Here is a 72,089-nt window from a genome sequence, read left to right as displayed (position 1 = left end):
GAAAATAACTTTTGAACCAAAATACTGTTTGATTAGCAATGGTTCAACTAATGAGTTGTTACTAATAGGAAAGAGATACAACAACATTTACATAATCGATTTTAGAAAAACTTCTGTCAAATATGTTGTATGTCTTATGTCTAAAGAAGATGATGCATGGTTGTGGCACAAGACACTAGCTCATATTAATATGGGTCAATTGAACAAGCTAGTGTCTAAGGATCTTGTTATTGGTCTTCCTAATATTCGCTATGCTTCTGAAAAATTGTGTGATGCATGCCAAAAAGGAAAACAAACAAGACAATCATTCAAAAATAAAAGAGAAATCTCTACCACCAGACCCCTGGAACTATGACATATGGACTTATTTGGTTCTTCAAGGGTTAGGAGTCTTGGAGGAAACTTATATGGTTTAGTAATTGTTGATGACTATTCTCATTTTAGTTGGACCTTCTTTATTTCTGCTAAGAGTGAAACTTTCAGGGTGTTCAAGAAGTTTGTTGTTGTCATTCAAAATGAAAAGGAGCTTAAGATTTAATCGATTAGAATTGATCATGGCAAGGAGTTCCAGAATGAAGCATTTGATGAATATTGTGCGGAGATGGGAATCTCTCACAACTTCTCAGCACCAAGAACACCTCGGCAGAATGGAGTTGTTGATAGAAAGAATAGGGCATTGGAAGAACTAGCAAGAACCATGCTGAATGAGAGGGACTTACCGAAGTATTTCTAGGCAGATGTAGTGAGCACAACTTGTTATGTACTGAGCAGAACAGTGATAAGATCAATGTTGAACTTGACTCCCTATGAATTGTTCAAGGGAAGAAAGCCTAACATTTCACATCTGCAGATCTTTGGATGCAAGTGTTTTGTTCTAAACAATGGTAAGGAAAGCCTTGGTAAGTTTGATTCCAAAGCCGATGAGGCCATCTTTATTGGTTATTCTCTTACAAGTAAAGCTTATCGTGTTTATAACAAAAGAACAATGTGTGTTGAAGAATCTGTATATGTAGCTTTTGACGAGTATATTGACATTGCCACTAATCATGTACACTCTAGAAAGTCTATAGATGTAGATGATTCCACTGGAGAAGAAGAAAATGAATAAATCCCAGAAGAGGAAAATCCTGAGAATGTAATCAATCCCCCTAGAGCTGAATCCATTAAAGAATGGAAAACACCAAGGAATGTCTCGACAAGCAACATCATTGGTGATATCACAAGAGGTGTTTCCACTAGGCATCAACTTAATCAATTTTGCATGAATGTAGCGTATGTCTCTAATATTGAACCCAAGAATATTGAAGTTGCACTTGCGAATGAAAATTGGATGATGGCCATGCAAGAGGAGTTAAATCAGTTTAAGAGGAATAACGTATGGGAACTGGTTCCAAGAATAGAAAACCTTCAGGTTATAGGCACTAAATGGGTCTTCATAAACAAGATGGATGATTTAGGAGAAATCATCAAAAGCAAGGCAAGGTTGGTTGCTAAAGGTTATAGTCAAGAAGAAGGAATTGATTATGAGTAAACGTATGCACCAGTGGCCAGACTGGAAGCAATAAGGATACTACTTACTATTGCCTCAATCATGAAGTTTCAAGTTGTAACAAATGGATATCAAGAGCGCGTTCCTAAACAGGTATATCAAGGAAGAAGTCTATGTGGAACAACCATCAGGATTTCAAGAATATGAACATCCGGACTTTGTCTTCAAATTGAAAAAAGGCCTTATATGAACTAAAACAGGCACCAAGGTCATGGTACGAGTGCCTAAGTGAGTTCCTGGTAAATAAGGGATTCACTAGGGGTAAAGTAGATTCAACTCTTTTCATTAAGAATTCCAAAAAGGATAGATTATATGTGCAAATTTATGTTGATGATATCATTTTTGGATCAACTAATTATACTTTATGCAAAGAGTTTTCTCAAACTATGTAAGATGAGTTTGAGATGTCCATGATGGGAGAACTCACATACTTCCTAGGACTTCAAGTTAAGCAGACTAAGAATGGCATCTTTATTCATTAATCCAAGTACTACACTGATTTGTTAAATAAATACAAAATATTGGATAGCAAAGAGGCTGCAACACCTATGGCAACAAACTATTATCTTGACCTTGATGAAGCAGGCAAAGCAGTTGATCAGAAAATGTATAGAGGTATGATTGGATCTCTACTGTACTTAACTGCTAGTAGACTAGACATCATGCATATATAGTGTTTGTCTCTATGCTAGGTTTCAGTCTCTACCAAAAGAATCACACCTAATAGCGGTAAAAAGAATTGTATGATTATAGTTACCTTGGTAACCAATATCTTGTTAACCATGACTGCTTTTGAAATCTGTTGAGAACCTTAGGGCAGACAGAACCTTGATGTCTTCATAATGTAAACCCTAATGTCTTCTAACATGGATATAATTAGCTTAGACCTAGTATGAAGTAGCACACTGTTCATGCCCTCACACATGTTGTTGACAAGAGTGTCACAATGTGATGTAGGGGTGAATCTAGATCTTGACCAAAACCTGAGAGATGAATATATCAGTAAATATATTCATTCAAACTAAATATATCAGTAAATATAAAGTATGAGGAACAATGAATACATACCTAAGTGGAATTGTAATCAAGTATTTAAATACGTCTACATTGACCTCTTTAATTTTCCTCATTTCGGACTCCCATAGTTGTGGATATGTGGCTGTTGCTGTACTCCACATGAGACGTTTAAGGTCTTTTCTAGGATATTGCTTTATGAAGTTTGAATACAAATGTCTAACACAATATCTTTGGTCTACCCCAGGTAGAAGATCTTGAAGAGCTTGCAAAAGACCCTGACATTTAAAATGACTATAGTGAGTTGAGTTATATGTGAAATATATTCTACTTAACATTTGACTGACTGACCTTTTGTTGGTCTGAAATGAATGTGCATGATGAACAAACATCTTCCCCACCAAGGTCCTAAATGAGAAGGTCCAAGAACCAAGTTCACGAGTCTTTGTTTTCTACCTCAACAACAACATATGCAATGGGCATAATTTGTTCATTTCCATCTCTTCCAACTGCTGTTAGTAACTCCCCTCCATACTTGCCTTTCAAAAAACATCCATCCAACCCAATAATGGGTCTACTATTAATGAAGCTATCTTTGCAGACCTTTAAGCATACATAAATTCTTTTGAAAATACACTCCATATTATGATTTTCAACTTTTATTTGGACTGTTGAACCTGGATTTCTTTGCAGAAGCTCATGACCATAATCATGGAGTCTTCTGAATTGTTCTTTGAATGACCCCTCAACATTATATTTTGCCATGGATCTTGCCTTAAAAGCCATATCCTAGAAAATGAGGAAAATTAAAGAGGTCAATGTAGACGTATTTAAATACTTGATTACAATTCCACTTAGGTATGTATTCATTGTTCCTCATACTTTATATTTACTGATATATTTAGTTTGAATGAATATATTTACTGATATATTCATACAATTCACTTGGTCTTCACTTTATGTCTACTTTGTTAGTAACTGTGTTGTCATTTTGTAATTATGGCAAGTGGTCATCAAACCAATTATTTGAAGTCATACACATTTCACAATTTGGGGAGCAATTTCTTGTCAATCTTAACAATAAAGACTGTGGTTGTAGAAAATGGTTAATCAGTGGCATTCCTTGCACTCACGCCATCACTACAATGAAGTTCTTGAATTTAAATGCAGAAGACTACATTGGGCATTGATTTAGGAAGTCTACTTATGAAGAGACCTACAACACCATCATTTATCCTATCAACGGTCAACATATGTGGGAGATTACACCATGTCCAGATGTATTACCCCCAAAAAAAAGGGCAATGCCAGGAAGGCCCAAGAAAAAACGAAGACTACAAGCCTTGGAGTTGAAGAAGAATGACAGTGAATTAAGAAAGGGTGGGAGCAAAAAAACATGTGGTCTCTGCAAAGAAATGGGACACAACAAAAGATCTTGTCCACAACGACCTACAACAACAGAAGTGCCTCCTGACCAACCTTGTCAACCAATAGAAGTGACAATACCTTCAACACATGTCCCTGCTGACCGACCAACTCAGGAGTCTACTGTGCTTCCTTCTCATCAATGAAGTCTTATTTACTTCCATTTTGAAGACATTGTTTTAAATATCATGTAATCTGTATTGATGAAGGAACAATGTTTTATCAGTTATCTTTTGGTGCAATTTCACTAGGTTGTTATCAGGTTTGTTATGCACTGAGTAAGACAATGTAGTCTGCATAGGTGTAATATGTATCAGGTTTGTTATGCACTGAGTAAGACCATTACGTATTGATGTGGTGATCATTCTTGTATGATGGTTATTGACCATTACGTATGATGTTTTGTGCACTTTCTTTAACTTTATTGCCTCAAATTAGCAAGTATTTGGATTAGCAAAGGAAATATAACAAATAAGACAAATAAGACGACAGTATTAAACACTAACAAGTCACCTTTATAAATAAAACAGACAATAACATTCCAAATATCAAATTATATTACATAACCTTCCACTAACAAATCAACCTAGTTTCATCAACATTGATATCACAATTACATTACAAACACATATAATAACCACCATCCCCGTTAACACCTTCAACCACTTTTTCAGACTAACTGTTTTGTAAACAAGCTATTTTCAGCTTTTCAACATCTTTGTCTTCCATCTTCATCAAACTTCCACCCACTTCTTTATTTCTTCCACTTTCTTCTACAGTGACCACATTTCCTTTATGAATTACATCTTCACTGCACCACTGAAAGAAGTTGCATCCAGAAGAACAATCTTCACTCCCACCATGTCCAAGAAGAAAACACACTTCGTGAACGCAATCTTGACTCCTACCCTCTGGAAGAAGAAGAAAACCACATAAAAGTCAGATTATTGCATCCACTAAACTTACCTTGAACTTGGGGCATCCCCAAAATCTTTAGCCCTTGTTTTTAGGGGTTCTTGCAATGTGGAAGACTGCATTCTGACCACAGAAGCAAGTGGGTTTTACACCCAACCTGCTGACACTGTCACAACTCTGTTGAAACCCCAAACCCAAGCATTTGCAAGAAGAGGATGAAGCAGACATTTGATGAGCTCAAGTATGAACACTTCTTCCACAACTCTACTTCCAGCACTCTTCCTCCCCAGCACGAACAAGTATAAACTTTCGATGTCAAGGTTGATTTAAATATTAGGGCTTAGGGCTACCAACATAAAAAATTTAGTTGTCCACGTGGATGTTTCATTATACAAAAGAACACCCATTCAACTTAATCATATTGCCACACATATAAAAGTATTTACAGCTCACCATGTGCAGACAGCGTCAGTCGAAAATTAACGGATAGGGCTTTATTGCCTCAAATTAACAAGTATTTGGATTCAATTGGGACAAAAAAAACGAGGACCCAATTGAGATTCGCGAACAAATATGAGGACCAAAAGTCATATTTAACCTTAATTCAACTAATTTTCATATCATATAAAACATAACCACTAGACCTTTACCTCACTACACTAAACTAGGGTTAATTAAACAATATTGTACCCTAATTATTTTATCCAAAAGACAAGATTCTCATTTAAATCAAAATTTCAAAGACATCTACAAATAGAGTCTTACATTTTCTCCCTCTAAAAACAATTTTCCTCCTAAACAATGAGGATTATCTACTCACACAAATATATAGATATATTTAAAACAAACAAAAAATAAGAAAGATATACACTAACATCGCTTTCCGAAGTGTTGCAGCCAGGATTTTAGCAGTGGCCCTCCATGCACAAGATTAACTCTTCCATCACCCACCTAGCATGCACATTTTTTTAATCGACACGGTTATTACATCCGGTATCGACAACCGAAACTATTGTCACAGTCCAAAAGTTTGGCTATAAATAGAGTATTCCCTCTACACGACACTTGAGTTTCTAAATTAAAACGTGTGAGTTTGATCCCCCTTGATTTTTCCCGAGTGTGTTATAGTTGTTGTGAGCAGTCTCTCTCCAAGTGTGTTCCATTCATCTCTGCATTCACGTTTGTAAGTGTTTCCTTCTCTCCCTCAGTCATTTTGTTTAATATTTCCTCAATGTTCTTTACTTCATGATCTTCCATTTTTAAGAGTCTTATTTGTTCTTGTTATACTTGTTTGCTTGTTTTTGTTATTACTTTATATTCTTTCATCACTTTATATTCTTTCATCACTTTGAACTCTTATCTTCTCTTCTTGCTCTTGACATTCATTAAAACGAAATTTTAACTTAAGCAAATCATAGACATAGACTTGTTGGATTTAAATCTAGTAAGATCCCCTACAAGGACCGTAAAACACATTCATTCCTATACATCAAGAATGGACTCCAAAGTTGAACTATAAACAGCAAAAGACTTAAAATAAACTAGTTATATAAACACTCCTAACAACAAAATAATTCTTTCACTTTTGTCTTTTATTATTTTTAGAAGAAGAAAAAATGAATAAAAATTTGACAAACTTGGAGGTTCAATAAAACTAACTTATAAACGCTTAAAGAACAACTTTTCCTTTATGACTAACTATGGAATACGAAGTCCAACCAAAGAGCAAGTGCTTCGTAGCCACCAAACTAAGATGTTATGGTGAAATTAGAGATTTCAGTATATATTGTTGTTTTCAAAATTACGGTTATCGCGAAAGACAACTACGTTTGAAGCAAGGTGCTGGTGTCACCTTTATCCCTCCTCTTCCCTCACCACCCTTCAGAAATAGTAAGCTCTTTATAAATATTTCATTATTATTATTACAATTATTTATTTTTAACATTCTAAATTATTATTTCTCATATTTAAAGATCTCGCATGGGTAGCCTTATCGATACTAAATTTGGTGACCTTAGATCTATTTCCAGTCCCTCACATCTACAAAGAACGAGAGATTGCTCCTCACATTCCTCTCCGTGTGAAAGCTCTATCCACCGAGCTTTCCTTACGATTACTTTCCCTTGGAGAATAGTCTCGTTGAGAGACTACGAATGTGATTATCTTTGTTTATTATTATTATTATATGTTGTTTTTTCTTATTATTAAAAAGGATTGTACTCTTAATTGTCAATTGTGGCCGACATTTCAACATTTTATTTTGTTTTATTTATACAATGCAATTACTATCTATGTTGTTTTAACATTTTATTTTGTTTTATTGATGGAGGGCCATTTTTGTACCACGGTTTAGACATCTCAATATACACTTATGAGACTAAGACAATACAAAATTGCATCATTTGAAAAAGATTTGTGTAGTTCCAATGACTTTATTGACTTAGCGTTATAATTACATACCAAATACAAAATCTATCAATTTCAAAATGTATATCTACTTTCAATACTTTCAACAATTTCAAAAAACTATCTTAAAAAAAACTAAAAAATTAAAGAATTTTACTAAACAAAAACACAAAGAGGGCAAATAAGTATGTCAATATATCTTAATGTAATCAAAAGGGTCAACAAATATGATTCATCAAAAATCTCATCGATAAAAACTTTGTTTTAACACTTAAAACATTTGTCGACAAAAACTTTGTTTTAACACTTAAAACATTTGGTAATTATCTGGAGTTCGTAATCAGTTACCAGAGGATGTTTTAACACTTAATCACATTTTAAATCTTTGCTAATGACTTTTTAATTTATTATGCAATATTTTAAAAATTTATTTCGCTTTACACAATTCCGTGAACATTTTACTTAACGATTATAAAAATTATATTAATAATATTTATATAAAACATTTCACTAATACACGAAAAACTAAAACTTAAAAATAATATATAACTCAATAATAATATTACAGTATATATTCCTTCTTTGATATAAGTACATTATTTAATATTACATATTTGAAATATACTACTATAATTATAAATAGGAGTGATAAAATGTGTCCATTTTGACTTGAACTATAAAAAATGCCCATAAGAAAATTAGCAACCTAGGCCAGCGAATCAGTTTGCCAAATTTCAATTTTATAATTTCACATTTTTTAATTTTTTTATTTAATATGTATTTTAAAAACATGCCTAATTATATTAATATTTTCTTTAAGTATTTAGTTAATTAATATCTTAATGAAACAAATAAATAATAATAATTACCTTTACCTATTAAAGTATTTTATAATTAATAATAAAAAATTTAATTTATAAGTGTTAATTTAAGTTTAAAAAATAATGTTCAAAAATTATACAAAAAAAGTAATCTTACAATTGTTTTTTCATTTTAATTTTTTAAATAAGAAAAGGAATGATTTGATTAATATAGATTAAAAATAACAATTCATCTCACTATCAGTAAACAAGTTAGAAGATTAAACATGTCTCATCATCATAAGAGTTGGCAGGCTACGGATTGACCTACCATTTTTCATCCCATCATCCATCATCTTTGCATTGTTTTCTTCTTCCTAATCATCATCATCAACAACCTTGTTTTCTCCCTCATATTTTCATCTCTATACTCACAAGAAACGAAGGCATGACATCCATCATCTTCATCTCTACTTTAAAAAACGAGCACACGTCACAAAAATTTCAATCTACAAAAATCACAACAATTAGAAATCTCAATTGCTAAAAATTAGGACAACCAAAAATCACAATCAAAGTCATCACAAATTACTTTGTCAATGTTGAGACTCAACTCCTAATCTCGCTCTCCCTCACATCACATGGTAAGGCCTTCTCTCAAGCTTGCATGATGGTGGCAACTCTCATGGTAATAATAGTTTGCATGATAGTGTTAATGTATGGTAATAATGGTAACTCACAAATAAAATTACAACTTTCTTTTTCAATCTAACATGTTTTTAAATATGCAACCAAAATCAAAAAAATACAAACATGTTTTAAAATTTTTATTTTTCTCATATTAAACAATAAATAAATCATATATTTCAAAAACTAAATCATAATTCTAAATGATCTCATAAGTTAATCCAACATATTTAAAAACTCTTTTTTATGTTTTGATTGATAAAGCAACCCAGCCACATTTTTAAACTCTGCATCCGAAAATCAAAATCACTTTCAAATTATATAATCCAAAAAATTTCTTCTAAAGAAAAATAGCTCTTAAACCATACAATTCAAAGATCATTTTTTACTTTCAGATGATAAATCCAAAAAGGACAATGGAAACAAAAATGAGGGTGCAGGAAGAGACAGTCAACGAAATGTGTCTAATGCAAAGTTGCAACCAAACACTCAATTAGTTCTTTGTGAAGCACAAATTCAAAAGACTGAGCTTGCTATTGAGTCCATTACCTGAGAAAATTACTAACCACAAAATGTGAGCACAAAGAAAATTGAACTCGTCCTTAACATCTCCAACAAAAAGATCGCCATAGGAATTCCATGAAGGGCTAGAAATTAAATTTCCCCTTGCATAAATACAATAACTGCATAGTAAAAGGAAAAAAAGAAACAAAACTTACGGCTAACACTATAAACTGAGCATGAGGATAAAACATGATACTAAATAGACCGAAGCTGCTTAACAAGGATATATTTCACATTCCGTTAACTTACAATAGCTGCTTCTCCATCAGGAGTGCTTATAATACAAAGTCTACAAAAGTGGTATAAATCATTCAACACAGAACAAGCTAATTGTCCTCTATAAAATATTATATAACCCACAAGTGAATAATATCACTTTGCTTAAACAAGATTTATAAAAGAGAAAAAAAAGAATAAGAATATCATCCAGAAGTGAACCTTGTTTACCCTTTTCTGCTGAAGCTCCTCCCATGATAGGCACCACATGCTAAGGCCATGCGTTTCTGTAGCATATAGAATGGCCATGCAAATGAGACAGTCGCTTCATCTGGTATATATGCTGCATCTTCATCTTTTAACCTACTACTTACTTTAATTCTTTGATGCAAAAAGAAGGATCTGAGTGCTTTCTTCTCTTCATTTCCGGCTCTCCTAAATGCAAGGAAACAAAATTTTCTTCACCAGGGCCACTCCTAAGTTCAGCTAGACTTTTCAGTTCCATGTCTTCTTTCAGGTAGCTGTGACGTACTGGAGACTTGCCAGCATAACTTGGTATGAATTGGTGTTCTACATTTGGCACTGTTTCAATCTCATTTCTGATATGAAAACCACAGAGCCTTAATGATGGATTGATTCTCTGTGAGGGTTCATCTTCAACTTGAGCATGTGGGATATTCAAGCAAATAGGCTCAAAGCTCTCTTCAAGTTTTTCTTTTATTGTCACAGTTGGAGAGGATTCTGCAACTGTAGAGTCAATTCCAGCAGAGGGACCATTTCTTTGCTCTAGCACCGCAGCTACAAAAATGACATACAAGGAAAGGAAAAGTCAGCTGTAAATGTTCAACAATGAAATAAACCATCATAAGCTAGGATATTTCCACTGACGCTCCAAATCCATTTCTAAAGGTTGGCAAAATGAGCCATGCCTTAAATCCTCTATATATGGCATTCAGTATATATCAGAAGTAGCAAACTTTCAAATTTCATCATATTTTTTCTCATCGGAGCTTGAGATTTTAAGGGGCTTAAAAGTCATTCAGCCATGTGGATGAAAATTAGATATTGTATAATGGGCTGGTAAATTGGACGTTCCATATGATCTGATGGTCTCAATCTGAAGGCTCGCTAAAACAGAGGCCTAATGACCTGCAGCTGGCAGGAGACAATGTGCGGACACAAATGGCTTGGGAGATTCAAAGTTTGGTGTTGTCAATCTGAAGGATCACCAAAACAGCGGCTGAATGGTTAGCAGGAGACATAGTGTGTGCACGCAAATGGCTTGGGAGATCTAATTTGGCAATCATCAGTTAAAAACAATTCTTAGCAAGGGTGTCTAGTGTAACAGACCCAATACTGATTAATGCCAACAAGGAACGTGAGCGGAATAATGTGGAGACAACGCAAATTGGTAAAAGTGATGATCAACAGAAGAATAAACAGCTGGCACAGGACCCAAGGCACATGGGAGTGCGTAAGAGTGAAAGGAAGAGAATAACGAATTCTCTGCTGCAAGATTTTGTAGTACCGTGATAGAAATAGGGCAGCAGTATAGGGAGAGTGGGGGCTGATGTAATTTTTCTCTCTGGTTGTCTTTTCCTTCTTTAGAGGATATTCTCATTCTCTGTTTTTCTGGTTTCTGCATCTGTACTAGCTAATAGCTGATGAGGCCATAGCTTTCCTTCTTATGCATTGTAAGAAATCCATCACCATAGTACCAGTACAGATTACCATCCTGATTTACCCAATTCTCGATAAATAACATCCAGCTGCAAATGTTGGCAGCTAGCAGCAGAAAAGTGAGTGTAAGAAGCCACTAAACCAGATGCCAGGAGGATGAAAGGATGAGGTGCTAAGAACTGAAGATGAAACACAGTGAGTGACTACTAACGAGGAAATGAGGGAAATTGTCAACGACATAAAGTAGAGCTCTAGATTTATAGAACTTGGCTCGGCAGCAAAATAGTAACAGGTCATGGAAGAAAATACTGCTATGAAACCATGTTGAAAATATAAGGTTATAGGTATTGAGGAAAGAACTTGAGAGAATAAAGCTTAGAAAAAATATTCTCTTGCATATTGTAATGTGTTAAAATGTAAATAAAAAATGACGGCATAAACCTTTATTTATACTAATACTAGATCATAATCCTAACTAAATAAGCAAATAAATCAAGAAATATTGAAACTAATCATATGAGATGATGCCACACACACACACTCTCTTGCATACATACACTCACACACACAAACACATATAAACAGGTTTTCTTTATTTGAAATTGAAACATTAAAATTACACGAGTTGAAAAAAATAAAGACATCAGCCTTAATATCTAAATCAAAAAGCCTCCTTGATCTAGAGTTGAAAGTTGAACCAAAAACAGTAAAGAAAACGGAAGTAGTTGTTTTATATCTAATGAAAAAGAACGAATGGGGGGAAAGACAATAGAGAGAGAGAGAGAGAGAGAGAGAGAGAGAAGAAAATTGATTGAAAATCAAATCAGTAACTCGTTAAAGATTCTGCTCATGAGAATCAGATATAAACAGATGTCTGAACTTTGTCCATAAACGAAGTTGCTTGATCTTAGATACTTTTAAAATAACAGCATTATCAAATATAGGAAATGATGTTCGAAATTGAGCACACAGGCTGTTGCTTACAAATATGTTTAAATAAAAAATGCAAAAATTATTTCCACATAATGACCCTTGAAATTGAAAGAATAGAAAAATTGGTTGAAGAATACACAATAACCATGATGAATAAAATTGTGGGCAGGGATGATTCTCTAGGACTGTCACGACACCAACAGACTCATGGAAAATCTTGGGACCTGGAAAACTAGCAGGTTCAAACTGATTTATCTGGGAAAGCCTCAAAGAAAATAAATAATTCTAGCGAATTTGAGGGGCCAAGCTAATCTCTCAAGGAAAGCCATGAGATCAACTGCTTTCTCTCATAATGCCCAATACCAAAGAGGGAAGATTTGAGTAGAGAGACAGTAAACCAAACATTGGCAAAAGAAAATAACAGAGCAGGGCAAAACATAGCAGGTTCTAGGATGAGGATGCCAAATAGAAGTCTAAACAGGTCAGGCTTTGGCAGGGCGAAACATGGCCCACATCATCATTATTATTAAACCTGGGTCTGACTTATTTATCTGTTACATGTACTTTTTCTGAAAGCCTCAGTCTGGCCAGTTTAAAAATCTTTCTTGAAAGTGTTAATGGAAAGGCGTACAAACAAGTGAATAAATCTAACTAGGTCAACAAACCTAAAAACACCAATGGGCTTTGTTCTTTTTTTTCTTTTTCTATTTTATAAATTCATACTAGACATCACTATGTATTTTGATATCTCAGTTATGCTGACATCCTAAAACACAACAATCATTTGCCTTCACATGCAAAAATTTATTAATAAACAAAAAATAAATATACAAAAAACATGGAGGGCTAAACCCATATAATAAAAATCAAACAATTCTAAGCATAGGTAGTTGAAAATTATTATGAAAAAAGTCATGTTGTAACCTGGATGACATCCCATCATACCATTCATACAAAATTTGATTTTCTAACCCTATAGTAGCTAGTTTATCCACACAATGATTATTGCTCTGATAAATATGTGAACTTTTAAACTCCATGTTTTTACAGATTTCCAAACATTTCTGCCACTGTCTTTTAAGAGACCATGGGACAACTTGAATAGAGGAATGGGCCTTGTTCCACATAAATATCTTTTATTTTCTAAAAACTAATACTAAAAAAATAAGACAGTCAAAAAGCAATAAGCCATTACATTAAAATTGGGTGGACACACAACATAGATAAGTCCTCACCTTGTCACATTATAAAAAAAGTGAAGAAAAAAATCTAAGCTAAAATAATTAAGCAATGAAAAATGTACTACATAAAGGGAAAAAAATGAAAAGTTTCAATCACAATCATTGAAAATTTGTAACTATAAGATGAAAAGGTCATTCCCCTCTATACCCTATATTCCAGCTCCCAAGGGACTTGGATTTCCCCATACAACCCTTCACCATCCACACTATCAGGCTTAGAGCATGGATAATATAGTAAGTGACACTACCTTTCAACGCCTACACTATCTAGGATGAGTTTTGACATCATCTTCTTAGAATTTGGGTTTTGGAACTAATTGAATCCCATCAAACTGATTTTACTGTCTCATAGTCCCGTTCTCCAAACAAAAACTGAAAATACGGAAATTGATCTTTTCTTTGTCCTGGAGAAGGTTCTGGATATACAGTTCTTTTGTTCAATGTTCCAGCCCAAGATCAGTGGGCCGTTTCCTCAGCTCACTTTCTTTTACCAAGACACAAGGTAAATGTTACTAAAATACTTTCTTCTCATCCCCATTGAGATTTCAGGGGGTGTGTAAGACATGTAATAAATGACATGTAATAGTTTCTGCAAGGAAAAAAGGTATGCTGCTTTGTTTGTATTTGTTAAAATTATGATAGCTATTGTAGTGTACAGCTTACATAAAGGTGTTCTTCAGTGTGTACCTAGATTTGGGTTAAGGAAGATCGGCCGTAGCATTCCTCTGAGATATGCCTGTACTACACACACACATCAGCTGAGTATACAAACTGACTTTTATCATTCAACTTCAAGTCGATATCAAAGCACTGTCACCAGTCAACCACTGTCTGCTGTCTCTGGTCACCGGCTGCCACCGCTGTTCTGTCCAGCAAAAGGTTAGGTATGCCTCAAAGAGCATGACCCAACCCTGGTGTTTGCTTAACCAAAGGCTCCACCACGTGCTTTGTTAGGCCCTCATCAAGCACATATATCTCCAAAGATGTTTGGTTTTACTTGTTTTGTTCATATTATCTCTCTAGGTTTGAACAAACTCCCTACAAAGGCTATTAAATTGTTTTATAGATATTTTTGCCTTCAAAAGAGATACAAATGCTACTGTCCAACTACCAAAAGATACTATCTTATGTTACATTTTTTGAGAACACCCTTTTTCTCATCCTCCATGGAAGCTCATGTGGCCATTCAATAGGTTCTACTTATTCCAAACTTTGGTCCTCCAATAATTTTGGTTTCTTCTACCTCCAACCCTAATGAAAACCAGTCCAACATTATTCCACCACCTTTCCTTACATATCGTCATAGCACACCCAGAGCTCCTACCACTACTCTTCCCAAAGTCTCATGATTTAGATCCTTCTCCATCAACTCTTTCACATTACTCCACTTCAAATTGGCCAATTTCTCTTAGAAGGGGTATTTGGCCTACTCGTAATCCATATCCTACTTACAATTTTGATTTATCAGTGTCTCCATCATATTCCACTTTTAGATTTTCTTTATCTGCCACCATTGTCCCAAACATTCATGAGGCACTTGATCATCATGCATGGCAACAAGCTCTACCAAGCAATGGCACATGGGATCTTGTTCCTGCAAAAGAAGACTGTTAATTGTAGATGGGTGTATGTTGTTTAAGTTGAACCTAGTGACGAAGTAGATTGCCTTAAAGGGTTGGTGACCGAAGGATATACTATAATTTATGGGCTTCACTACTGAGTTGCTTCTCTCCCATGGCCAAGTTCAGCACAATTAGGCTCTTATGTATAATGCTTGCTATTCGCCATTGGTCACTTCAACTTGACACTAAAAATGGTTTCCTTCAGGGTGATCTTGAGAAGGAAATTTACATGAAACAACCTACCAAATTTGTTGCTAAGGGGCAGTTTGGTCTTGTCCCAGACTTGATTTGATAAATTCAGTCACACTATGCACGCTTTTGGATTGGAACAAAGTGAGGCAGATCATTCAATTTTTCATTGTTCCACCCCAATGCAGAAGCTAAATATAAATCTATGTCTCTAGCCACTTGTAAACTTGTCCTTGAGAGGCCTAGAATTCAACTTATATGTTTTAAGCTTGGTGCTTACAATCTATATGCTCCAAGTTGAGGATGAGTATTAAAATTATGTTTGACTATTATTGTGTAGTGATCGGAAAACATAAAGCTGTTTTTGGGTGTACCTAGCTTTAGGCTAAGGAACATAGGTTGTAGCCTTCCTCTTTGAGATATGCTTGTACTCGTCTTTTATATATACACAAACATACATCAGCTGAGTACATACTCACTGGTTTTTATTATTCTAATTCATGTGTACTGGTGCAGTGGTGTTATGGGAAAGTCACCATTTAATGTCTAGAAATTTCTCAACTCTGGGACAGCAATGGAGTGTTTAAATTTCTGTAATCTGATGTCATTTAATCCTACTTCCATGTATTTCAAATGGATGCTCTGTTAGCTGAGGAAACGAATTTGGAGCCAAGCCATTTGAAACATGCTGGTAAAATGCATGGTGGTGGAGATAAAAACTCAGACAAAATTCAAGCTATAAAGATGACACGGCAGGAGAAACAGTTAATTTGAAAGAACAAAAAGAATAATGGAGTTAAAATACAACTTATCAGGGAACTCAGAAGTGGAGTAGTGATTGAACAAATTATTCTAATCGTGATCCTAACTAATGAAGACCAGAGAAATTTTGTAACAAATCCTGAGATGAGAAAATATGAAAAATAATCATAAAAAATAGTTTAGAATGTTTTAACAGACTATATAAACTTAAGTCTTTTGCTTGGGGTGCCCAAGGAGAAGAAGGTGCTATCCAAGGGTGTGGTCAAGGTTTTGAAGTAACTTTTTGCTTCAAAACCTTCTCATTTGAATATTTCTTCTTGCTATCCAAGGCTGAATTTTATCTTCATTTTCTTTGCCTAGATCATAAAGTTTCAAACAATTGTGAAGTAATAAACACTGGAAAGTGCAGACTTTTAATATTGAGGTAACTGCATTATTAACTGAATGTTAGCAAACCTTGGAGTGCTTCATTTGTAGTAATGAGATCAAGTTCAAGGAGATCAAGAAGTCGACCAAGATCAACTCCACTTGTCCAATTTTCTGGGGGTTGACCAACTTTTAGTTTCAATCGACCCCGATTAGCTGTCCCACCCCAGATAATGCCAACAGGACGTGGCTTCTCCCCATTTTGTCCAGTCAAAAGAATAAGGCTTCCACTGTCACCTTCAAGGTCAAATGTCTGCTGGTTCTCACCAACAACAAGAAAATCAGTGAGAAAACAAATCCCCTTCTCATCATTGTACTCTAGGGCATAGGCCATTATAGTCCCTGTAGTCAAACCAGAACTTCTTCCGACTTTAACCACTTGTCTTCCAATGAGACTGTTGATTGGAGACTGCAAGTCTATGATGTTTACATCACCAATCTCACCTACACCTTTTACAGTTGTAATTACATTGTTCATATTGAAATCCTCTGCAAATGGGATGAAGGCCCCATCAGCTCGCACAAATGTTTCTGCAAGAATACAAAATTGTAATGTGCATGTGCATCAGTCAAGGGTTGGGATCCAACAGAATTCTAAGCCAGAATCATAACCAACAAAATCGAAATGAGAATATCATGAATTTGACAATATAAGAACTTAAAACACTACTAAAGTGAAACATCTCCAGGTAGGGTGAAAGAATTAGATTTAGCATATAATGTAATGTTGGGATGAAAATGAAACCAAAATTACACTATAGGGCTCATCAGATCTCAAGCACAACCAAGACAATAGATCAGTGTAGTCATTACTGTGGAGGAACTGCAGGAAGAACACCATGGATTATTCAGCACATTTTTTTCATGTCGAGCAAAACAATATAATGCCTCACAGAAATAATTAGCAGAAAAACTCCCAACATTACATTTTCTTTCCACCGTAACAGATTTCACTTTTCAAGATAATTCTCTAAACAGAAACATCTCTAACTGTAAAACCATAATTGTTAAAATCTTAGCCTAAGCCTTTCAAATTCTGAGTACAGGTCATTCCCTTAGGAAATTAAGATGTAGCTTTCCTCTATATGGTACTTCTTTACAGTACTCTTTTGCATCTATAACTAAACAGAAACGGGATATAAAGTCTTGGCGTACACATTTTGTATACTCTATTTTACCCTTTGTAACTATTACCGTGTGAACAGTTATTTCTCTCCCACAATCTTATTTTTTTATTTAGTCTTTGTTCTCTCTCGTTTACTTCAGTAATTACACTCCCCAAATAATTCATATCCTCCAGCAGCACACCACAAACCACCCACCTATTTATTAATTAACCTTCAGATTTGTCTTTTATTTTTCATTTATTTTTTAAAGGATACAAAGAGGCACAAAGTTCCTCTTTTTCCCAAGTTAGTAGTTTCTAATAAAATCAAAACACTTTCTAAAGAAACATCTTGTTATGTAAAGAAACTCAACATCATCATGTAAGCAATAGGAACAAAAGTTTAGTTCCTATTATTTGCATTAAAGACGAGTTAGACCCCAAATTTTAAGATGGACAAATAGCTTGACTGAGAACTTCAGCTTGCTGATCATCACCAGTAAAATATTCATGATAATCTCCAAATTAGAACCACATTACCTGGGTTTGTTCCTGCAAAAATTCCATACCAAAGATCATCAGTAATAAATGATGTTGCCCTCTCAACTGCACCAAGATATACACCAGGTCCGAGACTGGGTGGTAATGGATGAAACATCTTCTGATTTGGATAGTCTAAATCAACAGCCACATGACGATTTGTTAGAAAGCCAACTTCTCGATTTCCAGTTCGGCTTTTGACAATAGCACCCAATGTTCCATATGTCTCTTGGCTTGCAACCTTAAAGGGGAAGAAATTATAAAGGAAGAAAGGGAAATAATTACCAAGACTTCAGATAGATGCCAGCATTACATGGAGGTTCAAGGTAGGTAATGAGGAGAAGAAATCAATATTTGGAAAAAAGAAAAATAAGAACAAATCCAAGAAAAGCAGTATCTGAGCAAGTTAAAAGTACAAAAACAAATGAAGATGAGTTTAGTACAGCATCGTTTCTTTATCTAGTAAAAGAATAAAGCCGTCTGTCAACAGCACAGCATAACCATCAATGCCCTAAATGGAGAATTATTTGTTTGCAACTATGGCTGCTCGGCCATTTTAGCCACCATTTCATACTTAAGAAATGTATCTAAAGAAATTCATTTCTGTGATGAAAACTATTATCTATGTCCATTAAAAACAAGAAATCTGTAACTTCAATTTAGGTGACTTGATAATACAGGTGCATACAACCATAACGAAAAGCTAGGAACAAGAAAATGCCTTACCCTGAATTGTTAAGAGAAAATCAAGAAATGAAAATTGTCAATTCAGTAATCCCACCAATAATTAAGACAGATTTACAGGTTACCAGACACAAATACTTATTATTGGAATACAGTTAATAATAACAACTCTGCCTTTCATCATTCATATGAATACTTCAATCGTACACGAATAACACATCATCGAGAATTTACCATCATAGACCAATGAATGGGTGGAAACATAAAATAAAATCTATAATACGTATAAAAAAATTAATTTATTGTCATGCCATGATTTGAATCAGGAGGAAATGTCATTTTTTTTAAATAAATGCCAATTATATTAACTGGTACCATTATAATCTATTTGGAAAAGGAAAAAGTGCTAAATATCAAAATATATACTACTTTCAACATAAAAATAAAAGGATAAAGACCATAACAGAAAGGATGATAATCTCTTCTCTAGTATCAAATTAATAAACACGATTTTCCTTTTACTTGAATTTAGTACGAAGAAAATGTAATACAGAGGAAATTGATTCTTCAAAGCAGAAGTACCTGAGAACCTGAGCCAACACATGACTCACTTCTTCTTAAGCCATCAGCAAGCTCCGTATATAATTGTTCTTTGCTGGTTTGTGCAGGTGCGCCGTAATAGGAGAACTCCACAACATCCACATCACACCAAACACCTCCTGGTCCCTGTTTCGAAAATTAAGAAATGACTTCAGCATCATTAAATAGAAAAAGCCTCATTGAAAATTACAACAAACTTTAGAATAATAGTGCTAAAGTTCCATTATTGATTTAACATGGTAACTTTGGAGGAAAATACATTTTATAATAAGTTAGGTTAGCACCAAAAGAAATAAGTATGCTTACTGGTCATCCATAAAATATGTTTAAATAAATTGCCAAAAACTAAAAAGAAAGAACACATTGTAGTTTGGTAGACTATTCTATCAGCATTCGATATCTAAAACATGTAGAAAAATTTTATGTTAATGCAACCAGATTTCCATACACATAATTTGAGAGAAGCTTATTTTTTTATACTAGAAAATTCTTAATCATTTTCTGATAAGAGACCATCGTAGGCCAAAAGTAACTAAATGATATTGATTGTGCTTTATAAGCATGTGGAGAAGCATACTGCTTTTATTAGCCTTAATAACACATTCATTGGGTATCCCAAGAATTTCTGAATAACCAGCACCTGTTTCTTATGTTAAATCATTGTTTATTTGCAACATCATCCTGAAAAGTTAAAAAGAATAGTGAAAAGTTTTAGCAAGCCAACATTTTAAAAATTTCCCATATCTACTAGTATCTATCGTATTTTCTCTTTTTCTCCATTCATAAATCCACAAACCATAGTAGCAGTACGTTACCTATTTGTAAAATACTAAATACATAATACAAAGACAACCAAATTGAAACAACAAAAGTAAAACATCAATAATTTTATTGAAAAGTGTGAGGAGATGCACTAAAGCCATGTAGAAACCTGCAACATAGCCAGAAGAACCAAAATTCCCCACCTCAAGGGCAGCAGGTAGGCACTGAACATGGTTGAGCCATTGCCTGTGAACTTTGTGGGCAACGAAGACAAGAATTGCTGGAATATCAGTCAAAAGACCTCCTCTAATTCGAAATCCAATTGCAGTGCCCAGACTGAACCTGCGTAAGATCTTGCTATGAAATGCCCTAATAGTCATCAATTCAAGCAAGGTAGTAGCCTGCTGTCCTGTTGGCAATCCACCCAAAGTTTCAGGCAGCACACCCTTTTGAAGGTTCCCAAAATAGTTGGCTCTATCTTCTGCTGCATCATTCCAGCGACTCAATGTAGGCCATGAAAAGTAGGCAGCGTTGCTCTCAGAATGCTGGGTACCTCCAGCAAAAGGTTGCAAGTGTGAAGGACTAGATGAAGGGTTAAGATGACCATAGTAGCTCCTTTCCAGGTCCAGAGCGGACTCCTCTGATTGCGTCGATCCAGAATGATGAGCTCTTAAGTCCAATCGGTTCTGATTCATCGGTCAATTCTCCTACATCACACCAAACGTATCTTCAATAAAATTAAAAAATGAAAGACCCGGATCCAATTATTCAAATGAAAAACACCATGACCTTTATACTCAAACTACAAAGTTTTTTCAATTAACAAACCAGTTTCAACATAGGTGGAGAAAATAGTTCAGAGAACATATTTTATACAGGTTTATCTATTGGCTTATACAGCAGAAGAAAATCGTTCACACAAAGTAAACGTCATCAGGATAAAATAAACCTAACAAGTGAAAAATTACTATTTCATGAACATAATATAAACAGCATAAACGGGAATGCCCCAGTACATCTCAACTGGAAACTTCATAAGTTTTCACAAAATATAAGAAAAAAATCAACACACAAGCAAAATACAAACTAAGGGAAATCGAGATCATTAGGCAAGTTCTTCGGTTGTAAAGGCCAGTGCATCTACAGAAATTTATCATGTGAAGACATAAAATATAAGGTCTCAAGTATAACAGTGGTACTCTAGAGTAGTCGATTATACATTTTCATTCAAAACATCAACACCTCTTTGGCACTACATCAAAATATTGGGACTGCAATCCCCTTAAAGCCAAAGCAATACCAAATCTTCAACTGATGTATTCAAAATGAACCCACCAGAAGAAAAACTATAGGAAACAAGCGACTCATCATGAAGTGAACAAAAGAGAATCCAGAATCTCCACATGCATTAACAGCCTAGAAATCCGAACCCCATCACAAGCTAGATGCTTTCATCGGAATAGAGAAAGAGAAATTAAAACAAAGCAAACAAAGAAAGCCATTCCAAGAAATAGGTACCCAAAATGGAACAATGGCCGAACAGTGTGTGCAATAACAGACCCGTCCCAGAAAGAAAAAAAAACAAACTCAAATCTTCTCAGCTCAGGCCCAACCAGTGCGAAAACAAAACGCAACCCCTTCTTCGAAAAGGGTTGCGAAAAAGATAGAATTTTTGCAGGCCCAACCAGAGAAAACTCACCGATCAGCAATGTTGGAGCAATGGAAATGGAGTCGAAAAAAAGGAGCTTGAAGGTTTTCATGCCCTAGTACATGTAAATACTGTGTCAATCATCTAGGAGATTAAGATTGCAGAAAAAGGGTATCTCTTGGTCAGAGCAAAGTCCAATAGGGTGCATTAGAATAGTGAGAAGGATTCCCAAGCTTGGCTGTGTCGTGCAGAGTGTGAGAGGGAGGATTGAGAGAGAGAGAGAGGAGAGAGAAAGAGAAAGAATGGTGATGGTGATGATGATGAAAGAGCACTAGCTAATAGCTATACTTGTGGATTGTCAAAAGCATTAATATATGTGTATGTAGTATCTACCATCTACTATGTTACATGCCAATACAATAAACTATGTATTATTAATATTAATTCTTTTAACCCTTTTCTGGTGTTTATAAATTAATATTTAAAAAGTGTTTGAGCTATGGAGATCCTATTCCCGTCACAGGTAACAATTATGAGTGGGAAATTTTAATGGAGGAGACATGGGCACCCAGGCAATAAGGAAAATAATATATATACATTTATTGGATACAGATGATATGATATTTATGAATTTATTTATGTGGGTGGGGTTTAGGGGGCCATCCTTGTTTGCTCCCCAAAAGTTGCACATCCTTTCAATCTTAATAATTCATTTCTCATCTTTCTATCTATTTACCTATAAACAAAATTCAGCCTACCCAACACACCAGAAGGAAAATTTATATAATTTTTTGTCTATTCCACTCCCTTCTTTCCTCACATGCTCATACCTTCATTTTCTTTGAAAATTTATATAAATGCAAGTTACGTATTCAATAAATATAAAAATATTATGATATGACATTAGCAAGAACTCGTCTTTGTGGTTTATCGTTCACCATCAAGTGTTCTAGAAAACAAGTGCATCTTCGTTGCTGCATAATATAATATACAAGTTAAGTGATTCAAGGCCTTGTAAAGCACATACCAATTTATATTAAAAAAATGGTTGGCACGATTTTATCTATTAATCATATCCACTAATTTATTTTTTAGTGTGAACACATTATTATGTTTGGTTAAGAAAGCATGTAATGAATTTTATCTTTCTGTTCCTATATTTTGGAATGAACTCAGTGTTGAAGCTATCCAATATTCATTAGTATCAATTTAACTTATATGATACACGCGGGTAAGCCTCAACCTAATTTTAAATAGAATTAAATATGTTTTTTCTTTTAATTTTTAGTAAAAGTTAAAATTAGTTTTTTTAAAACTTAGGAATAATTTAGTTTTTTTGTTTTCAGAATTATATGAGTTTATTCTTTTTAACCAAATTTTGTTAAATTTATTTGAATTTTTAAACATGTTTCTTAAATAATATTGAAAAAAAGTATCAAACAATGTAAACAATTCAAATGTTATAATGAAGTGTGTTTGAAATGTCAAATAAATTTAACAAAATTTAGTTAAAATGACTAAATACACACATTTCTAAAGTTGAGAGACTAAATTGGATCAAAGATTTGAAGAGAGACTAATTTTAATTTTTACTTAAAGTTAAGGGATAAAAACATATTTAACCCTTTTAAATAAGTTTTTCTTTTCTTAAATCCCTTTCTAAGGTGACTTAAGGTCAAGATAAGTGGGTTTGGAATTTTATTAATTTCTAAATACAAGACTTTCAGTCTAAACCAAAGGTCAAGTCAAGTGAGTACATATCAAAGTCAAGCTAAGTCAGTATATGACGAAGGTTGAATTGAATTGGTATGTGCTGAAAATTGAGACGAGTTAACTTAGGCTCAAGATCGAGACAAGTCGTCCAAGTCAAAGGTTAAGATGAGCCGACAAGGCCAAAGGATGAGACAAGTCGTCCAAGTTGAAGATTGAAATAAGTAATCCAAGCCGAAGGTTAAAATAAGTAATCCAGGCCAAAGGTCGAAATGAGTCGGCCTAGTTGAAGGTCGAGACAAGTCGGCCTGGCCAAAGGTTGAGACAAGTACCCCGGTTGAAGGTTGAGAAAAATTGGTCTAGTCAAGGTGAAAGTGAATCATCCTGATCGAAAGTCAAGACAAGTCAATTCGGGTTAAAGGTCAATATTAGTTTGACTAAGGTCATCTTGAGTCAAATCAGACCGAAGGTCGAGCCGCGTGAAAGGTCGGGTCAAGTAGGGTCAAACCAAAGGTCTAGCCTAGTCGAGCTAGGGCGAAAGTCAACTTGAATCGCCCAGTCCTAGAGCCAAGTTAAGTTAACTCAAGTTGAAGGTTGAAACGAGTTAGCCCAAGTCGAAGGTTGAGATAAGTTGGCCTTGGTCGAAGATTGAGACGAATCTATCCAAGTCAAAGGTTGAGTCAAGTTAGTTTGTGTCAAAGATCGGCTAGAGTAGATCAAATTGAAAGGTCGAGCATAATTGGTCTGAATTGAAGGTCAAGTCAAGTCAACATGGGTTGAAGGTTAAACCAAGTCAAATTAGACCAAGAGTCTAGCCAAAGGGTGTGAGAGGTCAATTGTTGATGAAGGTCAAGTTAAATCAGCTCTAATTGAGAGTGAAGCCTAATAAACCTGAGCCAAAGGTCGAGTTGAGCCGACCAAGGCAAAAGTTCAAGTTGAACTAGCTCGAGTTGAAGCTCGATTCGAGCAACGACGAATCTTCAAAAATATTATGTAGGAATCAAACTAGATTTATAAAATGTTTGAAGAGATCAAATATGTAAAATATGTTCAAACATAAAACAAATATTTATATAATATTTTATATATGTGAAAAGCAGATTTGGGGCCCAAAGGCCCCTAAGATCATACTAAGCTCTGCCATTGTATTCGAATTGGCTTGGTATGAACGTCAAGTCGAGTTTACTCATTCCAAAGGGTTGAGACAAGTTGAACCAAGTCAAAGGTTTAGACAATTTGGCTGAAGCTAAACATCGAGATGGGTTGAAGGGTTCAGTCGACTCGACCCATGCCAAAAGTTGAGCCGAATCGACACGAGTCAAAAGTCAAGATAAGTTTATCTGGACCCAAAATCTAAATAAGTCATCCCGGGTTGATGGTTCGAAGGTCTGGCAAAGTCAATATAGGCCAAAGACCAAGACAAGTCAACCCACGTCAAAAATTAAGACGAGTTGGCTTGAGCTTGTGATTGATATAAGTTGGTCAAGACCAAAGGTCGAGACAAGTTTGCCATGATTAAAACTTGGTCGAATTTGAAATAGTCTGCATGATTAAATTTTGTCGAATTCATCCAAGTGATCCCCAATTGAAATTCGGCCGAATTTGATTGAGTCAGCCTAGGTAGAAATTCGTCTGAATTTGACCTAGTCAGCCATAGTTGAAATTTGATTGAATTTGGCCAAGCCAACCTCGACCAAAATTAACTTAATTTGATTGAGTTTGCTACAACCAAAATTTGGTTGAACTCAGGTGAGTTAGCCTCGGCCGAAATTTGGCCAAATAGGTCACAACATAAATTTGGTCAAATTCAACTAGGTCAGCCACAACCAAAATTTGGTTGAATTTAGCTGACTTGACCTCGACCGAAATTTTTCCTAAATCGGCAAAGTCGACCCTCACTTAAATTTGGCCAAATTCGACCAAGTCGATCCCAACTTAATTTGGCTGAATTAGACCTAATCAACTTTGGTGAAAATTCGGTCTATTGACCGAATTTGACCATTGGGTGTTAAAAAATAATTTGACCATTTTGAATGCAATTTAGTGTAGTGTAATTTGGTAGAACAAAGTTAGTTCAATTCGTTTGAAGTAGATTTAGTTCAATTTAGTTTGAGCAAACTACATTTTGGTTTTCAACAGTTTTTAATAGTTTAGTTCAGTATAATTTATTTTGCATACCCCTAACTAGACATCATAAAAGAAACCAAATATAAAAAACATCAATGTCTACTTTAAACAATCATCCATACATGAAAAAACATTTTCTCATTCTTTATTAAATACAATTATAAGAGTCATAAAAAAAACACAAACAAATGTACTTTACTTGATAATCCATTGGCATCAGTGAAGTTAAAATAATATTAAGATAATCCATTTTCATTACTGAAATCAAAATAATACTATAGTTCTCTTAATTATGTACTATAAAACACAACCTAAGTTATCATTATATTAAATAAAATTATTTTTAAATATGAGTGTATATAAAATTTATAACTCAAATATTCTTCGTCATAATTATCATGAACAATCACAAATAATCATTAAATATATGATCATAATTCTTATACAACATAAGAATCACAACATCCAACAAATTAAACATCACTCATTTTAAGCAATTGGTATACAAATCTCAACTCCATGGAATCAAGGTAATTCAATACAACTTGATACCTTTGAAAAGGCTTAGATTGAGTATGTCATACCAAAGGCTAACACCCCTCATTCTAAGTGTGTATAGTTATATGCTTTTATTAATGCTGTCAAAATGGGATAAAACTCGCGAGCCAATCCCACCCACCATGGGTTCAGACCGAGTTAGGATTGAAAAAAATGTAAATTTTTTTATATGGGCTAATTTTCAACCCGGCCCACTTAGAACTCAATTCACTCGGGTTCAACTCGTAGTGAGGGGTTGGCTCAGCAATCCACCTAATTTAATTTAATTATTTATTACTTTTATGTTTCAGTATTATTAGTTAACACTTTGTTTTATTATATTATGGATGAGATACAGAAAAACATGTTTCAAGAGAGCAAACTATTATAAATTTATCCATTCAAGACTCTAATCTTATAAATGGATAAGTGACACAAAAATTATCAATATTAAGAACTTATTTGTTCATTTTTTGTGCTTGCTTTTGGATTATATTTAGATTATATGATACTTTCTTTTATTTTGACTTGTCTTTGGAGTTTAACATCATTTTAAAGTGAAATTTATTTAGATTTAAATTACAAAAAAATGTAATTTTTTTTTTGGATTTGAAAAAAAAAACTGGTAATTAAGTAAGTTAGTGAGCCAACCTATTTAATCCATTAACCCGTGATAGGTCAGGACGGGTTCAAATTTGTTTAACTCACTAATAAGTGAGTCGAGTTGACTTGACTTGTTAAGTGACTAACTCGTGTCGATCGGATCGGATTACCCGTTTTAATAGCATTAACTTTTATTTACCCTTCATCTACTATGCTTATGGTCTTTTAGACTTTGTATAATCTTTATGTGTTTAGTTCTCTGTGCATATTTCGTCTAATTCTTTAACTAAATTTTGTTTAGGATCTTAGTTTTGTAGACTTTTATATATATATATATATATATATATATATATATATATATATATTTATATTATACTGAATAAATTATTATATATCTCCAATTATGATATTATTAAAATCATGGTTAACATATGTCAGACTCTAAAATTTAGACATGCATCTACTACACACATACACCCATCCCCACCCATGCACACATATTAACCCTAAATGTGCATTTACTTAAAAAATTATCACCTTTTTAAATTATACTTTATTAGTTTTTAATTTAATTCTATAAGAACTATTTTTATTATTATTCTACTCTTTTCTTTTAGTTTTATTTCAATAATCACATTTAAGAAGAATAATTTTTACTATGAAAAAATTTGAGCCACGTGAAAAAAAAAATCACATGTCTTTAAAACAAGTTAGAGTTATTAGGATCATATGGACATTGAAGCTATTTTGAACTTAACCTAAAGACAGAATGATGGAGTCATTTTTCCATTCTTATGATGAAAGACTCTAAAAAAATATTGAAATTAGGATTATTTTTAAGAAAAATTTCTTGAAAAAGAAAATATAAAAAGTAGTCTTGTAATGACCTTAAAAAAAAAAGATTGCTTTTAAAAGAGAAAATCAATTCTCAAGATAGGTTTTACAAGGGACAATAGGTTCTATATATAAATTCATAGGTCCCCTTATACCTAAGCTATAAAATTAGTCTTCCATTTATTATTTCACTTATACATGCTTTCTTCAATTAAACTCAAAACACTTAATGTATTAAGTAACATAATATGTAATCTTAACAATTCAAATACGACGTCAAAAAACCTTGATACATAAGAGACTAAATGTGTGTAAAAGAATAGCTAAGATAGATTTTGTAACAAATTAATAAATTGATTATAAAAGTGTAACTGAACCTTTTAATTTAAAAGGAAAACTAAGCTCCGAATTTGTTTTAACACCACTAAGGAAAATGAGTTTTGGAAGAAGAAAAAAAACATAACGAGTTTCAAACGTAGAAGAAAGAAAATATATTAGTGGATTCAAAAATGTTTTATAAATATAGGGAATATGTAAAAGTGTAAGTTAAAAATATTAAAAGATTAATTAATATGATGTTATTTCATGTATTTAAAACAAAATAAAGAATTGCTAAAGCAAATTTAGTGAAAAAATTAGATAACAAATTTTAGTAATGATTTTTTTTTAAATGGTGTATATTTTTTTTACTACACGGTAGCAAAACTCTCCTTCTAATTGACAAGTTAAAATAAAACCATCCAGTCGGTGGCTAATTTAATCTGTTTTATATAATGATTATATATTAAAAAATATAATAATAAAAAATCAATTATAATATGCTTCGTTTTGCGTTCAACTATACAGAATCTGCACCTGTTATTAAATAAAATAAAATATAATGTAGGGTGGTACCACACCAGAAGCTTCTAAAGTAGTTTCTGTGATCTTTACCCAATTTATCATACTTTTTTTTTACTTACTTCGTCGGCATGTGGCCAAAACACACTTACTAGAATATGTTAAGTGGTGATTTATAAATACTTGTATCATTGTTGAATTTCATTGAGTAAGTTTTATGTTGATCATGGTCGTGTTCTCATAATGATCTTAATACTTTATTTCATCCAGTTTTTAAATTATGTATAATTTATTAAACAACCTCTCTCTCTCTCTCTCCCCCTCTCTCTCTCTCTCTCTCTCTCTCTCTCTCTCTATATATATATATATATATATATATATATATATATATATATATATATAATCTTAGTTTTTAGTTTTTTTACACATTTTTTTCTTTCTTTTCTAATTATTTTACCTTTTAATATTCAAATTGTAATTTTCTTATCATAACCTTATGGTTATATTCAAATTGTGCATTATTAAGTCAATTAAATAGTTTTATGTCTAACATTTAATTATTTATACTTTTTTAAATATTTTTTATTTATTATCACATGACTGTCAATTTTAAATGTTCAAACGCAAAAATCTTTCATTTAGTAAATAATATAAAAAAAATATCTTTATTTTTTCTATATGTTCCTTACTTCATTTTTGTTATTATTTATTAATAAAATATTGCAAAGACATGTGTCATCACTTGCGGAGGAAGTTGAGATTGACCCGCAAGTCTTTGTCTTTAGAGATATTTTCTTATATGCTCACAGCCAACGTCACTTTTGGTGTGCAACGTTCATGTTTGTTTCCAACATTGCTTTTCTCTCTCCACAACCACCGATTTTGTGCTTTAATTTTAAGGTTTTGTGCCACACTTTTTACGTGAAGTACTCCTCAAGCTAAGGAGGGTTAGTTCCATCATAGGCTCTATAAATAGAGCTTTTCTTTCATTCAGAAGATATAATCAGAATCATTTTTCTTTCTTTCTCTTTTCTCCTAGTTTCATTCTCTCTCTCTTTTCCTAAAAATATTCTGGGTTTATTTATTCTCTTTTTAAGAGATCCTTGCTAGTTCTGAGATCCTCAGAAATTCTGAGAAGTTCCTATTGTATCCTGGGGGCTTGCGTAATACACCGCGGATAAGTCCTTAAGGACAGTGATCTACACGCCTTAGGAAGTATATTGTTCGTGATCTTTATTCTACTTTTGTCAGCTTTTACAACAATCTTAAGGACTTATGGCTGACAACAACAACAACTCAATCCCGGAGAATCAGAATATTGTTTCCGGAACTCAGACGGTCTTCGCGAAACCTTTCCCGGATGTATCAAAAATTGAAGTCTTCTCTGGTCAGAATTTTCGGCGCTGGCAAGAACGCGTGTCAACCCTCTTAGACATGTACGGAGTCGCTTTTGCTCTTTCATCTTCAAAACCCGACTCCAGTCTCCCTCCAAATTCAAAACAAGTTGAAGATTGGGTTCATGCAAACAAGGTATGCCGTCATACTTTACTTAGTGCACTCTCTAACGATTTGTTCGATGTATATTGTTCCTATAAGGAAGCGAAAGAAATTTGGGATTCATTGATTCTCAAATACATTGCTGAAGATATAGTTAGGCAAAGATTCATCATTGGGAATTACTATCGCTGGGAAATGGTTGAAGATAAGGACATAAAGTCGCAAATTAATGAGTACCACAAGCTACTCGAAGATATCAAAGCGAAGAACGTTCTTCTTCCAGATGAGTTTGTTTCAGAGCTTCTGATAGAGAAACTGCTGCCTTCCTGGACTGATTACAAGCAACTACTAAAACACAGGCACAAGCAAATGTCACTTTCAGAGCTGATCACTCACATAATTATTGAAGATACCAACAAGAAAGAATGTGCTGTTGTGAGGGCCAAAGCATTGTCTGCAAAAGCAAACATGGTAGAAGACAAACCTGCTCCAAAAAGGTACGAACACAAACCCGATCACAATAAGAAAAATAATTTTCGAAAATTTCGCCCCAACACATCTAACCCCACCTTTAAGAAGAAAGGAAATTGCTTCGTATGTGGGAAGCCGGGCCATCATGCACCACAGTGCAGGCGCAGAGTAAGAAACGACAATCCTCCTAAGGCTAATATAGTTGAAGGAGATGACATTATTGCTGCGGTCGTTTCTCAAGTAAATCTGATGACAAATGTGAGCAAGTGGGTGGTAGACTCCGGTGCTACCAGGCATATCTGTGCAAATAGAAGTGCCTTTACCTCTTACACTAGTGTAGGGGATGGAGAAGAACACGTCTACCTCGGTGATTCCAGGACCACTCCTGTTCTGGGAAAAGGGAAAGTTCTTCTCAAACTCACATCTGGAAAGACTCTGGCCTTGAGTGATGTGCTACATGTGCCATCAATCAGAGTTAATTTAATCTCTGTAGCACTATTGGGAAAAGTGGGGGTTAAAGTGTCATTCGAGTCTGACAGGATTGTAATGACAAAAAATAATGTTTTTGTGGGGAAGGGATATTGTGATCAAGGTCTCTTTGTACTTAACATTTATGAAAATATTAATGAATCATCTTCTTCTACTTATATTATTGACTCATATGATATATGGCATGCTAGATTAGGACATCTAAATTCTTCCTATGTTATGAAATTAAAACAACTAGGATTAATTAATATGCATGATAAACAGAGTAGTAAATGTGATATATGTGTAGAATCTAAAATAACTAAGAAAACATGTTTTGCTGTAGAACGCCAAACTGAATTGTTAGGGTTAATTCATACTGATCTAGCTGATTTGAAACAAACAATGTCTAGAGGAGGTAAAAATTATTGTGACCTTTATAGATGATTATTCTAGATACACCAAAGTATACTTAATCAAACATAAAGATGAAGCCTTTGATGTCTTTCTTACCTATAAAGCAGAAGTAGAAAATCAATTAAATAAGAAAATTAAGAGGATTAGATCAGATAGAGGTGGTGAGTATGTGTTATTTAATGACTATTGTGTTAAAGAAGGTATCATCCATGAAGTAACCCCACCATATTCACCTGAGTCTAATGGAGTAGCTGAGAGAAAAAATAGAACTCTTAAGGAGATGATGAATGCCATGCTTATTAGTTCTAGTGCACCTGATAACCTTTGGGGAGAAGTCTTGCTTACTGCGTGTTTTTACAAAAATAGAATACCTCATAAGAAAATTGGTAAAACTCCGTATGAGCTGTGGAGAGGTTATCAACCTAACCTTAAATATTTAAGAGTGTGGGGGTGCCTAGCTAAGGTGATGTTACCCGATCCTAAGAAAAGGAAAATAGGCTCTAAAACCTTTGATTGTATGTTCTTAGGCTATGCTGAACATAGTGCTGCCTATAGGTTTCTAGTTCTTAAAAGTGATACACTTGAAAGAAATTCTATAATGGAGACGAAAAATGCTGAGTTTTTTGAACATGTTTTTTCTTTAAAGGTTAGTGAGACGTCTCAACGTATAGAAAATAATAATAATAGTGATGTCATGTGTGAGAAATTAAGAAGAAGTAAAAGACAGAGGAAGGAAACTTCATTTGGTAATGATTTCTATACCTATCTAGTTGATAATGATCCAAGTAACTTTGTAGAAGCCATTAGTGCTCCTGATGCAAAACAGTGGGATAAAGCCATTAAGACTGAAATTGAATCAATTCAGAAAAATAATACTTGGACCTTAGTAGATTTGCCTAAAGGAGCAAAACCCATTGGTTGTAAGTGGATCTTTAAGAAAAAGTATCATCCTGATGGATCTATAGAGAAGTATAAGGCAAGATTAGTAGCAAAAGGTTTTACTCAAAAACCCAACATAGATTACTTTGATACTTTTGCCCCTATGACTAGGATTTCCTCTATTCGAGTTCTGTTAGCCTTAGCAGCAATCCATAAGCTAGTGATACACCAGATGGATGTTAAAACTGCCTTTCTAAATGGTGATTTAGAAGAGGAAATTTATATGACTCAACCTGAAGGGTGTGTTGTACCTGGTCAAGAGAATAAGGTATGTAAACTTTTAAAATCTTTGTATGGATTGAAACAAGCACCAAAATAGTGACATGAAAAACTAGATAATGTATTGCTATGTGATGGTTTTTCACCTAATGATGCTGATAAATGTGTGTACTCTAAATTTGAAAATGGTGATTGTGTCATTATATGTTTGTATGTGGATGACATGTTAATATTTGGTACATGCAATGAGATTGTTACTAGAACTAAACTGTTTCTAGGATCGAACTTTGAAATGAAAGACATGGGTGAAGCCAACGTAATTTCAGGTGTTAGAATCATAAGGAAGGGAGATAGTATATTACTATCCCAAGAATAATACATTGAGAAACTTCTTAAGAAGTTTGGGTATTATGATTTCAAACCCGTGAGTACCCCTTATGATGCTAACTCTAAATTAATGAAAAATAGAGGAGAATCATTATCTCAGCCTCAGTATGCCCAGATAATTGGGAGCTTACTGCACTTGATGAGCTTTTCTAGACCCGATATTGCTTATATAGTAGGTAGACTAAGTAGGTACACTCAATGTCCAAATCAAGAACATTGGGATGCACTTTCCAGGCTTATGAGATACTTAAGAGGTTCAATGGATTATGCCATTGAATATAGTGGATTTCCCGCTGTACTAGAAGGGTATAGTGATGCTAACTGGATCTCTGATTCAGATGAGACAAAATCCACTAGTGGTTATGTATTCACACTTGGGGGTGGTGCGATTACATGGAGATCTTCCAGACAAACTATTATTGCAAGATCAACAATGGAATATGAGTTTGTCGCTCTTGAGATGACTGGATGTGAGGCTGAGTGGTTGAAAAACTTCTTAGCAAACATTCCACTAGGAATGAAACCAACCCCATCGGTGTCAATACACTGTGATTGCCAATCGACAATAGCTAAAAACAAGAATTACAATGGAAAGAATAGACATATCCAATTGAGACACAATTTGGTGAAGCAGCTGCTAAAGAGTGGAACTATTTCCATTGACTATGTGAAGTCAGAACGGAATCTAGCAGATCCTCTGACAAAACCCTTGGGAAGAAATATGATCTTAGAAACATCGAGGGGAATGGGACTTAAGCCACTAGCAAACAAACAAGTGATGGTAACCCAACCTTTGTGATTGGAGATCCCATGAATAAGGTTCATATGGGTAAAAACAAGTCATTTGTTAGTTCTGATAGCACTAATTTGATTTCAAATCAAATATGTCCCTTCCTATGGTGTGTGTGTGTGTGAAAGTGTTAGAGACTGCATAATTGAGAGGTTAAACTTTGTAATTAAACAAAGTTTTTAATGATCTTCATATCCCTTACGGGTGGTGTATGACTTGCAGCATACACTTGATGAAATCACCTATATGAGTGTCAAGTGGGGCCGCTTGCATGAGATCTTGGCATGATCTCTAGAGCACTCATGAATACCGGGCACGCGCATGGCCTAGTAAGCGCATCACAGCGATAACAACAAGGATTGTGGGGGTGTACTATGTTTGATAAACCTCTAACACACTCAAGTATCTTTGGTTCATATAGCTTGCTATACCAACTATACTGTGTGTTAAGTTTTTCTTTCTAGGACTGGTTCATATAGCTTGCTATACCAGCTCTGATGCATTACATCGTATAAAACCCAGGATTTTTCTTCTTTCTTTCTTTCAATCATTGTTTCTTATCTTTTGCAATATGTGGGGGATTGTTATTATTTATTAATAAAATATTGCAAAGATATGTGCCATCACTTGCGGAGGAAGTTGAGATTGGCCCGCAAGTCTTTGCCTTAGAGATATTTTCCTATATGCTCGCAGCCAACGTCACTTTTGGTGTGCAACGTTCATGTTTGTTTCCAACGTTGCTTTTCTCTCTCCACAACCATCGATTTTGTGCTTTAATTTTAAGGTTTGGTGCCACTTTTTACGTGAAGTACTCCTCAAGCTAAGGAGGGTTAGTTCCATCATAAGCTCTATAAATAGAGCTTTTCTTTCATTCAGAAGATATAATCAGAATCATTTTTCTCTCTTTCTCTTTTCTTCTAATTTCATTCTCTCTCTTTCCTAAAAATATTCTGGGTTTATTTATTCTCTTTTTAAGAGATCCTTGCTAGTTCTGAAATCCTCAGAAATTCTGAGAAGTTCTTGTTGTATCCTAGGGGACTTGCGCAATACACCGCGGATAAGTCCTTAAGGGCAGTGATCTACACGCCTCAGGAAGTATATTGTTCGTGATCTTTATTCTACTATTGTCAGCTTTTACAACATAAAATCCATGATAGTTGGTATTTTATAAGTATTTATTGTAAAAAATGTAGATAATAGATATTTTAATATTTATTTATAAGTGAATTGAAAATGTATTATATTATTCGCATACTGGTTAAAAAAATAATTTAATTTATATTTTATTTAATTAAATTTAATTTAAAATAAAACTAATTTATATGTTATTAGATTAAATTTAATTAAAATTAAATTTTAATTTATATTTGATTTTATTTATATTAAATTATATATATGTTTTAATTTTATTTTAAAAATATATAAAAAATATATTTTTTAATATTTGTATGTATTCGCGTATACTTAAGGTGGATGTTTTTGAAATAGATACCCGTGTATCTTCGGTAAATATCGGACAAATTGTGAATAAATTTTTATTCCGTAAATTGGGTTGCAAATAAACATTATCATATTCGATTCGACTCGTTGTGATGTCTAAACTCAAGTGTATTTATGCTCTCTTATGTCACAAAAGTTGTCTTAAATTATTGGCAGCTACTTTTTTAAAATGAAAAACAATTTAAATTTAAATCACACATACAAGCATAGTTTTAATACTTACCACCTATTATTAAGTTGGTGAAAAAAGTTATTGAGTCAAATAATACGCCCTTTCAGATAATTAATTTCAAAACAGTCATTTTATTGAAACCGTATCATATTAAGGTCTATTTTTTCTTAATATTTGTATTTAAAGAACTTACTTGATGTAACAGATATCTATTAGATTTATGTTAAGAATATTTAAAAGTAACAATTACTAGTTTAATTTGAAAAATAATTAAAGTGTTAAAGTTTAGTAATAATAATAATAATAATAATAATAATAATAATAATAATAATAATAATAATAATTTTTCAAAATCGTTCTTAAAAACTTAACAAAAAATAATACAAACGAAAACATTATAAGTTATAAAGTTCATTCGTATACTTTATATTTTTATGATAATAATAATAATAATAATAAATTAATGATATATACAAAATGGTTGGTTGAGAGAACAAGTTACGTTTATCCATCTTTATTATTCTTATGAAAATTCTAGTATCTCAAGTCGAGTTGACGATAAAGAGTTGACGACAAAGTGAAATAAATTCTTGAGTTTTATGAACTCAAGTATATTTGTTATTAAATATTAAGTTTATTCTAACAAAATTTACTTAAGCATTAACTAATTTTTCTACTCAAATGCGTATGCCTTTTTTCGAACTTAAAAATGGAAATGTCTAACGTAGTTGCAAATTTGATAATTTTGATTCATATAATATTGTCTCAATCGAAGAGTTTAGCATACTTTTTATTTTTAGAACAGACGCATAATGATTAAAAAATACAGTTATGAACACGATAACTAAATTGAATTTATTTATTTCGTTTCTACATTAATTTTTGAATTTTTGTTTTAAAATAGGTGGCTTATATGTACCCAAACACTGGTCACATCAGAGAAACAATACTTGATTTGAATGGAAAATAGAGGTGCTGGGTGGGTAGTAATCGGTCAACTCACCCAAAACAAAGTCCATGGAAAAATAAAATACAATAAAATAAAAAAATCTTTGGGGTCTACTTTAGAATTTAAGTCTGGAAAATGATATAAAGATAGGTTTAATGTCTCAATAGGTTCTATTTTTGTTCAGAATTTGAAATAGGTCTCTTTATTTTTTGGCGTCTCAATTGAGTCCTTATTTTTGTTAATTTGATGCAAATAAATCATTTCCGTCAATTTCATCAAACGGCGTTAATGAATGTGTGACGTGGCCTGAAGACAGTATTGACACGTGTAAGGCCACGTCACACATTCATTAACGTTTGATGAAATTGACGGAAATGATTTATTTACATCAAATTAACAAAAATAAGGACCCAATTGAGACGCCAAAAAATAAAGGGACCTATTTTAAATTCTGAACAAAAATATGGACCTATTGAGACATTAAACCAAAATAAATATAACACAAAGTAAAAAAAAAATATTATACAACAAAATAGAGAAATAAATAAAAATATGTATAACATAACAGAAATACTATTAATTTTTATCGCAATTTTATTCAATGAAATAAACAGGTTAGTTTTACTTAATTACTGATTTTGATGTCTGGTATCTCATTTCTGTAGGTTTGAAAAAAAAAATCATATGATTCGATAACTTTTTTTATGAACACAATTAAAAGAAAAAAAAATCTAAAAAGGAAATTGAAATATACTTTTGTTCTTATAGACAAGTAGTATGATCATAATAGTAACTTAAATGTTTCCTGTGACTGAAATCGAATTTTTTTTAAAGGAAAAAGATAATTTAAATTATTAAGAGAATTTAGAATTTTTATGAATTAAAAAAAATATAAAAGGATTATATATATATATATATGCTTGGAATACTTTGGTGAGAAGGAAGGCGGCATGGCTCTCACGGTTGTACTCTTACACATAATAAAAGTCATTCATACAATTTTAATAATGTCTAGGCAACATCCCTTTCTTCCAATAATTAGTAAAACCATTTAATAATTCCAATTTCAACCCATCATGAATCACTTACTCTTTTGTATATCCTTACATGTAAATTCAACTATACTTTAGCAAAAACATTTCTCACATATAAATATCATCTCAACCAGGTTTGATTCATATAATTATGTTCATGGTCCGTTAAAAGATGTAAAATCATATTATAATCCCAAAAACAGAAACTAGACACTCAATTGATGCTATAGAAATATTTTGAAGAAGGAATGAAACATGGCCTCACGGTTACGCTCCTTTCACATGTAATAATTACGAATTAGGAAAATGGATAAACTCAAGCCACCAACCAAGCATATGTATGGACAAAAACTTTCACACAAACACCGTATTTATAATCAGATTTGCAAACTGAGTGCGGACTGAATGAGGGATCTAGAGAAGAAAGTTTCAGTACGTTTGAGATACAAGAATTGAAGTTAGGGTTGGAGAGAGATTCGAGAGAACAAAGTTCGTGAGTGTTCGAGCAAACAGACTTGATTTGGAATTAATGAAACCTAATTTTATTTTTTCTTAAAAAAATGAACTTTTAGATCCGTAAGTAACATCGGTAGGTAACACTGCTTCTACTTATAGGGATTATAGCACTTACGTATAGATCCTATCCTTAAGAAACTTTTCCGCTACCACGATCCTTATGTAAAATCTGTATATAACTCACTTTTCACGATCCTTATGTAAAATTTGTATGTAATACCTATGTTACATACGGATCAAAATCCGTATGTAAATATCGGTATGTGATAACCATTTTTTTTTGTAGTGAAAATAGTTTCACTACAAGTTTATAGAGGTTTTGCTTCGATTTTTCTTTGGTTCGGTCTTATTATCTTGTGATACTCAAGAACTGATTTATTCTTCAAGATTCAAGGGGAAGGAGTGTCAAATTATCTATTATTATACTGAAAAATACTTTAGCCATCAATGAAAGAAATCAGAATAAAAATATGCACCAAGAGGAGAAGCATTCAAGAAAGCAAAGTCACTATAGGCTATTAAAAATTTGTAGATTTCATGATTCTGTTTGACTTGAGCAACTCTCCAACACTCATCAGAAGGAAGAAGAAATCAGTGATCAAAGTTTCCTTTAGTGTCAAACTAATTCCAGCATATTGATCCTTGCCATTTGTCAAAGTTATATTGGTAGTAGATTTGGTCCCTATACTTAAAAGTTTTTATTGCTTTAGGATTATGTCTGATTAGTAATCCAATCATCGTGGTTCACAACCTGGATCTTAAAGTTAAAATAAGTGTTTAAGTTGTCCCATAAATGAATTATAGGTCGTCTCTAGACTAACCTAAGTGAATCTAAAAATAGATTCATGCTAATTCCGGAAAGATATTTTGTTATCAAATGATTAAGAGTTTAATATTGTAAAAAAGGAATTTGTTTTCTAGTACTCCAAGCTTTTAGCCTTAAGAGTTTGTTTTCTAGTACTTCAAGTTTTTTACTTCAAACATTTTTTTCCCCGTACCTAGGATTTTACCCCAAGAAAATCTAAGGAGAATCTCCCTATAAATACAAAGCAACTCTGACTTTGAAAGAGAACTTGAATGTTCTAGTTTGCGATCACTTAAACTTTGAACCAGAACAAGCACAGACTAGGGATTGATTTGTAAACAACTTTCTAATATAAGGGACTACATAATGATACAATGACTAAATTTATAATTTAACAAAAAACCATAAAAGCAACTTACCTCATTCATATGATGTGCCACATTTTTCAATGTATCTAATCCTTCAACAATTACATCCAAATCTTAATCCTAAAAAAATTACATGTAGTTAGATTTGAACGTTGAATCATATTCTTTGAGTGTGATCCAGTAATCAACCTAAATCTAAAAGACATAAGCAATATTCTCAACTTTTATAAGTTACTTTCCTGTTTCATTCTATGCATTTGATATTCTTGCCTAAATTGGTATGGTTGCTCAGACTATTGAAAGTAATCATCATCAAATTTGTCTAAGAAGTTGTTGTCTCCAATGTTGAAATGTGTCATGTGAGACAAAGTGCCTATGTGTGGAGATATGAATCCCTTCAAGTTGTATCCTTGCAAATTCAACTCTGTAACTCTTTGAAGCATAGAATTGCACGTGACACCATGCCAGTTACAAAAGTGTGTAGAAGTATTCTAAGAAAACAAGATTTTATTGGGATCACTGCATATAGATTCCTTGAACTTCAACAATGCTAAATGATCGGTTTCATTTCCTGATGCAAAGACAGTCATGTTTGGACTAAACCATAGTGATTTCAGTGTAAAGAGAGAGAAAAATGAATGAGTATAGACCAAAGTGTACGCAGGAGAAAATAGAGAGAAAAATGAATGAGTATAAACCAAAGTGTACGCAGGAGAAAAAAACTTCATTTTGTTCAGGAAGTGTAAAGTAGTAGATGATGGTTCATCAGTGACATCTCTTGCTACCATACAATTGCAACAATGAAGTTCTTAAATTTAAATCCAGAAGACTATGTACCAATTTGGTTTAGACGCTCAATATATGAAGAAACATATGCTTCCATCATTAATCTAGTGAATGACCACCTTCTATGGAAAATAACATCATTCCCTAATGTCCTCCCGCCGTTTAAAAGAAAGTTGACTAAAAGACTATAGAAGAAAAGAAAGTCGGAGCAATGAGAGCTAAGGAAGAATGATATCCAAATAACCAAAGGTGGGCATAAAAAAAATGTAACATTTGTCATTGGCCATAAAAAAATTCATTGTCCGTTACGTCCTCAACAACCAACATAAGTATCACAACAATTTGCATAGTCAAGTCCGCAATCCTCACAATCATCATAAGCACCACCACAACCAACTATGCAATCCCCACAACCATCAAAGGCACCATCACAACCAAATTCGCAATCCCTACAACGATCAAAGGCATCACCACAACCATCTTCGTGTTCCTCACAACAATCCAATCAACCAATCAGAAGGGAAAAATTACAAATTAGAAGATTAATTGCTTCGTAGTATTTGGAATTTCATTTTAAGCACATTTGTTCTACTATTATAATGTACTTTGGTGCACTGTCTGCCACACATTGTTTTTTAGAAATCACTACTTTTGTGGTTAAATACATTACATTAGTCTATAACCAGTAAATGTTACTACTTTATTATTATGTTATTAATGAAATCAATGTATTTTAGAAAGCAGTTGTTTGTAATATATTATCATTGTTGTCCTTATTATGTATGAATTGACAGAAAGAACATGAGCCACATTAACAAAAATGTAAGTAAAATTAGGACTAATTTGAACAATTTCAAACCAATAATAATTTCATTTTTTGATTCATTTATAGACATTACAAAACATAATGACTGAACCTTAACATTACACAATATACACTTCACTAAAATTCGTTGCCCTATCATAGTAAACCAAAGCACATGGCGACCACCTAGAGGTGTCAACTTGACCCATGACTCATGGACCAATCCTAACCCATTCTCGATAAAGTCTCCTTTTAGTAGGCCCCCTCACGTGAGGCAAAAACCCAGCCTACAAAGTCCCCTTTCAAGTGGGTTAGGATTAGGGTTAAGGTGGATTTGGCCATACTAGAAGACTTTAATTAACTCTTAAAAATAATATTATTTATGTACACATAAAATTATATACTTTTGTTGTAATTTTATTATATTTAGATCAATATTTTTATGTCATACTTATTATTATGTTATTAAATAAATATATAATCTATAATTTAATACCGACCATAATCTATTTGTTAATTTTATCAATTTCTTAAAAAAATAAACTTATAACATTTAATAAAGCGATATGTGTCCCAAACATGACATAAGAAACATAGTCTAGTAGAAAATGTGAGAATATTTGATTAATTTTGATAAAATTCACACTAACTTTTTATTTTATAATTACTAAATATTATATATATATATATATATATTATAATAATAAAGAGAAATAAATAATTGTTTGAATTTAAGTATAAATTTAAGTCATACATTAAAAAGAAGAAAAAGAATAAACAACATATTATAAAAAAATTCATAAACTTATTGTTCATTTTCATTATTTTAAACTTTCAAAAATTGAGATGTCGTATTTAGTTTTAATTCAGATTTAGATGAATTTTTCGCACAACAAAATTAAATGACTATCTTATCTACTTTTAAAATGGTTTAGTCATTCAGGAAAATTAAATATATTAATCACTCAAGGATTTCAATATTTTATGTTGTTGAGTAAGCAGACAACTAGATTTATTGAAACTTCTTATAAAGTTTATGTTATTTTGATTAAAATATTTGTATATAGTTCTTTGACAATTTAAAAATACTTAAATCTGCGATAAATTAGGAGTTAATTGCATTTTTTATTATATTTAAAATGAATATTTTTTCTAAAAAGAAGGCTCATACCTTGACCCACAAGGTTTTTGGGATATTTTTGGGTTGTTGACTTTTTCAATGAGGACTTTTTGATCTTAGTGAATTTTTCTGACCTCAATCCATATGGGTCAAGGTCAAATCATGTGATATGAGCCAAATTGATAGATGTGAGCCACCTAAAGACATCAACCTAAACACAGATGCAACATAACTATGTTTAATACACTAACAACAAAGATGACTTCTATTAACAATTACATTTTTTTTACAAATTTTTCACTGAATTGTCCATGTCATAAATCTTCCTCTTTTGTTTGACAATGATAGTATCCCTTTTATCAACATTTTCTTCAAAGAATCACTTGAAATAATTAAAAGACATGACATTAGAAGATCCACCATGTTATTCAATAAAAAAAATAACAAAGACAATGTTAATTACCAACACATATCTTATTACAAATAATTAAAAATGCTATTTTTAATATAACCTTATAGTTACGACAATCCAAAATTGTTTCCCAACATTCTTTGAAGTTCTTGTCATTCTTACAACTATTATTTCACCACAATTGCAAATCAAGATTATCTCAATTCCCCTTAAACCACCACCATGTGAGACATCACAAATTTGGTGCCCCAACTATTGCAACAAGGCAAAAAAGAGACAACCACACATGCCTCAACAACCAACAATCAGTGAAAGATCCACACAAAAAAATCCATGCACTTCAAAAACCCTTTTAATGGCTTTTCTTCAACCAAACCTCATTAATCAAATTAATTTCACGTAACCACATATAAAAAAAAAATAACACCTTGTTCAGATGGTGCTCACTCAGGTATACAATTTGTCGTTAACAATTTAGACAATGTAAAAAAAATGGATCAAATTGAACATAAATTATAAAAATTGAGATAATATTAAACACTAAAAAAGATAAGTCTTAAACAAAGTCGATAAAAATAGATAAAAAATATATTTAAGTTTTATAAAATATTTTACTTTCATAGTAAAAGTGAGAATGAAATTTGAACTTGGTACTGAAGAAACTTTTAATTACAAGTTTCATACAAAAAGAAGCTGATATGAGAAGAAATAAGTAATTTATTGGAATCAAAGCTTGAAAGCAGTTTAAGTAAATTTCAGTGAAAAAGATTTAATGTAAAGTAAAGAGTAAAAATAAAATGCAGCTTATTTGAGAATTTAAACAGAACAAGAAGAAATGTAAAAAAAAGAAAAAAAAAACACAATTATAAAAGAGATATGGATAACATAATTTTGATTCATAAAACCTCGAATGTTCAAGAAAGAGGTTTATGAGAGGGTGCTCCCCGAACACCGGAGAAGTTTTCTTTCAGAGTGAGCAACTCAGCACATGCAATGGAGTTTCCTTCTTCCTCCATCTTCTCCCCTCGCCCCTCAGACGACACCGTTTTCTACGCCATATACCCTGACTGCCCCACCGCTACAGCCACCGCCACCGCCACCGCCACCGCCACCGCGACGCTCCACTCCCTCCATCTCCAAATCCTCCAAACAATATCCCCCTTCACCCAAGACTACATCTGGCAGCACCAACCCTTCACTCTCTCCGTTTCGACTCCCCCCAATCCCTCTTGCCCCTGCTCCTCCTCATCCAACCTCCCCCACCTCCACGGCCACCTCCGCTACGGTGACAACCTCGACGACGAGTGGTTTGCCGTCTTCCTCCTTTTCCAAATCTCCATCCGCTTCCCCTCCCTTTCCCTCCGCCTCTGGGACTCCGACGGCGACTTCCTCCTCATTGAGGCCGCCTTCCACCTCCCTCGTTGGCTTAACCCCGACAGCTCTCATCACCGCCTCTTTCTCCGACTTGGAAACCTGCACATCGTTCCCCGCGACCGCCTTCCCCACCCCTCCCTCGTCGACTCCCTCGCCTTCGTTGCCAATTCCGGCCACGAATCCCTCGCCTCCGACGCAATCCAGCGAGCCGTGAAGAAACGCATCGAGGACTATCCCGAGCGCGCCAGGAGGAACATGCATAAGGTTAGGGTTAGGGTTCCGGTATCCGTGGCTCGGGTTCTGAAGCACGAGCCGCGATTGATTTCACTTGCGGTGGAGGGGTTCTACGACAGGGATGTAGACACGATGAAATTCGCAGCGAGTATGGAGAGGTTCGTGGAGAGAGGGGCAACAGAGGAGTTAGTCTGCGTTTCGGTGACGATGTCGAGGGCGATGTACGCGCAGTTAGTGCAGCAGCGGTTTCAGGCTCCGAAGTGTTACCCGACGATGCCGTGTCGGGTTGAGAGGGAGGGGTTTGTGGAGGCGGAGCTGGGGATGAAGATAGCGTGTGGATTGGAGATGATGTATCAGCAGCGGAAGCGTGATGGGGTGGAAGGGCAAGGGAGCACTTGGGAGGCGTTTAGAAAGAGCTTGGAGAACAGTGGCTACTTCCAAGGGCTACTTCCGGGTTCCTCTGAGTATCAGAGATTGGTGCAGAGTGCTCAAGAGTATTATAGGAATACTTCTCTCCATTCCCAGGCCAGGTTGGAATTGGAACTAGGCTATTGATTTTCATCTGAATTAAGTCTTGTTTTTGTCTTGGATGGGTGGTTGGCCGTTTGGTTATGTTTATTTTGGCTTAGCTCCCTGTTTTTTCTTGTTTTTCCTTATTTTGTCATTAATGAGATCATGCATTGATTATAGATATGATCAAAGTAGAACTTATAAAGGCTTGGAATCCTTATCTCGTGTGATAGCTTTTAGGGTTTTGTTTGACCAAGCCCAAATTCAAGAGGGCACCAGTCTATTATATTAGGGTCCCCAAATTGTCCTAATAAAAAAACTACGAATTCCTGCTGCTGTCGTTAAATCTCCATGCTGGATGTCTAATCTTGGACGTGAAGGGGTTTATCGAGATCTCACGTTGATTGAAATGTATAAGTGCTCTTTGTTGACAATGATTATTTGAGGCATTGGGGAATTGATCTACTTTGGTTCTGATGTAGTAATGTTGTTTGAGTTAAACCTCCAGGTTATATGTTGGTTTTTGTTTTTATCATTGCTAAGGTGAAAATTTTTGCAGTGAGTTGATGAATGCTCCTGTTAGACGTATAGATGAAATTCTTGCTCTGCCCCACTCAGTGGACGATTTTAGGGATCAAGAGGTTCCTCCATCTGATGATGATTCCTGGCTTTATGGCGGAGAGGAAGAATTGAACTCTGTTCTTATGGAAAGACAAAAGGAGATGGAGCTATATGACTTAAAACACAAAAAGAAAGGGAAAGCAAAAGAGGATCAAGATACTAGTCCATCATCTGCTTTGAATGCTGACGAGTTTGATCCTGGAGATATAGCAAAGACCATGCAGTCATTTGTCCATAAGTTGTCAAGTTACAAGGGTGCTGAAGCTCCTGAGGACAGGTTAGTTCAGTGACACACATACTCATTTAGCATACCTGATATGCAGTCTTAAGTCACACTTATCGAGTATGCATCTTTAATGCTTTACTGAGAAAGGATTAGGGCTGTTAAAATAATTTCATTCTCATGATGTTCGCTGACAAATTCTGTATCATAGATCGCCCGGGATACAGGTTTAAGTCTAACGCCCTGCCTATTAATTAAAATTGGTATTCCCATAAGTCAAATGTGGTCCTGATTCGACAAGCGTGTAAAATAGCTTTTGAAATCCAAATAATCTGCTGTGGGAATATTTTCCTAATCTTAAAATCCTAAAATAAAAACCCTTGCCTTTTGTTTATGTGAAGCTGACACCAGCTCAATTTTTAACTATTTTTTATGATAATTTCACAAAGTTCTAAGTAAAATATCCTTAATTATTAAGTATTGAATAACATAATAACATTTTCTATTTAGTATATGGTATAAATATTTTTTTCTTGCTACTGGTTAGTTTTTCTGGATGCTGTCATAATTTTACCTTTCAGACTTTTCTGTGTTACTTTATTATGTAATATCTCCATATCTGGGTTTTTTCTTGTAAAGGAATATGGAAGTGGACATTGATGTAGACCAATTTATTAAAGACATGGGATCAATAATGAAGTATTCAGACAATGAAGCTGCCAACGGCAATATTGAAGAAGGATCATCCTCTGACCCGGACTTTGGTGAGATCTCATGTCTAAGTTTACTGTTGTATTGCTCCTCTCTTTAGTTGTTATATATTAACTTTTTTATTTGCATTTATTTTTAGTAATGGATTCTTTTGTAAGAGAGTTCTTTTACACCATTACATTAATACATTTTTTTTGTGATATCATGCATGTAATTCATTACAATTCACATCTTGTAGGTTTGAACTTTTTGGTTATCTGTTTTGCAAAGTCTCCAAATTTCTTTCTCTGTTATGAGTGTAGCATGTATAGTTCTAGTAGAATGAAGGTAGCAGTTCCTATAATTTATTTTCAAATTTCAAATTTCCTCTCAATGATTTGGATTAAGTGCTAGCAAATTCTTTATTGTGGTTTCTATGGTGGTACATGTTAGGATTTTCTATTTTTTTTCTTGACAAATGGTAGTAAAATGTTAATCTCTTCAATACACCATTATCCAACTGAAAAAAGTCCAAGCCTATAATACCTTGGTTTTGTACTTGGGAATTGGGATAAACAGATAATGAAAGTGTATTATGTTTAATGCTTTTCCTCTGTCTTTAATAAAAATATAAAGAAATAGTTCCTATTAAATATGCATATTATTTACTTTAAAATATTAATCCTTGAAAATCTAGAAGTCCATGTAGAGGATTTTGCTTAATCTAGTTTCACTGAAAAGTGCATGATAACAATAATAATGTTTAATTAGTTATTGCTTACCAGAACACTTAAGTTTGCCAGTCTGTCTTCAAATTTTGTGCTATCGGATGGGATGATAAATCATATAAATTAAAAAGTGATAGAAAATAGGTAAAAAATAAAGTAAATATTGGAGGTGTATGGTTGAAGATAAATATAACAGAAATAAGGGGAGATGTAGAGAATTGAGTGAAAGTGGGTGACAAATAGAGTAGAAAGATACCGGTGGAATGCACTAATCTTTTAATTCTCTCTTTCATCTATTCTACCAAACACACCCATTTAGTTCGATCACCCTATTTCTTCCCCTTCAACAAAGTACAACATTAATTGTTTGATAGGAATACTGGTACCTGGGTTTTAGCATGTATAATGAATTAATTTCTGGAATTCAACCAAATAGGAGATCACTAGGCCAGTCAATCTGTGTCTTCTCTCTTGGTATCATTTGTAATTTCTGGAATTCAACCAAATAGGAGATCACTAGGCCAGTCAATCTGTGTCTTCTCCCTTGGTATCATTTGTGGGTTCTTATATTTTTATTGATTATACAGATGATTCTGAGAGTGATGTGGGAGAGCTGGGGAGGACGATGATGATACTTTCTTGCGGAGCTATTCTGACGCTATGAATGAAGAACTAAAGGCAACCACCCTTCAGAAAAGTTTTGTTCGTGCTAATGAACAGATTCCAGAGAATCAGGTATTTGTTTGCTTTTGCATGAGGAAAGAATATGCTAAATGTTATTCTGTAACGATCTGTATTTGTCCTATGTTTTTAAAATCAATGAACCAGTCATTTAACTAATTAAGGCATTGATTCAAGGCAATATTAAGTAACGGATGTAGCACTGCTATAATGCTTTAAAGTGGTATTTTTTGACCCACAACCATGGACCTTTCATGAAGGGAGGTCTGCTACGGCGGCAGCATAGGTTGCAAGGCTGTGTTTATATAGTGGAATTTTGGTCTTCCATCATATTGCCCATTATTGTTTAGGTTTAAGTTCAATGCCTGGTTGAATCAGTATTAATATAATAATAATTGAATAATATTATGATTTTATAACACTCAAATCTAAAACGAAAATCATAAGTTTTTAACATTCAGCAATACACAACAAAAGTATAAATAAAACATATCATAGTACTTACTATAAGCTTCAGCAATACACAATCATTGACTATATAAAGTTAATATCTAGAATAAAGAAGAAAATGTCAAATACTTATATTTATTTTAAGAAAAAAATTATTAAACATTTTCATTGATTCTAAGCCATTTTTTCTTTTTGTACTGTGTTTTCCAATTTTTTATTGGTTTCAATGACGATTTTTTGTGTGGAGCGATTTTATGATTTATTTGAGTCAAAGTTGATCGGTATACCAGTTTTCTAGTTTGACCCGCCGGTCTGATTTTCAAAACACCGGGGATACCAAACCTCTCATGGTCATTTGAAACGAAAGAAGTAAAGTGTATATACAGCAGTGTCATACAGAGGTCTAATCATGTTTTATTTTGGCATTTGGTTAGGCTAGTCAAGTATGGATTCCCTTTATCCTCATGTTGCTTGATTATTTACGATAATCTATTGCAAATTATGCATTTTCATATGAAATATGAAATATGAAATAATGAACTTGTGGGTTTAATAGAGATTGTGTACTGTCATTGTAAATTTTTTTTCATTATTAAACCATCTTTTGCATGACTTTTAAAGTAGTTATTGTTATTATTGTTATAGAAATCAACAAACATGCCATATATGACTGTTTGTGATAGAATGGCTTTGTAAAATAAGGCTTTACATGTTAATGATAAAAAATGCAATTATAGCATATGCAAAGTTAATAATGCTAATTTATAATTTTAATAAAGGATGAAAAATAATATTCAGATAAAAAATATTATAATCTTGAAAATGGATGATTACGAACTACAGCATCCTATATCATAAATATCAAAAATCTAGAAATAAAGCTCAAAGTTTTATACTTACATACACACATACTTACATATGTGTACACCCATATATAAGATTCACTCTAGCTGTAAAATTCAAAATCTAATTAGTAATCGATTTTAAAAATTTATGATAATAATCAAGTATAGCGTAGAGTAAATATTATATTTTTTTATCTCTTATCATAATATGATAATTATTATTATTTTTTACAGTGTAACAATAAAAATAAATATTTGAAACAAATATTGGCTGTTATTACATAACATGTTTAAAAATAAATATCTAATTTCCATCAAATAACAATATTATTTTATGGTTTTATAACAACTGTTAAGTTATTATAATATTTATCATTACTTCTGTCTTTCATTTGACATTGATCTCATCTTCTAATTTTAATATCAAGTTTCCTAGGTAGTAAAAATGTAATCTTTAAAATATTTATTTCATATATAACTAATCTTTGAATGATATATTTAATATCCAAAAGTTAAATTATAAATAATTTATTTTCTATAAAATATAATGTTTTTTAACCACATAATGATTTAAATAATATCAATCTTGATAATTACAGATAAATAAACTTCAAAAAATATTGCATACCTGTTCGTAGCACTGCTACAAAACCAAGCTTAGAAACGAGATAGTAGTGACCAAAATGGACACTTGCATAATAATTTAGTTTATATTTTCTTCTGCAATTTTGCAATTTTTGATTTGTGCAGTTGCAAGACTGATGTTTTGTTCTGCTCTTGCATTTGAATTCACTTTCAGGGAACATCTAATGCATCAGAACATAATATGGACGATGATTTTTCTCCTGTAGATGTGGATGTAAATTTAGTAAAAAGCATTCTTGATTCCCTTTCTTCCCAACAAGGCCTTCCTGGTCCTGCTTCTAATTTGCTCGGCCTCATGGGGGTGCAGTTACCACAAGATACAAAGAAGGGCAATTGAAGATACTGAAATATTTATCTGGGTTTAAGTTTTGGGATTCTTCAATGATATTCATCTGGATGGCATGTTTCCCAACCTGCTTACTATCCTTTATTTTTTTCACGTTGGGTAGGAACCTGCTTAGCAGAGGGCAATGGGAATGCTTGCTAGTAATGGTGTAACTTCACCAGGTTTTGGCACTTGACAAGGGAGGGCTTGCCTCCAGAGAAAAGCAAGATAACGTTCATCTGTAGCTTGTTTATTGGATGTAACAGGTAACAGGTGGCTAAGTCTACCAAATTGGGAATTGGCTTACAATGTTACATGGCAAATTTATTTTTTATACTTTTGGTTTTTGTCATCCACTATTGACAGTTGTTGATTCCTTTGTTCCTTCTTTTAGGGTTTAGTGAGTATCATCCAATACTGTTCTAGTCATATATGAATTTGTACTTTGCTAGCCGTAAAATTATCAGTACCAAATTATAATTTCCTACTCCTGTGCTTAAAATACGAAATACTACATTCTGTTACACTTCTCATCAACTTATGATTTATGAACCAACAAAAAGTTAAAATTGAATATTCCGTTGTAGTAAAAAGGCATCTGTCAATAAACTGCAGCCTAATTTAACAGATAAAAGAATTTCATAAAGATGAAAAAACTAAAGTAATACATGAAAAAACTTTGTACATACGGTCCTGCTCCTACCGGTATTTCCGATTCATTCCAGGGGTCATACAGGAGAAGATTGATTGTTTCTTTGGTTTGGAGCCAAAGATAAAAGACCTCAGAGGAACCTTGGCCCGGGACTCTGATTGTCTTAGCTGGCCATTTTGATGTCTTTTTGAAACCGAGAATCCATGTTCATCATTCAAGTTCACCAGAGCCTTTTCTACGTCAAGTTGGAGAGCTGATACAACATCTAAACCCGCTTGAAGTTCATCAGCAACCTTGTTGTTTTCCTGTTTCATGTTCAAAATCTCACCTTGGAACTTGGCAGCTTGGTAGCTTGTGAACCTGAAGTCATCATCTTCAGCACTGGATTTCAATGCTGCTGTTATATCCTCTTGGATGTCACACAAAGATGAGAATCGATTATGCAGTTCTTCCTTCAACACGGCACCTTTTTCCATCCAGACAGTTATTTCACCCTGGATCTCTGTTAGGTGTTTGTAAATTGGTTTTGCATCTGATCTTATAGAATACTTTATACTACTACTACCCTCTGACGTCCTTCCTCTTTCCTGTAGTTTTGATAGCTCGGTCTGCAAATCTTTGATAGTGGTTTGAAACTTCTGTATGTCAGAGTAATAAGCACTGAAATTTAACCAGAAAGTTAAGTTCTTCTCTAGAATTTCATCCATGTTTGACCGGAATTTGTCTTCAATAGGTGAAGTAGATTGAGGTTCAACTTTTAGAACTTCCTCAATGCCGTTCTTTTCTGATGGCATCACTACAGTTACCTCTGCAAGATCTTCATTTCCTTCAAAGCTTCTCTGCAAGAGAACTAGTTTGTGACGCAGAGTTCTTATCTCTTCATCTTTCGTGGCATTGGCCGTCTTCAGTTCTTTTAGCACAGATGAATCGAAGTTGCTATCTTGATTTTTCTTCTCTATTTCAGCCAGCCTCTTCTTGACATCTTTATAGTTTCGAAGAGTAGTAGTATATTCAGCCAGCAGAACTTGTTCTCTATCATGCATTCCATTTGTAAACAATTTCCGCCAATCAGGTTCATCTTGTGCTGTTGCCTGTTCCTTGGAATCAACTTTGAGAGAATTCTCTATCTCACATGAACTTTGTTTAGCATCATTTTCTTGCTGTTTCTCTGAACTCTCTGAAGAACTATCTAGCTTGTTGCTTGCTAGTTGCTGTTCGACTTCCTGATTTTCTGTGGTAGTGCTCACATCAGCTGTTGCCTTTTCGTCACCTTTGCCAGGATTTACATTCTTCTCTTGTTCTTTTAATTCTTCGGGAATTTTGTTTTCCACAGGGGTAGTTTCTTCCATTTCTAAGGAACTGGTGACCTCAACCTCATTTACTGACTTGACATCACTTTTCAATGAACCAGTGACATTAGCAAATGGTGAGCCAGTGACCTCAGGCTTGTCTGATGCTAGATCATCTTCGACAGTACCAGCAACCTTAAGTCCCTTATCTGTTGCACCATCCTCTACCAAATCAGCTGTAGATTCGCATTTTAATTCCTCTTGGGGTGATGAATCCTGTTTTTGATCTGATAAATGTGTGGTCTTAGCCTCCTCACCTGGCTGCACGTTTTGGACTTTCTCTGAGAGATGATCAAGATTAGAATGTGCATCAGCCAATTGGGTTTGGAGATTGATATTCTGATCCTCAACAATTTGGTTTAGATCCTCTACTCCATGCATCTTTTTTTCCATCTTCCTCAGTTGGTCATTCAATTTATGTTTGTCGTTGATAAGATTTTCCTTATCCTTTTCCAGAATTCGAATCTGCTCCTGAAGTTCATCAGTTTCTGTTCTCAATCTCTTCACCATAGCGCTTTGCGATGATACTGAAGTTTCCAAACTGATCACTTTGTTCACTAGCTCATCAATCTTTTCTGCCATCTCTGCTACACTGAATGATGAATTGGAGCTAGTTTCAAAGTTCTCTTTAAGGTTCTTCTTTAATAATTGCAGCTCCTGCTTCTTCCGAGTCAAATCATCGGCATTTTCATCTAACTCTGTTTCTGCTATTATTTTTAAATCACTTTGGATCCCTGGCTCTTGAGAATTCTTCCGTTCATAATGGAATTCGTCCATGAGAGAGCCCACCTTGGCCTTGACATCCTTTACCCTTTTGGACTCGATTTTACTTTCATCAAGTGATTTTTCCTGTTTCTTTTCTAACTGCGTCAATGCCTCTTGGCATGATTGAAGAGCAGCTCCTGCTATCAAACGCCGAGCTTCATCATCTTCAATGTCAACACCTTCTCCAAGTTCTTCATGCAGAGAGGAAACTCTCTCTTGCAATTCCTTTATTTGCTCCTCAGTGTCCCAGTACCTACTAAGGGAATTCTCATAAGAGTTCTTTACAAATTCTTTCACAGTTTGTAGGGCCAGAATCTCTTTCTGCAGCTTGTCAATCTCTTCAAGGGCATCTTTTCTGCTCAAACCAGATTTAGGAACTTTTGGAGTAGCAGCAGCTGCAGTGGCAGCTGCTTTCTTGGATTGCAATTTCTTTGTGGCTGTTGCTGCTGTTATGACCGTTTTCAAATCTTTATGGGGAGGCTTTGGTATATTTTTCAACCCTTCTGGTTTTTTTTTTGGAAGCCTTTGTGATGGATCATCGTCATCTTCATCCATTAATGGGACGCGATCTGGAAAGACAGAAGCAATGGTGTTGTTGGCATTTTGTAACTCTGTTGATATGTGATCATATCGTTCGGCTAAAGCGCGGTAAGCCTTGAATGATTCCTCCACAAAGATTATCAGTTCCGGTCTCCTTTTGTAATACATTTCTGCTCTCTTGGCAAAAGAGTCACCCTCTTCCGCTAAGAGCTTCATAACACTTTGCACTTTTTCCTCCATATCTGCAGTGTAATTTATATATTTTAGATACCCAACTAAATTCATTTATAAAGGCAAAGACACATAAAAGTGGGCTGTGTTCATCTTACACAGTCATCTAGCCGTGGCTCAAGCAAATTTTTAATTCAGTATTCTAATTAATAATATGGAAACAGGTATGTATCGTTATATCCACATGTTAAGCATCTCCTTGAATTCTAAGTTTTTAGGAAATTACTTCAATAACTTGAAGGAATGCAAACCATAATATCTCAAAAAAACATCTGTTCGATGAGAGAAAATGAAGCTAATCAACATCTGAAAGGCATTTAATCAAGAACAGGGGGGAAGATGGAGTTATTCTATGCCGCAATTTCTCTCTCACATTGGCCAAAGATAGCATTACAATTTGAGAAAATTCTATTGAAAAAGTGATAAACGAGGTGCATCTGTACCCTCTGATTAGTAAAGGTTCAGATTTGAAAATCAGAGCAGGTTGAGAAGCATTTTCAGAATCCATATAAAGCAATCAAACTTTGAGCATGATTAAGCGTCTCTCCACTCATGCAGATGAATTACCCGAGTACGGATAAATGTATTTTAGATAACACTATATATTTTAATACAAGGCATGGATAATTTAAAGATTTAATTCCATGGTGAATTGAAATTGACCAGCGCACACACATTTATATAATAATCTAACGTTGAAAAGCAAGGCAGAGAAGCTATCCGTTTACATCACATCCATGAATGTGTAAAAAAATTCAATCAGAAAAAGGAGACAAATCGTGAAGCTGGTGATGCTTTTACTATGAGAAAGGAAAATGAAGATAAAGTGATGACCTTGAAGGTTTTGCTCCATCCATTTTGATTGTTTTGTTCTGATGTGGCTAACCCACCACCATGAATAAGCATTGCTTGCGGCTCTCTGCAACATATTGGTTGCTTCCTTTCTTCTTTTGTGCTCCTGATTGGTGTGTATTGAGATTTTAATAAGGTGAGAGTGAAAATCATGCAAACCGTGTTTCTCCTATTTCTCTATCCGTTTGAGATGGAGAAGAGAAGACATGGATTCCATGACAAGAAAGTGGAAAAAAAAAAATTAAGAGAAAAAGAAAGAGAGAAAGATAACGAAGAGAGAAAACGTGGGAACTAAGATGTTGTGCTAATTATGGGATGATGGAGGGGAGCAAAGTTCGCAAGAATTTATTGTGCAAACCTTACTTTTCAAAAAGCATTGCAATAAAATATGACATAATGCATGCATTCAAAGCCCCCACGTGCCTTTTCCATTCTCCACCTTTGCTTGCTTTTTACACCTTTCATCTCTTTCTCTTTTAAATTAGCTTCTGCGCTGTCAAACTCTTCAAACAACAATCCAACCTCAAATTTTCAACCAGATTATCGTTACCAATATTACTATTTTAATATTTACATGGATTTATAAAGCTATAAACTTCATTAGATTAGATTAACTAGTTAGTTATCTTTAAACCTGATATTTTCTTACTTCTCCCATCATACTGCTATGATGTTGACTTTCAGGCTAAAATTAACTCCTCATAATGAAAATCTCATTTTTATAATAAGTGAATATAAATCTAATTTTATATTTATATTATTTTTTAACACAGTATCAAATTTATGATTCAAAATCTATTTTAATTAAATTTATTATTTTATTGAATTATTGACTAATATTTTAGTTTTATATTTAAAATATATATGTCGCGACACTAAAATTTACGTAGACATGAGAAATAAAAAGAAATGTATGAATTATTGTGAAAAACACAAATGTGTGTGACTGTTTTGTAAATATGATGCTAGAAAAAAGTTGCTTAGGAAATGTGTAATGAAGGTGGCGGTGGCCGACTTTTGTCGTAGAAGAATGACACCTTGTTGACAAAGTTTAACAAAGCTTCTGAGAGAGAAATTAAAATATAAAACTGCCTCTTTCTCTTATTTTTGGAGCCACGTTCTGTTAACTACTTTGGCCTGCAATGATGCTATAAATATCAAATGTTTAACAATTCTAAGAAACCTCTTTCACTAATTAATATATATATATATATATATATATAATAGGGACAATCTATTACAATTATCCTAGCTAGTGAAGTTAAAAATTAATTCCCATATAAAAATTATATTTTTTTTTTCAAATTTAATTCAATTTGAATTTTTTCAAATCTAACTCAATTCGAATGTGTAATAAATTAATGGGTTAAATATGTTTTTAGTCCCTAAACTATTGGTCATTTCTGGTTTTCGTTCGTCCCTCTTCCAAAGTAAGGTACACTTTAGTCCTCATTCTTTAGAAAAACGTTCGTTTTAGTCCTCAAAATTTTGTTTTTAGTCCTCGTTTTAGTCTTCAAAACGTTTGTTTTTTCGACTAAAACGAACGTTTTTTTAAAGATTGAGGACTAAAGTGTACCTTACTTTGGAAGAGGGACGAAAACCAGAAATGACCAATAGTTTAGGGACTAAAAACATATTTAACCCTTTAATTTATGGATTATAGCCCATTTTAACTTAACAGATTATATTATCTACTTTAACTCAAAAATTGCATGATAACTTACTATCCTAAATATTAAAAATAATAAAATTTTTCGATTTTTCAAAAATCAGAACTTGTGGGAGATTTTCAAAATGCTTGGAAAGAAAGTGGGAGATCTTCAAAATTCTAAGAAATCCCATATTTTGAAAGACAGAAAGTTTGAGGGGAAAAAAGATTGATTCGCTTCGTTATCATCAATAAAATGACATCTCAACAAATCTTATAACAAAAGTAATCATGCACGGCAAATATTAATATTCATTTATTAAGAAGTTAACTAGCATATGATATTTTTATTTTATTTTTAAAATAGTTTTATGTTGAAAAAAAATAAAAATAACTCTGTCGACACTAGTAATATTTTTTTTTAGATATTTTCTTTTAGTCTTTTTTATAAATTTTTTAGTATCATACAAATAGTAGTGTAGTTGATACCATTGTTAATATTTGTTTTTAAAGGTTGAGAATTATAAAGTATAAACAATAACATAGAATTGGCAATGAACCCATGAAACTTTTGTCTCCAGGATCATAACTTTACTTTTTTAAGAGAGAAAACACTATTCTATAAGACTTTTATTTTTACATATCTTTGGTATAGTTTTCGAAAAATATAATTTTTATTATCAACCAATAAAAAAATAGATGGAATTGTATTTTTGTTGGTTAAATTTTTATTTTACATTTTAGTTTAATATTAGAATTTTGTAATTTTTTTTTCATTCTAAGTTCTGTGTAAAGCACAAAAGTATTAATCCAAAGTTGTTCTACATTCTCTTTTTGTTTTTTTTTTCTTTCTAAAAGCATGCAACTTCCTTTTATATAGTAATTTTCTTTTTCTCTTTTAAGTTCTTACTTCAATTTTCATATTATCTTCTTCTATCCTTTTTAGTTTCTCATTTCATTTTTTTATTTCAAAATATGGTACAACAGGTAACGAATTTAAAGTTATTTTCAGTTTTTTTTTGTTAAAGTAAGTACTTTTTATTTTAAAAAATTCTTATTTTTTTCTTTATGAGTTGTAAACGATGGTCGTCTCAACTAATTTTATTCTTTATTAAAAAAATATTTTGTTTAATTATGTTGTTATAGAATTTTATAGTTTTAGTACTTATTTTTATCTATGTAAGTATTACATAATAGATGATAAGCAATTCCAAATCAGAGAAATTATTAAAAGTTGAATGTGTAACGATTACAATTATTTTTGAATAAATTAAATTGTAATAATAAAACGAAATTGACTGACAATTATATTTACATGTATTATTGAATTTGATAATGGTTTAGAGTGATTAGATTGAGCATCATTAGCTATTTTAGTTAAACTATGAATTTTTAACAAATCCAGCTTGAATATTGAGTTACTCAAATAATGCTTAAGCAAGAACTTTAACCTTGTACTTAAAGTATTATTTTTAAGCAATTAATATATTTAATTTTTCATATAAGATATTGTATTGTTACTTATTTCCAATATTTTACTTTTTTTCATATTTAAATATATGTCTCTATGAAGTAATATTGTACATATTATATATATAATATAATATATATATATATATATTGAGAAATGGAATGTTATATTTTGTACATGTTTAACTTATTTAATTTTTTATATTTAATTAGTTAACTGTATTTTGGTCTTACCTTTCATAAATATGTTAGGGGAAAGATTGATTTTGTAAAAAATATTTAAAATTACAGATCACAAATAACGAGAGACCAAAGTATAATACGGTCATAATTATTTAAGTTGGTAACGTCGACAACTTTATTGGATATACATATTTTGCAGTTTGAAGAAAATGTAAAAAAACAAAAAGAGTATATTTTTAGATAAAAAAAATTGTATGTTTTTTATTCATATTTCGTTAATCTTTAAACTTGAGTTTTTATTAGCTGTCGAATTTGTCTTCATTCCATGCCATGTTTGGTTGTTATTTAATAACAAGAATGGAAGAGGAAATCACGAAGAAGGACGGAGACAAAAACGAAGGAGTGAAACAAATTCTTTGATCATAGCTTATACCGTCAATGTCATGCATGGGGTGCCCTTTTAAACAGGGATACATGTTTTAGTTATATAAAAAATAAAATAAAACTAGAATTGATTTCTATTCAAAATTTTTGTTTTTTGTTCTTCTTTTAATTATTGAAAATAATGGATGTAGTATCTTTCATTTAAGGTTTAATTATTGACCAGTTTTTTTTTATTAGAAATTTTAAATAGGTTTTTTATTTTTTTTCGTCAATTGGGTTTTCATTTTTGTAAAATTACTCTAATTAGACCTGTCGTTGAATTGGGTCAACGTCGTTTAAGTAATGTTGATGTTGCATGTTGATGGTGCTTTTTTAAGTAACGTGATACGATTATTTTGTTAATTAGGTGATTCTGACGTGTATATTGTCATTTTTAATTAAAGATATTGAGGAAAAGAGAGTCAGACTTCGTTCTTTGAACTAGGATTGAAACAATTTTCAAACTGAATGCACCTTTGATCTAAACATTTTTTATTTTCATTGTTGTTTCTTGAGTTTCTCGAACAACCTCAACATAGTTTAATCTAATACAAAAAGAAAATAACACAAAAAACAATAAAGTTTTGTTCTCTTTTCTCAGGAAACTGAATGAAGAAGATTGTAAACTTAAACTCTTATCTTCAATTCTCAGAAGTAGAAAAACAACAACAAATGTCAAAAACTGTTCAAACTACATTTTTTTTTTAAATTTATGACACTGTGAAGACAAAGTTGATGTCTTTTTCCTACCCTATTTTCTGAGCAAACAAGTACAACAAAACCATGTTTTTTGTTTTCTGGAAAACCACAGAGAAATCTCCCTAAACCAAACACTTCTTATTCCCTTCCAAGCTTTTGACTTTAAGAAAAGTTAGTAAGAGAAATGAAAAGTAGAACACTGATTTGGATGTTAGGGAATTGTCTCACCCTCGTGCTTCCAACGACATAAGGTCCCACACCCTCCACGATTTTGGTTTTGTTTTTGGGTTCTGTTGTTTTCTTGCAGGTTTCGTTGACTTATGGAGACGCGATTTCTCTGGCGAAGGCAAGGGTTTCTGGAAATTGGGGTTGCGATGATAGTTCGATGGAGAAGATGAAGATTTCTGCAATTTAGGGTCTTTTCAAATTGGGGATTTCTATTTTCTGGGTTTTGAGATTCTAGGTTTGCAAGTCTTCATGGAGGTGCGATCTTGGTACAATGGTTGCATGAATGTGGATTAGTGGTGGCAATGTGTGATTCTATGTAGCGGTGGTGATTTTGGTAGCTCGTGGTGGCACGAGGCTTGCGATGAAGACGAACACGTGGTTCGTGGTTTCTTTTTGCAATTCCTTGAAGAAATTCCTAAATTTAATTAAAATTTGCTCCAATTTCTTTAATTAAAAATTATTAATATACACGCTAGAATCACCAAAACAAAATAACTTATTCACGTCAATTAAAAATTGCACCATCAACATGCCATGTCAATGTCACTCTAACGACATTGGTTCAATTTAACGGCAGGACTCTAATTGAAGCAATTTTGAAAAAAATGAGAACCCAATTGAGGCAAAAAAGAGAGAAGGGGTCTATTTGAGATTCTCACCCAAAAAAAGGACCTGACGAATGATTAAACTTTCATTTAACGATATTAAATTTTGTGTAACATAATAAATGATGTTTACACATATTTTATATGTGTTGTTCATGTGTTAATAATAATTAATTTTTTGTAATGAAATAATATTTTTTAAAACATGGGTCAATTTGACTATGTTTTAACATTAGAAAATAATTTTGTTAGATATATTGTGTTTTATGTTAATTATGAAAACTAAATCCTTATAGTAATTATGTTATTTTTACATATTCATTTGTATTTGAAGTTAACCTACATCCTCATTATTATAAATACATTATCCTATGTATATTTCTTACATAGAGTAGATTAATCCTATACCTAGTTTTACTATATTCAATATGGTAACTAGAGCTTAAAGTTTTTTATAGTCAATATTTGAATTTTGAATTCATTGAGAGAGAATTATCTTGGTTCTTGTCATAGAACATTAGTTTTTATCAAGAGATCTTTGTGGCAAAACTTCATTGACTCATCAATCTGTTAGATTATGGCGTTCATCTCTGTCTTATTTTTGCATTCTTCTATGATTTTATTTGTTTATGATATGGTAGGAATCAAGTTTAGAAACAATTGTACTATATCCTAGATAAGATCGTATCATATGTTCAACGATAAACTACACTAAGGTCTTCTCTTCTCCTCTCTCAAGATCAACACTTGTTGCTTGATTAAAGAACCTTGGATTTTTAGGATTTTTCTCTCTCTTTCTCCATGGTATGAGGATCATTAAAACTCTAGTTCCACTGCTTTTATTAAACACATAGGGCTATCTTTTGTTGGCCCAACTTAACCTTCTTCTCTTAGACCTTTGGTTTTTGACTCAAGTGCCACATATCACATTACTAGTAATAGATTTTTGTTTTCTTCTTTATCCTCTCTAGATAATTTACCTACAATTACAATGGCTTATGGATCTTGGGTCTTACCTCTTAGTGTCGGTACTATTAATCTTTGTCTATCTTTAACCATTGATAATGTTCTTTATGCCCTAAGATCCCCCTTTAACTTATTATCCATTAGTCGTCTAACATGTTCTCTTGATTGCTTTATTTCTTTTATGAAAAATTTGGTTTGTTTACAAGAACAGAGTTTGGGACAGATACTTGGCACCAGATGTGAGTCTCATGATCTTTATCATCTTTGCCCTTTTACACATGTTGACATAGTTATGAAGTCTCCCTCTCTTCTTGATGTTTAGTTAGGTCATCTTAGTCTTTTCAAATTGCAACAGTTTGTTCCCAATTTGTCAAATTTATCTAATTTGTTGTGTGAGTCATGTCAATTAGGAAAATGTAATTGTAGTTCCTTTCCTTGTAGTGTCTCATAACGTGCTTCGTCACCTTTTTCATTAGTTCACTCTGACATTTTGGAGACTTGGTTGTGTTAAGCCTAATTTAGGATTGCGGTATTTTGTTACTTTTATTCATGATTATTCCAGTTGCACTTGGTTATTTTTAATGAAAAATCGTTCTGAGTTATTTTCTATATTTCAATCCTTTTATGATTAAATTAAAATTCAATTTGGGATTTCTATTCAAACTTTGTTAAATGATAATGACCTTGAATACCTTTATCATTCTTTTAAACATTTTATGACTTCTCGTGTCAATTAAGAAAGCATAGTCATAATTTTTTTCATCGTAATGTCTCACAACGTGCTTCGTCACCTTTTGTATTAGTTCACTCTTACATTTGAGAACCTAGTCGTGTTAAGTATGATTTAGGTTTTCAATATTTTATTACTTTTATTAATGATTATTTTCTATATTTCAATCCATTTATAATGAAATTAAAACTCAATTTAGGATTTTTATTCGAACTTTGAAAAGTGATAATGGTCGTGAATACTTTTCTCATTCTTTTAAACATTTTATGACTTCTCATGGCATTCTTCATCAAACTTCATGTGCTTATGCACCTTAACAAAATGAGATGGTTGAGTGCAATAATAGACATCTTGTTGAAACAACTCGCACACTTTTAATTCATGGTGAAGTTCCTCAACATTTTTGGAGTGATGTTATTCTTATTGCATATAATCTTTTTAACCACATGCCATCTTCGATTTTAAATAGCACAATTCCTCATTCTATTTTATTTTCTCATGCACCTTTGCATTCCTTACCTATAAAGATTTTGGATCAACATGTTTTGTTCATAATTTTAGTTCTGGTTTAATAAGTTATCTCCTAGATTACACAATGTGTTTTTTTAGGATTTACTCAATCACAAAAAAGATATAAAATTTTCTCTCATTCTCTTAACCGTTATTTTATTTCTGCAAATGCCACCTTCAATTAGTCTTCTGTTAACTTAAAGTCCTTTCTTCTTCTTATGTGTCTCTGTAACTACAACTAATATTCATGTTCTTTGTGATCCTTCATTTGTGCCTAGTCCACCATTAGATTCCCCTCCTCCACCACCACTTTAGGTTTATAGTTGAAGACATCGTTTCAACAACCACCAAGTGACTCGCTTAAAGTGTCAACTATTTTTTCTCCTCTGGCTTTGATAGCGGAGTCTAACCTTTCAATTTCCCTTAGTAAAGCTATGTGTTCTACTCATAATCCCAATCTACATTATATTGTTTTGAGTTATTATAGATTATCTTTACCTTTTTATACATGTCTGTCATTTATTTCTTATGTGTCCATTCCTAAATCTTTAGAATAGTGGAACTTGGGTGCTCGTCCCATCACCATCTGGGAAGATTGTTGGTTGTAGGTGGATTTTAACTATCAAAGTTGGTTCTAACGGTATTATTGATCGCCTCAAAGCTTGCTTGTGGCCAAATGTTACACACAAATTTTTAGATTGCATTATGGTGAAACTTTTTCTCCAATGGAAAAGATGAATTCTATTCGTTTATTTCTAGACATGACTTCTCTTTAATAATGACCACTTTATTAACTAGATGTGAAAACTGTTTTCCTCAATGGAAATTTGTTGGAAGAAATTTATATGGAACAACCTCCTAGACTTTTTGCCTAGGAGGGAGTCTTCTAGATTAGTATGTTGTCTTCACAAATTTTTATATAGCCTAAAACAATCTCATAAGGTCTGGTTTAGAAAATTTAGTTGCGTTGTTCAAAAATTTGGTATGAATTGGAGTGAAGCAGAACATTCAGTCTTTTACCATCACTCAAGTGTTGGATGTGTCTATTTAATAATATATGTTGACGTCATTCTTATAGACACTGACCATAATGGCATCTCCTAGATAAAACAACACATTTGCCACCATTTTCAAACTAGAGGTCTTGGTAAACTCAATATGTCTAGGGTATTGAGGTAGTGCAATCCAATTGTTGTATCTCAAAAGAAGTATGCATTGAATATTTTAGAGGATACTTGGTTGATAATTTAAAATCTGTTGACACACCCATGATCCTAATATCAAACTCCTACCAAATTTGGGGGAGCCTATTTCATATCACGAGTAGTATAGAAGATTGGTGAAAGATTAAATTACCTTACAATTATTCGTCCTAACATTTCCTTTACAGTCAATGTGGTGAACCAATTTCTCAATTCCTCATATGAAGATCATTGGAATGCAATCATCCACATATTAAAGTACATTAAAGGATTTCCTTGAAAATGTTTGTTATATGGTTCCAATAAACATATAAAAGGTTGTTTGCTATTCAGATGCTAATTGGACAAGATCTCCTTATGATAGAAGATATACCTTCGAGTATTATGTCTCCATTGGGGGTAACTTGATCTCTTGGAAGAGCAAGAAGCAAAATGTTGTGACAAAATCTAGTGTAGAAACATCATATAGAACTATGACCTTAGCCCCTTGTGAACTTTTTTGGCTTAAGCAATTGCTTAGAGAGTTACAATTTGGAGATGTCACTCGAATGACACTTATATATAATAATCAGACTGCTCTTCATATCAGTTTTAATTTTTTCTTTCATGAGATAACTAAACACATTAAGATTGACTGTCATTTCATTTGAGAGAATATTGTATCTGGAGACTAAGACTGAGTTTGTCAACTCAAATTATTAGTTAGCTTATATTTTCACTTAGTCTTTACGAAGATTGAGAATTGATTATATTTGTAACAATTTTGGTATATATGATTTATATGCACTAGCTTGGGAGAGTGTTAGATATATTATGTTTTATGTTAATTATGGAAACATAGCCCCTATGTTAATTATGTTATTTTTATATATTCATTTGTATTTGGGCTTAGCCCACTTTCTCATTGTTATAAATACATCACCCTATGTATATTTTCTATACAAGGTAGATTAATCATATACATAGTTTTAGTATATTCAATAGAGTTTTAGTAAGAGTTGGACCAAGCTTGTTCTTATTCAAAATGAAACAATGAAGGGATTCTCCTATCTCCATCTCTGCACGGCTCCTCACTCCAGCACTAGGTCTCATGGTTGCACATCACAAAGCCACATATGGCGACATCAGCCAACACTAGATGCCTCGTTGACGTCACCCATTCTCTCATCCCTGATTCTTGCTTTGCCCTTTCTGAAACAAGTTTCAATGCAGCAACCACCACACCTTGCAGTCAATGCCAAGGTTGACATCGTTCCTTAGGTCGGAGGCGCTGTCGTTTGAAAACATCCTCAACTCTATTGCAACTACTATTCTAGAGAGAAACTGCAAACCATTGAAGAATTGCAAGCCACCTCTAGTTCTTCCTTCGACGAACATCCACATCTTACCATCGTCCACCATTGAAACATCCTTGACTAAAGAAGTCGTCGCCATCAACATCAATGAAACCAATTATTGTTTCTACGAGATTAAGGTTCATCATTACCACCTCCATTACTTTGCCACCTACTATCTATTTGTTCTTGCTCTACACTTTTTCAATTTCATTTTCTATTGTGATGTTTCTTTTGTTTATGTTAATGATGTTGGGTGGTGACAAGTGATATTGGAGACGAAAAAGGGAAATTAAGATAGAATTGGAAGATTCTTGCCAAATTCGAGTACTGGAGTAAAATCGAGGGTGAATGATAAAGATAATGATGAAGGAGTACCTTTTTAATTGTGTTATGTTTATGTGTTGTGAGTATTGGAAATGCAAATGATGAATGGAATATGATAGATGAAAGCAAGCTCCTGGATGTAGTGATAGTGAAGTTGTAGTGGTCTCATTGGTATTGTGTCTCCCTAGTGAAATGGGTTAATGAGTCTTCACCTTTATATGCTACTCCACTTTCTCATTTCTGTCAAATACAGGACTTAGACTCACACTTGGATTCCTAACACTATGATGACTAGAGGGTGAAGTAGTGATGAAATTATATGGTGTTAGAAGAGATGAAAAACCGAAAGGATGAAAATTAGAGAAAGAATGGAGATGTAGGTGATTATGTAAATGAAGATGGAAAATTAAAAAAAAAACATTGTTGTTTGATAAAACTTTTATTTCATTTTAAAAAATTAATAATTGATATGTGACAAACCCATGTGAAGGTACGTGTAAAAGCCATTTGTCACAGGTCAAAATTTAATGTCGTGTGAGAGACTATATCCATTACTTTCTAAAGTTAGGGAACCAAACATAATCAAAATTTCGAGTAAAAACAAATTCAAATTTTAGGTTATAGTCAAGAAAAAAAACATATAACCCTTTTTAAATAACACTTCTTTCCTCTCTTACACATTACAACTTAGACATTAAAAAACAATTTATGAAGGTAGGCCATGATTCATGGTCAACCTGTCTAACATAGGACGATCATGTTCACATTTTCTACTTCACTTACTAATTCGTTTTGAACTAGTTTGTCTAATCTCCAAATTGACAAGTCAAATGTGGGACAGAATGGACTAAACCCACAAATATTTTTTAATTAAAATTAAAAAAAAATAATTTAATAAATTAACTTTTCAGTATTATATTCTTTTAAAAATATAAATATGTAATAGTATTACACCTCAAATTAATAACACTTATAAATTAAATTTTAATTATTAATTATAATAAAATAATTTGTAAATTTAATAATTATTTTAATTTATTCAATTAAAAACCCTTAATTAATCAATTAAACATTTAAAAAATATTTATATGATTAAATTTTTAATATTTATTTATATCGAATCAAATGCTTCTGTTTGGCCAACCATAATAAACTTTGAAAAAATTTCTACTTATTTTCACAAAAATATTTTTTTTTTAGAATTTCAAGTAAGAAATATATCCGCAATAAAGGACAATTTAGTCACCTTTCATTTTTTTTTGCAGTTTGTGTAAAAAAAGAGTCACAATTTTTCTCAAAGCTTAATTTAATCTATTTTATATTTTATTTAACTAAATCATTTCTTGACAATACAAAATATTAGTTCTAGAGTTTAATTTCACCAAAATTAAAAATTGAATTAAAACTTACAATTTCTTTTAGATGTAAAGACTAACATAATAAGGAAATAGAAAAATCAGGATGGCATATCAGGAATTAAAGGAAGAGTAAAATTGTAATTTTATTTTGTACACATTTTTACAAAAAACAAAAAAAAATTGTTTTGTAATAATAGAAAACAGTTTTTGATCCAGATAGCCCTACTTTAGCACTCAGGATTTCCTTGGCATCAATGATGCAACAGCCACACATTAAAGGCAATCCACAAAGTTAAGGAGGAATGAGCCATTTTATCATTCAATCGAGGAACAAAAACTATGTGGTTCTTCTTTCAATCGTACATTCATGTGGTCCAACACATGATATGCCAATTTGGATTAAAATAGATTATGCAGATTTACAGCCAAGAGGAAAGGGGGGAAAACTGCAGAATGAATTTACGAAGAACCAATCAAAAAAAAGAAAAGAAGCAAAAAGATAAAAAGGAAAGAAGAAAGGAATCTAATTTACCTGCTTGAGTTGCAAAAGTAAAAGCCTTAGAGAGAAGTTTTTCTTTTAGTACTTATTTCCATAAAGAACATTATGTTTACCAACCCATCTCTAAATTAACCACACTTTTTCATACTTTATTTAACACATTATAATTAAAAATATTGTTTAAATTATGAATGACCAATTGCATGATTACCCCCTTTTTTTTAAAACATTTTATCTTGTAATCTTGCACAGTTACAAAAAGTCAAAAATAAAAACATATCAGCTTATCCAAAGCATAATTCTTGCAATTCTCAACATGAAAATCTCCTTTTTCTTTCTATTATAGTAGTGATTGATTGGCCCATATGAAATTTTCTAGATTGAAATTTTCCATTTCAATTTAAGCTCTTACAATAAGAGGAGAAGATGATTTCTTTGTACAAAAAATACATGGGATGGATGGATTATTTAGCCTCCTCTACTTCTAGAAGGTTGTCAGAAGATGTAGTTTTCTACGCTTCAAAACTCTGAAGAGAAGCTAGCCAGTGTTCCATGTAGTTTTTGCTTGCTGCAAATTCAAACAGTGTTCCAAAGACCAATTTAGAACAGTTCCATAGACCAATTTAGAACAGTTCCATAATCTCTTCATAAGGCAGATACATAAATATTATAATGCAGATGACAAGTGGTACTGTAAGAGTAATCAGTAATGGCAATGAATGTTTTTACTCCATTGAAAGCACTTCTATATTAATTCCAAGACAACTTTCCCTAGTTTTCATAAGTACAAAGAGCTCAATTGAAAGTGGTTAATAGTTATTTTAACACAAAAGTATGCAACTGTTACAAATTCAATCAATTTCATCTGTGTGTCCTATGATACTACAAGATGATTTAGGTATAAATGTACATTCAATCATAAAGATCTAAAAGCCAGGACCACTCTCCATAGACAAGAAAGGAACAGTTCCGAAATAAAAAGGAAAGCAGCTGTTGTGCTAACATGTCTTATTAGCACATCATATAGTATACTATACGCTATCTTTTTAATTCTATTTATTATTGAAGAAAAAATGCAGGGTAGGACATGAGAGAAAAATATCAAGTCATTTGACTGTGGTAAAAAGACAGTGGTCAATTGGCTGTGCCTTGTACAGTGTGGAGTTTATGACCTTAAATCAGATTGTGATGGTGAAGCTACTTCAGCAGTTTCATGAACGAGACTTTTTATCTCTCATGAACACAACCAAGTAAAAGTGATTTACCACCGGAACAAAAATTTATATCTAACACTTTACATTCAAAATAAGAATTTGATAAAAAAAAAAAAAACATGACAGAAGCATAAGGAAACCTCCTGGAATAGGTTAGATACAACCAAAGAAAATTACCTCATACATCTAGGCTACTTTGCAGATCCGACATTAAACCGTTAGAATATAAAAGAGGAACAAAAACCAGCATAGGATAGAACAAGAAACCCCGACAATATCCACACACCAAGAAAAATGCAAAAAGTATAATAAATAAATAAATAAAAACAAAGGCCGCGCAGATCAATGCATTTGAAGATAATTCTAAGAAAAAGGCAAAACTACCTGGTCTATATCATGTAGTATGTATTAGCCTATTTGGACTTAGAGAGTTTGAAGCCCCAATTACCATTGCACTCATAATTACTAAACAGTGCATAGTATTTGATAATGACTGACACATTTCTTCATTAGCATCAGAATCCTCAACAAGGCCAAACCACATAGAAAACTGCTGATTACAAAATAATATAAAAGCTTAAAAACACCTGAACAAGAACAAGGATCATTTGACTTTAAAGAACCAACACAGACAAAAAAAGGTTAATCAAGTAAGTAAAAGTTAAACAGTGCTAGGAGTTGAGAGAGAACAAAATAACTCAATGAAAACAAAATCAACATATCAAGAGCACGTCCCGAATCTCACCAGGAGAAAATTCATTTGGAAGGTTCTTGATGGCACTCAAAAGCTCCTTGCTTGAACTCTCCACCTCCTTTCTATAGCATGGAACCAGCACAGCAAAACTATTATCCATATCGTCATCACTCTCAAGAAATTCAGAGCCATGAGGCTCCAACCATCCAATGGACCAATCTGAGTCATCAGATTCAGAGTCTGACCAACAACCATCACCATCAGATGACACCAGCACAACATCGTACTCTCTATCAAGTCTCCTCTCTTCCCTGCTCTGCCATTTCCTTTTACCCTTCCTGTGAGAAGGAGCTATCTTTGTTCCCTTCACAGAAGGAAACTTCACAGTCTCTCTCTCCTTAAAACCCCATTCAGAAGATGACTTCAGCTGAGAGCCACTGGAAACTGGCTCTTTCTCTTTGCCACCCCACAACCACCATGACAAACGAGTTAAAGAGACAGCCATACTTCCAATTCCCGTGGTAAGTCAAACCTAAAGGGTCACAATGAGTGAAGCTCTTTTGGTGACCAAAGATTTGTGAAAGAATGAGACCAAAAAATTTGAGAAACCGAAGGGCCAGTGGTTCCTGCCTGTTGCAGTGACCAGACTATATTAGGATATGATCCATTCATCAACAAAAGGAAATCAATTGGAAAATGGGGAAGGCCACAAGAATAAATTCAACCCAATAAACCTATTAATATCAATAACAAACAATAAAAAGCCAAAACTTTGTTATTAAAAAACACAAGCACCGAGATACATTAGTACTAAATTCACCAAGGTTTTCTTAAATATCAAACCCAATTTAGAAAGTTGAAGAACTTGACATAGAATTACTGGCCCATTTCCAATAATGAACTGTTAGCAAAACTTATTCCAGACGTTTTACACTCTCATAAAAGCATAAAATAATATTTAAAATAACTATCCAAATCGCAAAGGAATAATTTTTCTTGTTTCTTATTTATCCAAAAATATCAACACAAAAATCAAGCACAATGACACAGTCATACTCGGTCCACCCACCGCAAAAATGGAAAAAGAACACGAAACCCAGAGAATATTTTGAGTAAAGACCTTTGCTTTAGGTCAAAATCGAGAATTCCCCCAAACTCAATTCACCAAAGAATCACCGGAAAATCAAATACTCCTCGCCGGAAAAACAGAACCTTTCAAACTGCTATGCTACCGGAAAGAAAAACATGGGAGATCGGACCAAGAGTTTTCTCCGGCGAGAGAAAAAAACCGCCAACACAATGCATATGCTCAGTGTGAATCAACTCGAAACCCTAACTCGCAAATTATCCCTCTCTCTCTCTCTCTCCCTTATCTCACTATCTGACTTCCCCCTTCTGCTTCTGTTGCTGGGTACGCTGGGATGCAAACCCAATCGCTCAAAGCCTCGTCTTCATCTGAATTTATAGAGCTATTTTTTCACCTTTTCAATCTTTTCTCATCAACGGTCAAGATTGCACCGGTTATTCTGATTTACGGCCCGATAGAGGATCTTTCTCCTCTTACTCTGATTCTCACTCATTATAATAATCATTCCTGGCCTATAGATTAAGGTAGTTAACAATTTAGCGTGAATATATGTTTTTTAAACAGAAAATATTTGACGTTGATTCAGTGATAGGAGAGATAACAACCGTCCAAAGTAGCTGACGTGGATGACCATTACCCAATCATGGTATGCATGTGCAGTCCAACTTGTGGACATGTGTCAATAATGTCACCCAACATAAGTAATATAAGATTATAATTTATAAGGAATAACTTATGATAAAGTTAAATTTATAATTTTTTTCTTTTAACATTATTTTAATACCGATATCTTTTCTTCTTGTTTTTTAATATATGATACATATATATATATATATATATATATATATATATATGTTTACACAGCATGAACATACTTTTAGAAATAAATTTTGTCTATAGGATATATAGTTGCCTACAAATAAAATCTTATTTCGTTGTTTATATTTTGAAAAATACTTAAAAATAACAAATATAACAAATCTATGAAAGGTATAATTTTTTTATTTGAGCAAATTTATGAGTGAATTATTTAAATATATGTTCCATTGCATTTTTGTATTTAATTTGACTTGGGATCTAGGTTATGGAAGATAAATTGCTTGTAGTCTAAGTTATAACTCGGCTTGATTAAATACGGCCAATTTAATATATATTTTTAAAATAAAAGATGGAATATAAACAAGACATATAAATTAATATAGTGAAAAAAAATAAAAAAATTTCATCTCATCATTTTAAGTATAAATCAAACATGAAACTAGCTGAAATATGCTTTTATTAAATCGAACATGATTGCAAAAAATTAATTTTGGTGTATACACACAAAAGTATTATTTTAAATATACATGTAAATTAAATATTCTTTTGAATTGGTTGTTTTTACAAACGAAATTATCTATACCTATAAGGAGATTTTATTTTTATTTTTTTTCAATTTTTTTCTCTTTTTTTATCCTTCAACTTACCGTTTTGTTTAACTTTAATTGATTTTTTAAATTTAATTATTTTTAAAATTTAACTATTTTTTCTAAATTAAATAAATAAAAATCATCTACAAAATAAACAACAATTATTTATAATTAAATTGTAAAAATTATTTATATTTAATTATATAATTATAATTTCACTTTTGTTGTTATGATAAAAAGTAAATACACATATCTTTTCACTTGTGTTTATAACACAAATTCATCTAAAAGTTTCATGCCAAAGTCTTTACGAATTGTATGTAATACCATGTGGGATGAGTAAAGTTATTCTTTATAATGTACTATTTTTAAAAATAGTTTTAAAAGTTACTTAGGATTTGTTCAAAGAATGAAAGATAAAGTTTAGCGTTTCAATCATACACCTTTCTACCAACTTTAAATAAATTGATTTATCTTACCGGACTATTGCAGAATTGGACTTTAACATCGCTCCGTAAACGTCGGATCACAAAATAATCAACGTAAATTATTGATCAGTGGCATTTTTATAAATAGGTTTAATACCTCTTTTGGTCCCTAGAAAGGGGGCCAATGTTCAATGTGGTCCCACCTTTTTTTAGAAGTTCAATGTGATCCCATCTTTTGTAAAAAGTGTGCAATCAAGTCCTTTTTGGAAACGGCGTTAAGTTTTTAACGGAGCAGCTGACAGGATGGACTGAAGTTAGTTACGTGGCTTTGTGTGGGTAATACGTGGCAGTGAGAGGGTGATACGTGGCTTTGTGAGAGGGTAAATCAGAAATTAGGGTTTGAGTTGCAGAGAAATTGGGAATTTAGGATTTCTTCTGAAGGTTGTTCGTCGTGTTACTCTTAGACTCAAACGAAGGACGACTTCTTGTTAGGTCTTCAAATGGAATTTCATTACGGTTCTTAGCATTGACGGTGGTGGTATTCGAGGAATCATTCCCGGTGTTCTTCTTGCCTACCTTGAGGCTCAACTTCAGGTTAGCAAATTGCAGTGTTTTAAATTTTAAGTTAGATTCTAAGGCTTCTGAATGTCTGTCTATGCATACATATATAGGAGTTAGACGGTGAGAATGCAAGGATTGCAGATTACTTTGACGTGATTGCTGGGACAAGTACAGGGGGTCTCGTTGCTGCCATGTTAACAGCTCCTAATCCAATGGCCAACAAACGCCCTTTATTTGCTGCCAAAGAAATTGTTCCTTTTTTCCTCCAAAAGTCTCCACAAATTTTCCCTCGAAAGGACGGCTTCTTGATTTTAGGAAGTTTCCAAATGGTTATGTAACTGCAGTTCAGTTCTATATTTGCACAGTTCTGTAACTGAAGACCACAACCATGGACCACCGAGAAGATCCTTTATCCCAACTTTTCAAACACGACGAACACCCTTAAGAAGAAACACGACGATAAATCCCAAATTCCCAATTTCTCTGCAACTCAAACCCTAATTTCTGATTTACCCTCTCAAAGCCACGTATCACCCTCTCACTGCCACGTATTACCCACACAATGCCACGTAACTAACTTCAGTCCACCCTGTCAGCTGCTCCGTTAAAAACTTAACGCCGTTTCGAAAAAGGACTTGATTGCACACTTTTTACAAAAGATGGGATCACATTGAACTTCTAAAAAAAGGTGGGACCACATTGAACATTGGCCCCCTTTCTAGGGA

General features: G+C 33.0%; 4 protein-coding genes and 1 pseudogene across 8 annotated transcripts; 2 read left to right on the top strand and 3 right to left on the bottom strand.

The window, feature by feature from the left end:
• Positions 1-9,560: 9,560 nt before the first annotated feature.
• On the bottom strand, positions 9,561-22,111 carry LOC124846509 (protein NARROW LEAF 1-like). Its single transcript, XM_088105642.1, has 6 exons — positions 21,820-22,111; positions 20,324-20,827; positions 19,341-19,484; positions 18,075-18,315; positions 16,460-16,960; positions 9,561-10,374 (listed from the first exon to the last, which is right to left on the bottom strand). The coding sequence occupies exons 2-6, from the start codon at positions 20,813-20,815 to the stop codon at positions 9,947-9,949; spliced, it is 1,806 nt and encodes a 601-aa protein (XP_087961768.1). The 5' UTR covers positions 20,816-20,827; positions 21,820-22,111; the 3' UTR covers positions 9,561-9,946.
• Positions 22,112-29,694: 7,583 nt separating this feature from the next.
• LOC148203089 (uncharacterized) lies at positions 29,695-36,249 on the top strand. Its single transcript, XM_088106683.1, has 3 exons — positions 29,695-30,680; positions 32,323-32,479; positions 36,184-36,249. The coding sequence occupies exons 1-3, from the start codon at positions 29,695-29,697 to the stop codon at positions 36,247-36,249; spliced, it is 1,209 nt and encodes a 402-aa protein (XP_087962809.1).
• Positions 36,250-42,978: 6,729 nt separating this feature from the next.
• On the top strand, positions 42,979-49,887 carry LOC124846614 (protein ecdysoneless homolog; annotated as a pseudogene). The gene is made up of 5 exons (XR_015784013.1): positions 42,979-44,212; positions 44,752-45,090; positions 45,676-45,800; positions 47,042-47,189; positions 49,230-49,887. The product of XR_015784013.1 is annotated as a protein ecdysoneless homolog (transcript).
• Positions 49,888-49,944: 57 nt separating this feature from the next.
• Positions 49,945-54,180, bottom strand: LOC124846612 (protein NETWORKED 2D-like). Its single transcript, XM_047323895.2, has 2 exons — positions 53,772-54,180; positions 49,945-52,948 (listed from the first exon to the last, which is right to left on the bottom strand). Exons 1-2 carry the CDS (start codon positions 53,863-53,865, stop codon positions 50,100-50,102), a joined length of 2,943 nt encoding a protein of 980 aa, XP_047179851.2. The 5' UTR covers positions 53,866-54,180; the 3' UTR covers positions 49,945-50,099.
• A 12,055-nt stretch (positions 54,181-66,235) lies between these two features.
• On the bottom strand, positions 66,236-69,408 carry LOC124819472 (uncharacterized). Of its 4 annotated transcripts, none has more exons than XR_007027256.2 (3): positions 67,931-69,408; positions 67,570-67,735; positions 66,236-66,539 (listed from the first exon to the last, which is right to left on the bottom strand). XR_007027256.2 is itself a non-coding variant. In XM_047290995.2 (3 exons), exons 2-3 carry the CDS (start codon positions 68,382-68,384, stop codon positions 66,484-66,486), a joined length of 510 nt encoding a protein of 169 aa, XP_047146951.1. In that variant the 5' UTR covers positions 68,385-68,509; positions 68,949-69,393; the 3' UTR covers positions 66,236-66,483. The 4 variants fall into 4 exon arrangements, 3 of the variants coding, with proteins under 3 accessions (XP_047146951.1, XP_047146950.1, XP_087961767.1); XM_047290995.2 differs by lacking the exon at positions 67,570-67,735 and having other exon boundaries at positions 67,931-68,509; positions 68,949-69,393; XM_047290994.2 differs by lacking the exon at positions 67,570-67,735 and having other exon boundaries at positions 67,931-68,509; positions 69,000-69,392.
• Positions 69,409-72,089: the final 2,681 nt, after the last annotated feature.

This window comes from Vigna umbellata, chromosome 2 (assembly GCF_029865625.1).
Source record: "Vigna umbellata cultivar VRB3 chromosome 2, Vumbellata_1.0, whole genome shotgun sequence".
NCBI lineage: Eukaryota > Viridiplantae > Streptophyta > Magnoliopsida > Fabales > Fabaceae > Vigna > Vigna umbellata.
Note: the sequence above shows the minus strand (reverse complement) of the source record. Positions and strands in the feature narration are given on the sequence as shown.

Coding starts and splice junctions, on each gene's coding strand:
- LOC124846509 (XM_088105642.1), bottom strand. CDS start 20,815: ATGAATCAGAACCGATTGGACTTAAGAGCTCATCATTCTGGATCGACG. Junction 19,485..20,323: donor GCCTACCTGCTGCCCTTGAG/GTGGGGAATTTT, acceptor TTTTCGAAACAG/GGACCAGGAGGTGTTTGGTG. Junction 16,961..18,074: donor TTTTGCAGGAACAAACCCAG/GTAATGTGGTTC, acceptor GTATTCTTGCAG/AAACATTTGTGCGAGCTGAT.
- LOC148203089 (XM_088106683.1), top strand. CDS start 29,695: ATGGCTGACAACAACAACAACTCAATCCCGGAGAATCAGAATATTGTT. Junction 30,681..32,322: donor GTAGACTCCGGTGCTACCAG/GCATATCTGTGC, acceptor CCCTATGACTAG/GATTTCCTCTATTCGAGTTC. Junction 32,480..36,183: donor TACCTGGTCAAGAGAATAAG/GTATGTAAACTT, acceptor GTTTTAAAATAG/GTGGCTTATATGTACCCAAA.
- LOC124846612 (XM_047323895.2), bottom strand. CDS start 53,865: ATGTTGCAGAGAGCCGCAAGCAATGCTTATTCATGGTGGTGGGTTAGC. Junction 52,949..53,771: donor GATGGAGCAAAACCTTCAAG/GTCATCACTTTA, acceptor ATTACACTGCAG/ATATGGAGGAAAAAGTGCAA.
- LOC124819472 (XM_088105641.1), bottom strand. CDS start 68,384: ATGGCTGTCTCTTTAACTCGTTTGTCATGGTGGTTGTGGGGTGGCAAA. Junction 66,540..67,930: donor TCCAAATGAATTTTCTCCTG/GTGAGATTCGGG, acceptor TTGAATTTGCAG/CAAGCAAAAACTACATGGAA.